The 70,499-nt window shown below is 41.0% G+C and overlaps 5 protein-coding genes, 3 long non-coding RNA genes and 1 pseudogene across 42 annotated transcripts in view; 5 read left to right on the forward strand and 4 right to left on the reverse strand.

The window, feature by feature from the left end:
* The window catches only part of LOC111248455 (acyl-CoA-binding domain-containing protein 7-like), a 3,884-nt gene extending 3,267 nt beyond the window's left edge, over positions 1-617 (reverse strand). For 3 of the 4 annotated variants that reach the window (XR_015323719.1, XM_022800866.2, XM_086983596.1), the window contains exon 1: positions 458-617. Coding sequence is in view for 3 of the 4 variants with exons in the window: in XM_022800866.2 (XP_022656601.1) it covers positions 458-481 (24 nt within the window). In the remaining variant the exon portion in view is untranslated. Of the gene's footprint in view, positions 1-116; positions 325-457 lie in introns of those variants that run through there. The other variant, XM_086983595.1, reaches the window with a different exon arrangement.
* A 5,366-nt stretch (positions 618-5,983) lies between these two features.
* Positions 5,984-7,681, reverse strand: LOC147756951 (uncharacterized). Of its 2 annotated transcripts, XR_015323718.1 has the most exons (4): positions 7,342-7,681; positions 6,956-6,974; positions 6,576-6,659; positions 5,984-6,195 (listed from the first exon to the last, which is right to left on the reverse strand). It is a non-coding gene; the product is annotated as an uncharacterized LOC147756951 (long non-coding RNA). The 2 variants fall into 2 exon arrangements; XR_015323717.1 differs by lacking the exon at positions 6,956-6,974 and having other exon boundaries at positions 7,342-7,617.
* Positions 7,682-7,760: 79 nt separating this feature from the next.
* Positions 7,761-9,281, forward strand: LOC111246876 (uncharacterized). Of its 2 annotated transcripts, none has more exons than XM_022797216.2 (3): positions 7,761-7,917; positions 8,326-8,397; positions 8,888-9,281. In XM_022797216.2, exons 1-3 carry the CDS (start codon positions 7,896-7,898, stop codon positions 9,088-9,090), a joined length of 297 nt encoding a protein of 98 aa, XP_022652951.1. In that variant the 5' UTR covers positions 7,761-7,895; the 3' UTR covers positions 9,091-9,281. The 2 variants fall into 2 exon arrangements, with proteins under 2 accessions (XP_022652951.1, XP_022652950.1); XM_022797215.2 differs by lacking the exon at positions 7,761-7,917 and adding an exon at positions 7,994-8,158.
* A 290-nt stretch (positions 9,282-9,571) lies between these two features.
* Positions 9,572-12,123, reverse strand: LOC111247912 (uncharacterized). 2 transcript variants are annotated; one of them, XM_022799453.2, is made up of 5 exons: positions 11,905-12,123; positions 11,604-11,716; positions 11,298-11,401; positions 10,289-10,446; positions 9,572-9,932 (listed from the first exon to the last, which is right to left on the reverse strand). In XM_022799453.2, the coding sequence occupies exons 1-5, from the start codon at positions 12,121-12,123 to the stop codon at positions 9,660-9,662; spliced, it is 867 nt and encodes a 288-aa protein (XP_022655188.1). In that variant the 3' UTR covers positions 9,572-9,659. The 2 variants fall into 2 exon arrangements, with proteins under 2 accessions (XP_022655188.1, XP_086839716.1); XM_086983590.1 differs by having other exon boundaries at positions 9,711-9,932; positions 10,282-10,446.
* LOC111247910 (tRNA dimethylallyltransferase) lies at positions 12,034-18,405 on the forward strand. 6 transcript variants are annotated; one of them, XM_086983584.1, is made up of 9 exons: positions 12,034-12,171; positions 14,029-14,217; positions 14,465-14,602; positions 14,868-15,089; positions 15,736-15,904; positions 16,184-16,384; positions 16,654-16,773; positions 17,278-17,502; positions 17,943-18,405. In XM_086983584.1, exons 2-9 carry the CDS (start codon positions 14,029-14,031, stop codon positions 18,161-18,163), a joined length of 1,485 nt encoding a protein of 494 aa, XP_086839710.1. In that variant the 5' UTR covers positions 12,034-12,171; the 3' UTR covers positions 18,164-18,405. The 6 variants fall into 6 exon arrangements, with proteins under 6 accessions (XP_086839710.1, XP_086839708.1, XP_086839709.1 ...); XM_086983582.1 differs by lacking the exon at positions 12,034-12,171 and adding an exon at positions 12,981-13,054; XM_086983583.1 differs by lacking the exon at positions 12,034-12,171 and adding an exon at positions 13,023-13,132.
* A 3,266-nt stretch (positions 18,406-21,671) lies between these two features.
* On the forward strand, positions 21,672-27,269 carry LOC111247913 (eukaryotic translation initiation factor 5A pseudogene; annotated as a pseudogene). Of its 3 annotated transcripts, none has more exons than XR_015323714.1 (2): positions 21,672-21,825; positions 25,789-27,269. The product of XR_015323714.1 is annotated as a eukaryotic translation initiation factor 5A pseudogene, transcript variant X1 (transcript). The 3 variants fall into 3 exon arrangements; XR_015323715.1 differs by lacking the exon at positions 21,672-21,825 and adding an exon at positions 21,831-21,952; XR_015323716.1 differs by lacking the exon at positions 21,672-21,825 and adding an exon at positions 22,044-22,066.
* A 9,690-nt stretch (positions 27,270-36,959) lies between these two features.
* On the forward strand, positions 36,960-39,646 carry LOC147756952 (uncharacterized). Its single transcript, XR_015324280.1, has 2 exons — positions 36,960-37,511; positions 37,869-39,646. It is a non-coding gene; the product is annotated as an uncharacterized LOC147756952 (long non-coding RNA).
* Sesn (Sestrin) lies at positions 38,148-60,463 on the reverse strand. 5 transcript variants are annotated; one of them, XM_022799451.2, is made up of 3 exons: positions 60,281-60,463; positions 48,666-49,741; positions 38,148-48,394 (listed from the first exon to the last, which is right to left on the reverse strand). In XM_022799451.2, the coding sequence occupies exons 1-3, from the start codon at positions 60,299-60,301 to the stop codon at positions 48,082-48,084; spliced, it is 1,410 nt and encodes a 469-aa protein (XP_022655186.1). In that variant the 5' UTR covers positions 60,302-60,463; the 3' UTR covers positions 38,148-48,081. The 5 variants fall into 5 exon arrangements, with proteins under 5 accessions (XP_022655186.1, XP_086840388.1, XP_086840387.1 ...); XM_086984262.1 differs by lacking the exon at positions 60,281-60,463 and adding an exon at positions 50,855-51,004; XM_086984261.1 differs by lacking the exon at positions 60,281-60,463 and adding an exon at positions 50,826-50,997.
* The window catches only part of LOC111248115 (uncharacterized), a 159,004-nt gene continuing 131,315 nt past the window's right edge, over positions 42,811-70,499 (forward strand). For 7 of the 17 annotated variants that reach the window (XR_015324246.1, XR_015324249.1, XR_015324253.1 and 4 more), the window contains exon 1: positions 42,811-44,420. This is a non-coding gene — a long non-coding RNA (uncharacterized LOC111248115). Of the gene's footprint in view, positions 44,421-51,420; positions 53,213-60,475; positions 67,999-69,784 lie in introns of those variants that run through there. The other 10 variants (XR_015324242.1, XR_015324244.1, XR_015324243.1 and 7 more) reach the window with 4 other exon arrangements.

Below are 70,499 nucleotides of genomic sequence, written 5' to 3' on the forward strand. Positions count from 1 at the left end.
CAACGAATTCGTCAAGCACGCCCCCTATCACTATAGCAAAGAAGAACGTTTCTATCCTTGATCCGTTAACTTAACAAATCATCTTACATTTTTTAAATGCGAACAATCGCTGTTACCTGCATTAGTGCAAAAAATAAAGTGGCCGACGTGGTGACCTCAGCGACATCGCATAATTATCAAAAGCACCAAGTGCAAAGTGTCTTTCGAGTGTGTTCTTCCTAAAAATTCCCTTCAAAATGGTCTCAAAATATACGCTTGTTCTCTTTAACTTTTGTTTTGACGAACTACAAACATGACCATAATCCTGCCCAGAATCCTCACCGCACGATCATTGACAATTCTAACAGATGCAGTAAACACGGGCCAATATGTCTTATTGAGACAATACTATTTCATTATAAAGACAAATCAATAGAGTGGCGGGTTGCTCGCTGTCCGAAGCACACAATTCACATACCTGGTTGAATTCAGCTTCACTCATAGCGTTGCCGTAGCTTAATTCAAAGGATACTTGTTTTAATCACACCGGGCAATACGTTCTACGACTCTGCGTCGCTTTGATTCGTGGGCGCCCAACTGGATAGTCGCCATACTTTCCCTCACCCAAATTACCTTCCCTTGTCTAAGGGAGAGTGGAACATAAAGATGCCTTGTTTATACTTATAACGGCTACGTTTCTGCCCCACTCACGCAGATTTGCTTTCATTCAGAAGCTCATCAGTCAGATCATTCATACATCCTGTAAAGTGCTATCATATATCGGTGACGTTGTTCGTGCTACTGTTGACAATAAATACATTGATGAGCGTGATAGCAATGTGTAATTAGACTTCAAGCCCTGCTGAAGTCCTCTCTTCGGTAAAACCGCATTGTCGGTTACTACAAGTTAGAAAATATTCGCCTGCAACTCCACATTGAATAAAACATGCGATACTGGTCACTGCACTATAATGTCATTCAAAATATTAGCTGTCTAATATAGTTAAAAGCATACTGAGGCTTGTTTTTATCAAGATGCTGCTGTAATTTCAAAGCTAAATTTCTTTAACGACTAGAATATGTTGCAGGGAAATCTGTAATCAGATAACATCCTCTATTTCAAACTCCCTAACAGCCTTTATAACGAGAAAAACACAGCCAAGCAGATTCCGTTAAATTACAAAAGTGCTGTTGCTCCTAACTTCAAGTGAATGAAACATCGTCTCGCGGTCCCCCTTAAAATAATCACACTCTTGTAGCTTAGCGCTATTAAAAAAGCCAACGCAAAATAACACAGAGTCGAATCGATAAAGTAGCTTTCAGTTAGCAAAGTTAATCAGAAACAGACCGTTGCAATGACTTAATGCTCGGGGAGATGGCGCGTGCCTACAAACAGCAAACAAATGGTAGATAACATTAAATGCGATAACATGAAAACTGAACAGAGGGCAGATCATAAGGTTTTAGCTGGTTTACTTCCATTTGTCGAGTGCGAAGTTTAACGAAAACAGTAATGGTTAGCTGTGAAACAGACTATCAGTCGCACAGTGTGCGTCGATCTATAGAAAACATCTAAATTTAAATAGATTGTTAGATAGAAAGTTGAACTACGGCGCTCAGCTAGATGTTTTGCGTAATAACTTGGAAGCCTGCACAAGACTGAATCTGTTTTGCGTATAGTAGATATATAGTAGGCTATTTCGTATTTCGTAATTTATTATTTGCGTAGTAACAACGAAACACCTTAAGAAACTGTACTGTACAGACTGGATATTAAGTTATGTAGTATTAACAATACAATGTATAACTAATTAATATGTAAGCCAAAATCTTCTAAGTTTGCATTTTGGTAGATTATTGCAAATACATGCAAAAAAGCGCTTCATAACATCAACGTAATAATATGAGAGACTTTAGATTTCATTTTCGAGAAAATCTCTTGTTGTCCCGGTTGTCGTTTATTCTCAAAGTGACGAATGATGCTGATGATAAACGAAGGAACTATAACCACTAAATCCTACCTAAATTAAATGGATGACGTAAGGTCTGATGCGTAATAAACAGGACAGACAATCATGTAAATCACGAATAGCAGTTAGTTTCTAGTGAAGAAAAAGGTCAGCGTTCCACCAGCTCTAAATCTTATTCTGCACCTCTACTGCAAAAATTGGAACTCTGATATAATTCAATTGAATAACTTCATCGCAACACATATTTAAACAACCAATAAAAGGCATCTGCTTCAAGTGAAAAAATGACAGAAGTTTATTTTCCGTGACTATCTCATTTGTCCGAATATCATGAAAGTTTCGTTAAAAACGTAATACCAGCATCTAAAAAAACTCTAGGTTAAATTACACGAGACGTATCCGGATCTAGAACGAACCGGATTGTTGAAGGAACAACTTTAAACCCAGCTTGTCTTGATTAAATGTCCATGTGTACATGACGTGGCCATGTACGTCGATTTTTATATATATTACGTCATGTTGAGATTATGCAATTGAGGTAAGAAGTTACCTGGAAAGGTAAATTCTGAAGGATACTTTGCTAGTACGCAAAGAATATTGAATATTACACTTATTTATATGCTTAAATAATAAAAATATCTAAAGGCAGTTATTTGTTATGTATGCTGTTTTAAATCAAAAGTAAAGTAAATCAAAAGTGGGATAGGCTTGCTTATTAATTGTCACTTTTAAAGCCTGCAAAGCCTTCTGTGTAATCACATGGATTTGGATCAGGAGATTGGAATTAGCGAATTGGAGCTAACATTGGACATTCTTCTGCTCAATCCAGAAAACAATTGAGACATGTCAATTAGTTTTGATCTTATCGTCAAATACCCAGGCTGCGTGTTTTCGATTGCCACGGAGTTTTTTCAGGAAAGGTAGACGAATTTTTGTTAAAATAGCAGATTATATGTGGAATACACCACACGCATTTTCAATTGGTCTCAAGTCATTTCATAAGTATTTATTTTTACTTACTGTACTGTTTTTAGTACTTGCGTTCGCAGTATTTTGGTTGTAATTCTACAATACGTTCTAGCTCCAAGCTTTCATAAAAATCCTTTTCGTTGCAGCGATGTGTTCTTGTCCCTCGGATCCACACTTTTTTGCTGGTCTCTAACGCTTCAGTTTCCGATCCAAAACGTTTGCACCATTCACGTACTGTGCTCTCGTTTAAGACCTGCTTGCCTAATGCCATCATCAATCCTTGATGAATTTCCGGAGCGCTATGGCTTTCAAGGTACAGGAACTTGAATACTGAGCGTTGATTTTCGATTTCATTTCTGTTAGTCCAAAACTCGACCGGTTCTCACTCACAAGTTTCTATAAGACTGAGACATTTCGTCTGCTAGCGGCGCGTACTTCAAACGCTATTCAATTTCAAACTACGCCGGATTCGTTTGTAACAACCTAATAGACAACAATTGACTTCGACTAGTCGTTCAAGATGCATACTGCGATATAATAACCCCTATTTTCAATTCTAACAGATAGTGTGACAATTTTTAATTAAATAATTAGTAAACTAAAAAATGTCAGATCAAGTTTCGATTTTCAAATTGGATATAAAGGTTCGGTGCATTGAGTGCAGCTTAACATATTTTTTACTAACCTTTATTGCGTCGCTCCCTACTGCTCGAATCCGCAACACGCATACGTATGCAAAGCGTGTATGCGAACCACCACAGTTTCGGCTCAAAATCTACACCCATTTTATTCAGCCGATGTACAAAGGTCACATCCACACGTAAATCCACTCATCACATAGCTTCAGGTACAATTTCCTCAAACAGAATGTATATATATAGAAGTCCTTAAAATATACTACGGTGCAATCGCACTACGGACTTAAAACAAGTCCGTCAGTCACTAGTCCACTCGCAAACTATTCATAGTTGTATTAAATGCCGTACAAGAAAACTGAACCAAAGACGGTGAAGTCGTTTAACGACTGACAATAAAGGGTTAGTGTCGACAATTATTGACCAAATGAAAATTTGACGCATTGCCGAACTGATAATGAATGAGGCCACTTCTCCATACAATCGAAAAAATTCCACAAACGTTACAGCGCGTGGAAACTCGCTTCGACCTATTAGGACCAAGACGACAATCATGTATGTCACAGAAACAATCCTATTTCAGTTATTCGTGTGCAGCCCTTTCGTTTCTGAGCCCAGCGATCCGTTGCCAATGACACTGCCATCAAAAAGTTGCCAAACCAACTTGGTTGACCCACGTGCTTACGTGGTTACATTAATATTAGCAAAATAAAAAGTAGCATTAATGAAGCTGCAGCAATGCACGATATCCTATTCGAAAGATGAGATATCCAACATATGAAATTGTTATTATTTTAATTTAGTAAACGATTGTTAGCTAGACGTAGAGCATTGCAGCTGGTTATTAGAAGACGAAGTGATACGGGAATGTATCACATAAAATCTAACTACAATATATCAGCTTGGATTTTGCATAAAGGTGTATATTAGCTATTAATAACTTCGTCTAGCATCAAATCAAAACATGTAGCACCTAAATAACTTCGAAGTACTGAACATAAACTCTGAATGCTGGGCTCTGATTGGTGTCATAACTTTGGCCTTTAAACAGATTCAGTTACGTATCAACAACACGAAAAAACGGAGACCAAATCACATCGTTTTTCCTAAGCGATAACCTTTAACTCTACTGAATCCGGTTGATTATTCAATCTGAAGTTTTATTTTGTGTCTTTCGTTGTCCTCTTTCACTAGGCCACCTATCCTGTATTCTTCAATTACAGTTTATATACTATTCAATTTTGTTTAATAGTATTAAAGAGGTATATTTATTTTATAGTATTAAAGAGGTATTTTTATATGGTAGAAGGGGGCTGATGCGACCCTACTGAAATATTCTTTAAAAATAAACCCGCCTAAATGCTAGTACACCCAAATTAGCCTATTTCTGAGGAATTAGACAGCTCATGTGTCGCCAAAAAACTCAGAGCCGTGTGAGTGTCAGCTCAGTGTACTCATAATACAAGTCTGAGCCATAGACGTTCATTATGCAAGATTATCTAATAAACATTGTTTCTGCCCTATCGGCGGCGCATCGAGAACTCTAGACGTTTTGCTTTGTTGACACTTTTAATTTCACAAAAACGTTATTCCTGCGTGCGAACACCATATATGAGGTATTTATAATTATATCTCATGTAGCCTCCTACACATGCCCTTTAAACACGCTTTTGATACGAGCCTTCCTATTCTCCATTCAAGCTCTAAGTTATTCTGTGAGTCACGCCCAGTGTATGATATACCTGTATTGTTAAGACCGGTGTCCACGTAGCGGCGTCGCGGACTAATCTGAGCCTGCTTTCTGCTTAGGAGAGAAGTGGCTTTGTACTGGCGTGTCGCAAAAAGCTTTCTTCAACAAATTTGCAAAAAGCTTTCTTCAACAAATTTGCAAAAAGCTTTCTTCAACAAATTTATGTTCTCGTAAGGACGCAGTGGGGACCACGCATTTGCCTGTATTAGATTTAGGGACATTTAGTAGGTTAGTCTAGGTTCAAGAAAAGCGCAGACGGATACACCTTGTTTCGAGCTGGAAATCACCCGTCTAAAGCCACGCTTGATGACTAGAGGACTAAACGTACAAGCCTAATCATCTATTGAGCAAGCTTGACCCCAGCGTACTTTACGTAGCAGAATTACAACAAACAACGTTCCACAGCACAAGATTATACCGCAGGCTGAAGGAAAGAAAAACCACAAAAATGTAGATTGGCTAAACGGCTACAATCTAGAACAACGTAACTTTCCTACGTCTTGTAGATGACGAGGCGAGTAGAATATATGAGCATTTGCAGTATCGGAATAGAGATGATAGAAGCGTCTTGTCGCGTCTATACTGCCTTTAACATCTTGTTATTGATTTGAGCGTATGACCTATGAGTTGCTCTACGGCGTCAAGAAGAGCACACTAATATGACAGAAATTCAATAGAAATAAATTTTCTTACAACTTTCATTAGCATTTATTTTTACACGTATTTATTGAAATTCTATTTACAGCATAAATAATAAGTTCGATCCATATTCGCAGTAGTTTATTTTTAAATGATGTCGTAAAACGTCATTTGTCGTAGTCGATATTGCGAGTTTCCTGCCTCGAGCTTTCGCATTGTTTTAGTAGGTATTCCATGCGTTGCTTGTGTTGGCCTGGTAAATGATTGCCGAACATTTATACAAGTACGTGTTATTCCGATACGTACTAACTGAATATATACTTGAAAGCCATACCAAAAATGTGTCGTAGTATATCACACGAACAATATGTATTCGTGGTATTTCTCACTGCCTTCAAAACAGAGGTCATTATTTCATAAACTAGAACATCGTGAAAGCCTCTAGTAGCTCCTTAAACAGGATTGTCAGTCACAACTAACCACATAGTTTTATAGGCATAAAATTTCGTACACTTTAGACAATCGTATGCTAATAAAACTCAAATTAAAAACCTGCATGTGACTTTTCGACCCCATAAAAATAACGTGACTGTGCCATATGCCAACGGCACGCCAACTTTTACCCGAACTTACTTTTTTCCATAGCAGTAAGTACCTGTCGAACGTTATAATCAAGCATAATCCTGCGAAGAGCTTCATCTTCTTTAGAATCTTCTCCTGCAATAAGTGGAAAGAAGGTAATATGGACAATACACCGTAGCTTTACGCGTGAAACACCTTTTTATGAAGCAGCTACTGAAAATTAAAGGGTCGTCGAAAGATCTACGTTAACTCTTTACAAGTCTAGAGAGAGCAAGTCTAATATCTCGCGACAATGTAGAAGTTAATGAAGCTCCGAATAGCTATTTAACAAAAGAAGTGGAAATCCCTCCCCCATTGAATAGCAATGAATGCTATAGTATGACTGGTATCATTTATACTTTTTGTTTCCTAATTTAGCTGGTTTTCTTTACCTCGACGACGGAACAACATCTGCAAATTTGAAAAACAAGCTTATTGGTTTCAATTGACCGTGTACATGAACTCCATATCGGCTGAAGAGATGACAGTCATAATTTCATAGGGGTAAAAGCGACTGGAGTTAAAAAAAATTCAAGTTGACAAGAATATTTAAAGGCTACACGGTTTCAGCTAGAGAAAGATCATCTTTTAGTTGGCTGCAACAAAACTTTTATACCAAATCAACCTTAACATTAAAAAGAAAGTGATTCGTCGTGCTTTTATTACGTGCAGTTATAGAAAATCAACGTCACTTTGGCGCATTGGCAAGTTGAAATGACTTAAATCAACCTTATAAAGTCTTGCGAGACTAGTAACCGAATATAAGATAAAGACTAACCCTCGCTGTTGTTATTTTTTGCAGTTTTTGGTGGAAACAAGATACGAATTGGTGGTTTAGTGCTCAAGTCGTTTGATGTACCTCGCCGACTCCTAAATGAATTCATTGTCACAAACCTCCGTATATAATCAGTTCACAAATCCACGGTTCCTTCAAGTATTTTCTTAAGAATTCTAAAAAACTGCTTAAATTTCTGTATTGTTGAACCTTGAAGATAGTCGTTTGCTGTACTGTTGACAGAACACAGCTGTTGCAGTATTACATGGTTCCCATTTTCCGTCGTTTTAGATTTCGGAAAACGCCTTTCACTAAAAACTTTCTCTAAGAAAATTTAGAGAATCGTTTCGAATTGCAAACCTTTAAATTACGTGCATGCACACTTATTGAAAGTATATCAATACAAGTGGATTTACGTACTCTAATAGAGAGGCAAATGGTATTTCTACTTTCCGCACCCTTTGAGTTTTGTTTACCATTCATCCGCAAAATATTACTGTCGTAGGTCGTGAAAAGGTGCTGCTTAATTAGAGTGCCGTATAAGGTGGAGAGAAAGGATGGCGACCAACAAAGTGTTTTGTAAGTTATCGAACCATATATTTGAAACTTAAATAACTTGACGATGTGTTTTTAGGCAAGCGAACACGAGTTTTATGTTTATCAGTAAAAGTACATTTTTTGTTCACTTTTATTCAGAGTGCTTTCTTTACTCTCCACTCGAGTCGCAGATAACTAAGAATTTTAATGCTCAGCCTGCCGCTAGTAGGTATGGTCAGTTGTACTACTTGTGGTACCAGTGGTACCATTAGAAGCTATAATGGTAAGAGATTTGCGTAGTAATTTAAGAATTTTTTAAGGAAGACGCAGGGTTCATTTGTGGGCTATTTTTGGATCGATATGAAAATAAAATATCGCAATTTATGTCGCAATTTATAACTCGAGACCCTTCTAAAGACAGCCTTTCTTAATTTCGTGTTTAAATTCCAGCCGTAGCCTTTCTGAAAGAAGCAGTTAACAAATTTCCAGACCTCATCGGCACGACCCTACTCTGCACTTTAAGTGAGTCATTACATAGGCATAACATATATATATAGTAAATTTATGTTCTGTTTTATTTTTTAAAATTCGTACGATGTAGGGAAATTGTGTAACTTAGTGAAAAAAAATCAAACATACTAAATAAGAAAAATAGTGTTTCATTTGAAAGCATTAGTAATCGATAAAATGTTTTGTTTTGAGTGTTAAAGATATAAAATGTTTAACTTTTTTAGAATGCTACTCATGACTAGTCTGTCTGTGGATTAAATTTATGTCAAACCGTTATTACTTAAATGCGCTACGAAGTTTAGCATATAATAGTAGTAAGCACGCAATTTCGTATATGGAAAACTGTAAAAGAGATGTATTATCTGTACGTCGTTTCTTGCTTGATTATGTGCTAAAAAAGAGTGAGTTGGGTTGATAATTTTTTTTAATGCATAATCGATGGATGCTTGATAACCACCTAGCACGCTCTATATAATACCTATTTTTTACTTTCAAATTTCAGTGTTTCCGTACGCTGCCTACAATGTCCGCAATGAAGAGAGAAAACGTCCCTTTACCTATCGGCAGTACTACACTGTGTGGCGCCCGGAAGATCCTCGCTCAAATCAAATGCTAAAAAAAATGGAGAAATATAATTGGAAACCCGAAATGAAACCCGATGCGAAAGCCATCGAAAAGGCCCGCAAGGCAGCTGGATTTGCATAGTAAATTCAACCAGGAAAATCTTTTTGGTTAAGGGAAGAAAGAAGTATTCAACATTTAAAACGATAACTCCGACAGTGGACATACATCAACAGCAATTTCCATGAAGACTAACAAATAAGAGAAGGGTAGAAAAACGGCAGATTTGAAATTATAAATAAATAATCGGTTTGTTCCGTTTTTAGACATCATAATAGTTGTTTTTATTTAGTCGAGTAAACAAAACAACAAGCAAGCATAGAAGAAGCAATTCCATAAGCAATATCAACAGTATGCATATTTTATGAATTCTCTAATTAAGACTAGATTGTCTTGCTGGGAGCAGAGATCCTGCGTTCTTGCATTATAAAATGCAGCGCACCGATATAGCGTTTCGGATACAGAAAAGTATTTTTCGCCAAAGATTGTTCTTGAAAATAATTTTGAACTATGTGCCGCACAACTGGACACGTTAAGATAAACTACAGTCAATAATAACAGAACGTTATATTTATGTTAGCATGTGACTTTATTGAGCGATAATAAACGAGCATTACACCAAAAAAACGTTGAGCTGTATGCCAGAAGTGTCATTATCTCATCTTAAAAACCGGCGGTTTATAACCAGACGTTGACGGCGCGTATTGGTTAAGAGGTTCTCGAATTCCCATTTCCAATGATCGATTGCTTCCAATGAAACTGTTGTAGTCAACAAACGGTATGCAGCCTTCTGTAAGGTCGACCAGATCTGTCCCGAAACGACCAACGGTTGATCTGTTACCGGCTGGCTCTTCACTTCCTGTATCGGAGGCAAGATCTTTCATATCTGCATCTTTCGTCTCAACTAATAATTTCCTAAAATCAACCTGAAACATATTTTGAGAATTAAACTCCTCCTGCTGAATTCACTGTCATAGGCTCGTATGCACTTAAATTATATTTAGGCGCTTCTCAAACTCCAGCCGATCACTGTGATATTTTTCGAAATATTTCTACAACAGCAGTTTTAATTTTTCTTAGCGGCATTACATTTTTAGGCCATTTTTTAACCTGCGTAACGCTGCCTGATTTATAAGTTACTAGATCTGATTCAAAAGCTAGGCGAAGGAATAAACATAATAAGGATATCAGATTCGCTCAACGCGAGCAGAACACGTCTCTATGGCAGATTTAACACTCGTGTGAAATGAGTCAAACAGAGAAGCTTTTACACACTGTTCACCTTGGGGCACGGAGGAGGTGATGCCGGTGGGGGCGGGCTTGGTGACAATATTTCCACGTGCTGGACTTCCACTGGGGGCAAAGCGCCTATGATTTCTTTTACAAGTTCGGGAGAGCAACCTCCAAGGAGACCCACGGCGGTTATATTTGTCTTCAATGCTAGAAGAAAATACAATAGTGAGGTCAACCATATGCTCACTCAATTTATTACCAATGATACAAATTAAATTAAAAATATATCATATGAACCCTACTATGAAATAGAGTGAAAAATTAAGCTAGGTTGGTATTGCTTACACAGGCTTCGGTAAGTTCAACAATCACACCGATGTCTTGCCTATTCTGTGTTGTGCAAAAATATTGTTTTTTATATGTGTGATTTCTGCTACATAAGGAGCGTGTCTACTGACTAAGCTTATTTCAACAGGCCACCCGCCCTTAAGAATTATTTGTGCCCATCATAAGAACCCAAACCAAAAGCCTGAATCGAACCCTAAATAAGGTAATAAAAGCTTATGCTACTTCCTGGACTTCCTCCTGTCTACGCAGTATACAAGTACATGGTCGGCGTGTTATGGGTCGTTGATGCTGATCTTTTTGAATGCGTCGCTATGGTGACTATAATTAGCAAGCCTACTGCCATGCTGATTCTAATCCCAGTGTTGGTACCCATCGTCGCCAAAAATAAACAATCAGGAAAACAACATATTAAGAAAGATAGGGACTTATATTATTAAATTTAATGGCTGTTTGTATGACCGCCATACCTCTTCTCAAAGGTTTGTTGAAAAAACTCCGGATAATCTAGTGGGAGCTAATTCTTAATGTTCTACCTAAAAAAAGTAACTCAAAGGACTTGTCCATATCGAGATGTGGACAAGCCCTTTGAGCATAACTGATAGTGCTAAATAAAAGCTGCCTCCTTAGGACATATCAAAAGCGTAAAGCTAAAATCGAGGAACTATAAATGTCTACGTAAATTCAAAATCAACATAAATTACGAATCTAACCTTTAACAGTGTTTTGTAGCACTCTTGCAATGCTATCCATCGCTCGAACTGCCGCCACAGGAATGCCTTTATGAACACACAATTGTTGGAGGTGAATAACAAGTCTGCAATGGACAACGTAAAGGTACTAAGCTGCAAATGTACGCTACGATGGAGACGCTTTCAATGACTGTTTATCATCAACAGGAACTAAATCACTTGTCTCCATTGAAAACAAATTAATTTCCTTCATCTAACAGGGTATTGCTATTTCTTCACGTGCTGATTACAGCGCCGTCGACAATCTTTACTACTGCTACTGCTAACCTCTCTGGTCGGACATTGGCATTGAGAAGAACCACTTTCAAATTATCACTACAGGATTCAACACCACGTGTTATGCTATTTAATCCAAGCATAACTCGCCGTCTGATCTCACCCTGCAAAAAATACAAGAAATGTTCATTTATTCATTCATATACTGAATCTTTATAACAGTCATTATTCTGAAGACATGATATTTATTGTGCTCAATGTATCAGGATAGATTGAACTCCCACTGCTTTGATTTACCATTGAGTTGCAAAGTCATCACACATTTCTGCTTGAAACAATTCAACCTGCTTACCCTATTTTTGAATTCTTTCAAATAGCTGACCAGTTTGTTTTCTATCAGCTTATCAGCCCTCTCATCGATAGTTCGCAAAATTGGCTCCTCGAGATTCGCGAGCATTAACCGCTTAAGTGTCTTCTTCGTTTTAGCCTTTGGCACTTTTGTTACGGGAATCGATGTCATGATGTGCGTCATTTGGCAAACGAGTTCCTTGAAAACTGAGATGTCGTTCATCTATTACTATTGGGCAAAACAAAAAACCATTTACGGTTCGTTATTGAGGTAAGGAAATTTGTTGTTTTCTATTTGAGAAGTAAAGCGATTAGTAAGCCTTCTGTAGCTTAGTTTGGACGGAAAAGCTGAAAACGCATTGCAACATCGGAACAAAGATTTCGATTGAAAACGCTTCTTTAAAATGAGTGCTTTTCTTATCTAAACGGTCCTGTGCATTTTCGTGCATACTTGAACTACAAATATGAATTGCTACATTTTGTAATAACAGAATTGCAATTACTAGGCAAAAAACACGAAGGGCCGGTAATCAAGTTTGTTTCCAACTTTACCTAGCTGTGGTCATCGACAAATGAATCTCTGTACATAACGAAAACGAATACTTCATCATTTGTCTCCTAGTTACACTCGGAACTTTCCTTGCTTCAGTATAATAATGTTTTCCGAAATTCAAACCATTTAAACAATTCGTCACGCCTAATATTGATGTCGTTATTGTTCACACAGAAGCCTTCATAGATCATGCACTTACCTAACAAACATGTTTTTGTTTGTCAACCTAGTTATCACGGTAAGGTAATGCGGTTGAAAATAGTTGTGAGCGCATGATTTATCTTACGTTGCCATGTTGTAGGCCACTGAATACCGGTAACGATTCACATAATTCATCCTAAGCAGTTGTATGCGTTCACACGTATTTTGTAAACATCGTTGGCCCACAAAACACTGGATTTCACTTTAGTTTTAGTTGAAAAAAAAGAGACCAAATTGCTACTTAAATAAATGCCATAACATCAAGCACAATGTATGGTTGGTGAACGCATACATATAAACACAAACAGACATATTCGATTTCCGTCAGCGCAGCGAAACAAGTCGGAACCCGCAAAATTTGAATCCTGCCAAAATCGAACGCGGTTGATCGCGCATGCATGTGTGTAGGAGACGAACAAATTACGGATGATCTATTTTTTTTCAAGTGTCTATCAATCGGATATGACTGTTGTAACAGGTTCAATATTACTCGAAAATTCAGTTTGTGACATTAGTAACCCGTGATCGACAATTTCTTTGATTGAAAAATTTGACCGACAGATGAAAACATATGGCCCATTATTTTAAATTGCTGTGTTAAACATTGTAATCCACTAGTGCTTTGATGTGCGAACACGGGATCTCTGTTTTTCGTAAATAATGAGCACTTATAGTACTTCATGGCAATTAATTAACATTGGAAAAATGGTCAGCTGGCCGGCAGTGATTTCTCATCTTCACGTGAGCAATACGTTCAAAGTTTATCTCGAATTCGTCTTTTTTTTTTCGATGGAAATGGTGTATTTGTTTTTGACGCACATATGCATGGATATAATTCACCGGAACCCACTGGAAGCAATTTTTTATATCGAAAATCACAGTAATGGGTCTCATTATGTAATGATTATTTAATTCAGTACTCTCCAACCCAACGGGTCCCTTAAGATCATTTATTAGAACGCATATTACAGAATAGGAATATCATGACAACACATATGATGTATCTGATTTCTGAAACGTTTGATTATGTGAAAGGTGCATGAGTAAATGGTTATCAAATGGCGATAGCGCGTTAAGTTCATACTAAGTTATGTTGAGCGTTATACGTTAAGCCCTTAACCAGATCTCAAATCAGTTGTCGCAGCGTAATAAATTACCATTATTTTAATAAAACAAATCAGCAGTGACAACTATTGCTTGTTCCGTTCCGTGCCATAATGTTTGCTGGTCTTCTGGAAACATATATATGCCTACTGGCAGCGGAAATAAGTCTTTTCTATTTGTTCTAATCGCACATGATCCGTTCGGCACATTATTTAACAGGTACTGATGCCTGAAATCGTGTTCAAAATAAACAACATTGTCAATTTACAGATGCGTGCCACTGTATTAGGCAGCTTGATTCGACGATCTGTTTTCAATAGCTTTTTCAAGACAATGTCTTCATCGTGTTCACCGCCGCTGATTGTAGTGCTTGGTTCAACAGGAGTCGGAAAGTCCCAGTTAGCTGTAGAGATAGCAAAGAAATTTAATGGCGAAGTGATTAGTGCTGATTCTATGCAGGTAAGCTTTTCAAATACGTTTGAATGCTTGACTGACGTACTAACGTATACAGATCATGGATCAGAGCGAATATGCTCAGCTTTATTATTATCTTTATTACTAATATTACTGATTAGTGCTGCTAACTTACGCGATAAATATATCGAGGATCCAAGTTAGTCTAGTACACAAAGACTGGATAGGCCGCAAGGGCAGCTGGTAACATAATCAGTGAATAACGATGAACTACCAACCCCTGACAACGCAGGTATATAAAGGGTTGGACATTATTACAAACAAAATTTCGCCCGAGGAGATGTGCGGTGTGCCCCATCACATGCTGGGTTTTCTTGATCCTCTCAAGGAGTTCACAGTAGTGGACTTCCGAAACCGAAGTCTACCAATAGTAAGCTGACAACCTTTACCTTGCAGTAGATATTCATCCGCATATAATTGCGTAATGCGCTTTTGTGTTTCTCGTATAAATGCTACATTAAATTTGATCTTTAAATCACTATTTCTACAGCCGCTTAGGTAGCCACCTTACGGGACCCTATTTGCATTGAACATGTTTCTTTTGTCACTGTCACGTATTTCCTAAACAGATCCGAAAAGTTAAAAAAAAAAGCGCGTACTTCCATTTTTCATATGCTGTTTTATAATTTTTACAGTTGGAACAATTACGTTCGATCGGTAAAATGGCAGTCATTGTGGGTGGTACTAATTACTATATTGAATCCTTGATCTGGGAAACTCTGGTAACCTCGTATAGCAGTAGCGCCGAAAATATGAATAGACTTATAGCTGAAGCGCCGAAATCGTGTTATCCCGATGAGAGTACGACGAGTCTTTACATCCGATTACAAAATATTGATCCAGAGCGGGCCCGCACGGTATGTATAAGCGGAGCGATTATGCGTAGCACTACAAATATCTTTGTAATAAGAATAATAATAATTGTTATTATTAAGCTGCCTACATTATATTTACCGCGAATATAATTTCACGACTCATATTTTATGACCTTCTTGCGTGTAGGTGCTGGGATACAAATTACTGGCTCTGTTCACTCCAGAGTTGAAAGTTTTAAGGTTCACCAGAACAAGGATTAGCCAACGTTTAGCAGAGTACCAGCAATCTAGGTTGAAATTAAAAAATTCTGCTTTTGAAAAGTTATCAACTCAAATTGTGACTTGCTTAACATCCTTTCCTTAGTTGTGAATGACCAATATTCTTATGGTAAATGTGTCCGATATTTAAAGAAATTCCTGTTTCGTGCACGCTAAAAATGTATTGACGACTGCTGCTGGAACTTCAATCACACAGAATTTACATAAAACTTTGTCTGGACACATTTCCGAATCCCAGGCGCAGAAGTTCTAAGAAAATAAACAAACTAGGTAATTAAGCGTTAGAACTCTCAAGTAGGTCCCAAAACTGTATTTTCCTTGAATGATGATTTTGCTTCCAACTTTTGCAATCCAATTTGCTCTGCAAATGTACAAATGTCTAATTCTGGCATTTTCCTTCAATGCCCAGATTCATCCGAACGATCGAAGAAAGATTGAACGAAGCCTACAAGTATTCAACGATACGAAAATACCCCAAAGCCACATTTTTTGTGACCAGCGGCAGCGGGGTGGCGTTTTAGGTGGACCATTACGTTTCAAATATGCGATCATTTTTTGGATTCAGTGCCAACAGGAAGGTAAATCCATTGGAGGTGAACAAAAGGCTCAATTCAAATCTTCCTCACTGTCTCAGACAGAAATAATATCACGAGTTATTCTAAATTTACAGTTGATTCCGCCTTGTTTATTTGGTAATGACAGATCTTCAAAGCTTTTACGAACGGTGTTAGTTATTCACCTCAACTTATTTTAATTATAGTAATGCTAGTAAAATCAACAACAGTCATAGAAATCATAATACTATAGTATCAAGTCACAGTAATAAATTATTTGCCCATTATCTTCCATATTAACAGTTTTAGAAGCCCGCCTAGATGCTCGGGTTAATCAAATGATAGAACAAGGTCTCATCGACGAATTGCTCAACTTCCATGCTGATTACAATTCCCGGCGTAAAGAAAGCTGCGACTACACTCAAGGCATTTTCCAATCAATCGGATTCAAAGAATTTCATTCATATATTACATCTTCGGCTGAAGATCGGAACTCAAAAGAGGGTTAGCTTGCTACTTGTTTATTTTCTTTCTATATTCCTATTTTATAATGGATGATTCTAGCTTTTAAACTGAGCTTTGATTTCTTTGAAGATACATCATCGCTACAGTCATACGTAGGTCAAGAAAAAAACAAACCTGGACTGACTAAAGCTGGAAACGTTAATCATAACTTACACATTAAATGAATGAAAAGAAGAAACGAAAACGAACCAAGCATAGTCTATAAAACTGATTTCTTTCTATATTTTTTTTTTAACTTATCCTTATAGAAACACATATTTGTTCTTCAGGAAAGAAGGCATTTGAGCACAGTCTTTGGTTGATGAAGCAAGTGACAAAGCGATACTCAAGGTATCAAAAAAAATGGATTAACAAACGATTTTTAGGAGGTTAGTCGGCGACGAACTTTTCTTGCCTCTTGTTCATTGGTTATTGTGCTTTATATATATATATATATATATATGCCCTTGAAATGGCTTGAGGTTTATTTATTACGTTTGAAACCGATCATTTACTTAGGCTATAGAAATGCAGAAAATGGAATAGCTGTTCAAGTCAAAACTTCAAATTGAAGGCATGTTTAGTTGAAAATATATTCGTTTTTTATTCTTTTTTTTTGTCGTCCCAGCACTACTAGTTCGTTGTTCCATTGTGTTTGATCAGTTTAAATACCATTACAGTCTCTATTTGTAAGATATTTGGGTAACGTTACATGCAGTAGTGCTTATTTTGGAAACTTTTTGTCCTTTGGAAAAAACCATAAACGCTATCAAAAACTGAGATGAAGACAGCCATAAATATATGCCTTTTTGTTCTAGAGATCTATTGAGCTCAGAAAAACTTAAAAAACACACAAAAACTATGTTTTGCTTTTGTATTGGTGCTTTTTGCAGAGCCCGATCGTGAGGTTCCTCCAATATATGGTTTGGATGGAACCGATCTAAAAGCTTGGAATTACAACGTACGGGACACTGCCATAGAGATCATAGAGAACATCCTGGCAGGCAAACAACCAAACACGCAACCCTTGCAAAAGACTGACATTGTGAGAAGCCGAGAAGGAATATTTACATGCGAGATGTGCAGCGTAACGTCAGTCGGAGAGATTAACCATAATGGTACAACCAATACAAGTGCCGCATGGGGCAGCGTGGTCTGGGTGGCCATGATTACAATGCCATTTTATGGGTCTTTTAGAGAAGCCCCACTCAACCCGGCTAGATTTTCTAATAAATGCAAATCCTTAATGTTATACCGAAGAGGTGGTCTTGAAGACTCATTCGCACAATAAGTATAGATTAAAACCTTAAAAAGCAGTACAGTGCCGTAATATACGCCTGCCTCCTTCTGGATTATTTTACCACCTCATTTTATCGTACCAATGACTGCATTGCACCACAAATGCTAAGAAAAGCACTAATCATGTCCTACAATGGCTTTCACTACTACTATAGGTTATGGAAGCTTGTCAATGATGCTTGATTTAACTCTCCGCACCAGAGTTATATGTTGCAACATATACGATCGCCAAAGCTAATGCGAGCTATTTGTTTTGCAGCTCATATGAAATCCAAGAAACACTATTTTCGTCTAAGAAGAATGAAGAAAACTGCTGAAGAAAAAAATCAAGAAAAGACTCTTGCAGACGAACCCCACGAAGGTAAATTTGGCGCAAAAGACGCTTCTGTGGAGGAGCCACATACGAAAGGCGTTTCTGCAGAGCAGACACACACAGAGAAACCACCCAACAAACTTCGAAAAGTTGAAGGGATGGCATAATTATGGCAGAACATAAACGGCACTGCGCCAGAGCTTCTTGCTTATTTAGCTTAAATCTTGGAGACCATTTCAAGTGTGAGATTCGACTATGTTCGTTTAAATAGCGTAGGCTATAGCGCCTAATGTACGGCATTGTTATCCAAAACCGCTTTTTATTGTTACGAAATTTTCTTCTTGTCGATTTTTTGTTGTTATCAATTTCAAGTGACATTATTAAATAAACCAGCTTGTAGTTCACATAAGTACACTGTTTTCATTTTACCAATATATATGTAGATTCTTTCAGTATGGAAACGTTATTTTGCTACTGCGGAATCAAGCAGACCCATCCTCCAAAGTCATATTGTATTTGTCTACGTAATTTAATTTTGGTATATAAGCGTTGACTATTTTATTTGTAAAACAAGCTCGTTTTTAACTGACCGATTTCATGTTCGTTCAATCAATTAAGTCTCTGCTACGGCAAACAAAAACATTCTATGCAAGCAATACAAATAAGTAAGCTGTCAGATGTCAAAAACTTACATTAGATGCAGTTTAGAGGTTTAACTGATAATCTAATTCGGGCTTATAAATACGCGGGCCCATGAAATAAAATAATTATTTAAAATATACAAGACATTCTCATGCGGTTATCCGTAGTTCTTAGTTCATAATAATGTTACTGAAAGATATCTGTCGCCTATGTCTATTAAGGTATCTACTGAATAAAAGTTTATCTAAATTGCTCTCCCTTGTTCTGCTTGATTTTTTTTTAATGGCATTTCTTACCTAAATCATTTCTATACAAATAAATAGTTGAAATTAAATTATTCTTTACCAGTAAGATTAATTAACTACTTTGCTAATCAATTTCATATAAGCACTACCATTCAAATACGTATACTATGCATTCAGCAAACTTGCAACTCCTTTGTGCAGATGCCTTGTATTATACCAAAGGTTTAACCTTTGTTGAGCCTAGAGCGAAATATGCTATTATAAGTACTCAAATTAAGAAAACTCTTTTAAAGCTTTACAAACATCTGTTTACAATATTAGAATCGCTTCGTACACCATAAATAGAATCAATTGCCATTTCAGTTAGCTGCTATACTCAGAATGTTCGTAAAAGTAGAAGAAATAAGTGATAAATTCCGAGAAAGTCCACAACATCCCGTTAGTTTTTTTATGTTTTATGACAGGGCATATTTTGCATACTATGTAAGCTATATTTCGATAAGGCTGACATAACCATTTAGAATTTAGTTTGATCCTATAGTTTAACTTGAGACGTTTAATGTTTTTCGGATGCGCTAAACAGGCTTCATTGCCTTGTTGGATTTTACTGCTGGTAACGGCTGTACTGAGCTGCAACTACGAGTAATAATAAAAATGAGCGTTGACAATCGGCATACGATTCAATACTTTAAACCGAGCTTCAGTCGAGAGCATACTTCAATGTCCGCTACTTCAAAAGCTAATAGTGCTAATGCTCACTTCTTCGTTCAATTTATCATTTCGTTTTTCTGCACATTCGTGCTAAAAAATCTGTATTCAGGAAGCCTTTTTAATCTGGCTGCACTATATTTCTTATATTGATTTTTGGGTAACGTGCTTGCCTGTCAAGCTGGTAATAGTTTAAGCTCGAATCAATACGTAAACGCACTTCGTTTCGTCCTGGCAGAAGTCAACTGCACGAAAGAATAGCTAACAATTCAAGTACCAGGCGTAAAACTCGTAAAATTATATAGTTCGTCAAGTGCATATCCATTTTTAGACGGCTTTATCAAATTCATTATAAAAACCTGAAAACCAAGAAAGAAATTTAAAAACTATATATTTTTAATTGAAAAATGTCTCTTATGAACAGGGGGTGTGAGATTGATACAACTTCTTTAATCTTTTCTACCTATACGGCACCTAATTGCTCTTGTCTCAGCTCGGTTGTGTCGCTGGATAGCTAATATTTGTGACAATTGTGCTGTGTGGCTATAAATTGTGTTTGGTTTTCGTTTAGCTTTATCTCAGGTAGATCTAAATCAGTGAATAATGAGATTAGTTCATACAGGTATTTATCTACCACTGGAACTGCATCTGATCAGAAAAATCGGTTTCAACGTTAAACAGCCTTTGTTAGGGAGTTAACAACTGTTCAATAAATCCCGTTTAATAATTTAAAAGTCGAACTTTTAGGCCTGTGGTTAGTAATCTTGTAATTTGCGTCGATATGTCATACATATGCATATATTTTGCTTTATTATTACACAATAAAAATGATTTGGACAACTCGCTCATGCGCTTCCGTGGGTAAAGGAAGGATGTTTTGTCACTGCAGTCGTTCATTACATTGACGCTACTCTCAATGACGTGCGAGGGATTAGCTTGAATATTAAATATACTGAAGTAGCACACGCTGTCCTTAAAGGGCTGCGTCCATCGCTTGTTGTCAGTTAATTAATCTTATGTTTATTTGTGAATAGCATCTAATGCCGCACAATAGTACATCGGCGCACTGTATCGCATTAAACAATGCTATCGATGTACAATGGCCCGACCGGCCCTTGCATCCACCATTGTTTGGGTGGAACGCACCACTTTTTTCATATGTCTAATGTCGTATGTTGATTCCACTTTGTTCCACATAAAAAACGACAGATTCAGCTATATATAATAAATAACGACCACAAAATAATTAATCTCTTCGGTGTTCAGACTTCCCGAAGGCCAACCAGCCTGCCAGCTGCCTACCCCGGCTTTGACTCTCGTTCTATTTGATTTTATCCTATCGCATCCCGCAACGTTGGCTCTTATGAAGCACTCTAAATCCAAAAAGATATTATCTAGTCTCAGCTAGCGTATGGGTAAGTTGTACAATGCGTACCCGCACACACATTTCAACAGCCTTTGTTCCGGCTGATATCGACAATAGAGGCTATTGTTTGAATGCTATTCACGTTAGCCCATGAAGTTCCTGTTCTACGTACGCGCGAATTTGTTGCTGCTCTTGCAACAACCAGTCAGTAAAATCGAAGCATTATCTATTTATCATCATAAACATAGTAGGCTGGTGCAGTATTAGCGTCGTCGTTAGCGGCAACGTGCCGATAATACTATCAGATGCCTATCATTACTAGTGGCGCTGGCACCTCGCTACTGCTGGTCTCAGCACCGCGCTACACGGTGTACGATGAATAGATGGAAAACGAATCGCGCGGCAGCAGAGTCCAGGGCAGCCATCATCACAGACCACGATGTCATAGCGGCAGAAGCAGAAGCATTAGCGACGGCGATGGCTGGCCATTCAATACTATTCAACCACTGCCACACCGGCAGAAGCAGTCAGAACAGCCCCGCCGAAAAACTAGAAATTTCTGGCAACACTGGGTACGCATGCAAGATTCGCACACAAAATATGTCTAGTTGTAGCCATTTCCAATGGTTCAGTTACCCTTTCCAACTATGCGGTTAAATTTATGAGCGAATTTCGAACGCGGTTCACCCATGACACTATGAACTAGCCGAGAAATTCGAACTTGCCGCTATCCTTCTTCCAAGATGGCGGCCAAAGATTCGAATCGCCCGCCAGAATGGGGCCTTCCGAACGAGCAGGCTTTTTGTTTACCACGAGGTTGATGCTGCTGTAGGCTCAGTCGGTCTCTTTGCAAGTTCTTCCTTGCCAGGTGCGTACACGTGTCGTCAAGTGCTTTCCTAGCAATTGTCTTCCGAACGTTTAGCTGTCGCCTAAGAACGGCTGATTAGGAAACCGAGACACCGGTTCTTCATCGTCGCTAGATTTTTACTACGCGGGTCAGAATCAGGCTTGGCTAAATCCTGCCACATGGTGTTCGCCTGAGTCGACTTGATCAATGTTACCCCATTGTTCTTGTTCACAAAATTTTCTGTGCTATTGGTCCTTCTCTTGTTAGTGATCTAATGTTTTTTAAAACGACTATTGAATAATCAGAGTGTTATATCCGTATCGTAGCTGCGTGATTGTATGCATTAACAAACGAGTTTTCGTCGTGTATCATTGATTGAGTCGTTCGTGATCACACGTGATTCATTATGCAACTAGCGGTACTCAGGCTAATGCGAAAGTTCACTACAGTGTCTATTTCATCCATCAATCGATAACTCCAAAATTGTTTTTCAATCTCTATGCGCGAGTTTTTCGAGCGCTTTCTATGCTTGTGTGTTGTTGGGAGCATGTTTCGGAAGACTTTTATCGGAACACCGGACCGAAACAACTGTGTCCGTCTGTCTAATCTATGCCTTTAATCTATCTACTACTGCTGGCAACGCTAACCACTAACGACGTTTGATGCATTTTTTGTGATACAGCACCGCCATGTTATTCTCAATTTAACTGTCGAGTGATGAGTTGGGTATCTTTATTGCAGCTCGATCGTTGGTGACAATAGATTTTTCGGCTGCCTGCTTCGATACTGCTTTATAGAACGTTGTGCGGTGACAAGGCTGTTATTGCCTACGTGGTCACAACGAGGCCGTATTGCATTGGCAGCAACATTTGGTATATTATCGCCACTGTACGTTGGGTCGTCGCTGTCGTCAGTTTGCAGGTCACATCGCACAGCACGTACGACGGTGCTACAGAGCAGAACACGGCCCGCCTTTAATGACAATATAATTTGTAATAATATATAATTGGCCATCCTATCATAGAAAAATGTGTGTGTAGAAGTTACTCAGTTTTTTACACTTTGGAAAACGTATAGTTTTGTCAGTTCAGTCGCTCTATAAGGCCAGTTAGGTTTAATTAACGATTACCAGTTTCGTCACCTCGTCGTCATCACCAGCAGACACTAGCGGATTTCGTGCTCAGTCTGGCGTGCTGCTGTGTGCTTAAACTCTACATGCTCGTTTTCTTGACCAGCCTCCCACGTTTTGTGGCCTTATTTAGTTGTTGCCATTGGCTCTGTAAAGTGCATGGCCTGTTACTTTCGGTTGGTTACTTTACACAGGCGCACGCCGGTCACCGAATCTTAGTCAGCTTACAAACTTGCAATTGTGACACGCTGCTTATTCTTCGCGCTACATTTGACTAATTCCATCATACATTTATCTGTCCTGCCAGTAGCAGTGAAGTTTTCAGTAACATTTTTTCGTGTATCTGTCTCTTTTCTAGAGAAATGGCTGTAGCAAATCCGATTTTAGCTGCTCATCCTCTCCATAGGTCAGCCGCAATCTTCCACTGTTTTTCTTCGGAATCGGAAATCTCCATCTAACCGACAACTGGCCCCAGTTGCAGTTCAAAAACCATAACACGCCCTTGTGGGTCTACAAACTACTGTCGGCGCTACTTTCCTATATAACGTCCCAAAAATTGTCAGCTTTCGTTCATTTCAAGATCGGTTTCGGTAGTACTCTAATCGTCGGCGGTGATCGCATTGTCTATACAGGCAACAGTGTTGACGGTAGTACCAGAAATATTATTGGGGTTGCTTAAACGTGGTTTGGTGGCGAGTCCGGACCCAGGGCGAACAGTGGTCGTAGAGTAGCGTTGACCTACCCAGGCTGGCTCTATTGCTTTTCTTTGTCTGTGGATGCGTGTGGGTGGTCTCCGGTCGATATATATCGATTTCAATGTGAGCGTGATTGAGCAAGGGTTCCATATTATGGTGGCCTTTACTGGTGGCAGCCAATTTGTAGGTACTCATTTTTGCCGCCATCTAACGTAAGTAATACGTATTTCTATAGCTTTCATCGGTGGGACAATCACGAGCCGGTGTCATTTAGCGATTTCAGTCGTTGTCAGAATTAGTAGCAGCCGGTTAAATTGTAGCCGTGTTCGGACGGTTTCGGCAGTACAGGTGTACCCCATTACGATGAACCAACACGGCGGTACTGCCTCATCAGAAAATCGCGCGCCCAGCTAGTGTCGATATAACTAATAGTCAGCATCAATCAGCATTATTTGCCATCACTGCTGTCACTTCCATTGGAGTGGTTACTGCCGACTATAACTTTAATACGGTCACCTAGGAGTACCACTACCACCATGAGTATTTGGTACCATCGCAATAAGTGGGCGGAATCCGCTGCTGTACAGTTTGATGTAGCACTCGTCGATTGCCTTATATACCGGTGTAATATATGTTATGTATGTATATACGCTGTGCAATCACAGTGGCGCATATCGCTTTTAACCCGTTGGCCTGTTCGAATGTTTGTCTACCTGTCTCACTTTGGCAGATGCTACCACTACAGCGAGACCACGAGAACAACCTTTAGCCGACACAAAGCGCACACTCTTTGGTGTTTGTGTGCTTGTACATGGGCGTTATTCAATTTTGTCGGTAAACGATCGGATGTGGTGATCTGTATTCATTCAAAGAGCCAATTTGTGCTGGTAAAAAATACCGCAAAGAGATTACCGGTTAAGGCTGCAAATGGTAATTCATATATTAAAATATATTTTCGCCTAGTTCTATTACGCTCAAACACAACGGCGGTGTGTCCGCCCATACCGATGTCGTAATATTAGACTGTGGCTGTTATGGGACTCTCCGTATTTACTGACCGTACATCGGTAGTGAGCACATACATATGCAACGACCAGCAGGCGACGGGAACACCATCACCTGGTCCACGAAATGTCGCAACGCTAACTGCGCTATAAGGATCACTGAGGGCCCTACGGCCTTTCTTCTACATTCGTAGAAGTCGCATTGTGCTCCGTATACATGTGTGCTCTGACATTAAAATTATCGCCAATCGTGTTCTCTATAAACAAGTGCGTTTTTACTGTTGTTAAATTTCACCTGGTTTGTTTATACCAGTAGACGCTGGCACTACAGACGAATATGGATATACACTACGCCCTTAGAGACAGACAGTTCTGCATCCGCCACGCTAATCAAGCAAAGGATGCGACCCTGAATCGTTTGATGGTGCTAGCAGATTTCTATAGGTGAAAGCACTCACCAGCAGTCTCTGATCAAAATCATGGAAATTTTATATATATATATACTGACATTTTTTTTTTGGTTTTCAACTGGCCATTTGGACTCACCAAGAGGACAAAAGATGGCAACAAAATTACTGGCATGTTACTGAGGAGACAGCTGTCTGTACTGTTCCGTGTGTAAGTTATTGCAGTAACATTGCGCTTAATCATACCACAGGGCTTCGTTCATATATTTCCACCTAAGAGTTTCAAAAATATAGAAAATTATATCAAATTACGATATGGAGAGCAATCAACACTTCAAGAAGGACAAAACTCTGCTTGAAAACTTCGCTTATGAAGAGCTGCCTTGGTATCGTTTTCCCATCAGAATTCAATGTTTACAGTGGGATGGTTTTTATATGAACCAGAAGATAATTATTGATCTAGTACGCTCACAAGGGAAGAAGGTTTAATCACAGGTTGAGTAGAGATTTCGATAATTAACTGCTATAATATAATGCGTTAACAACTCGAGAATTTGCAAAATCTTTCTTGCGAAAACTAATCCGCTTAAGTCTACATGAACTTGTCGTGTACTTATGTTCTACCTGTAACTCGAGGTAATGAAATCTTGTAGTAAATCGGATTTCACCTAAATCTTCCCGAGGACCTCTGTTAATTAAAATCTTGCATCAGAAGGTCTTATTCTAACTTCGTTTGCAAATGCTTTCAGTGTTACTTGATTGCGAATTAACGCCCCGCCGCAATGGAAGACCATGACGATGCTCACTTCGACCAGGCTGCCTCTGGTGCCTCGGCCACCTATCCCATGCAGTGTTCTGCTCTACGTAAGAACGGCTTTGTGATGATCAAAGCCAGACCGTGCAAGATCGTCGAGATGACCACCTCGAAGACTGGCAAACATGGTCACGCCAAAGTACATCTAGTGGGCATCGACATTTTCACCTCGAAGAAGTATGAAGATCTGTGTCCCTCTACCCACAACATCGACGTTCCTAATGTAAACCGCAGCGACTTCCAGCTAGTCGACATCTCCGACGACGGATTCGTGTCCCTGCTCGACGAGAAAGGTGACATCCGTGACGATCTCCGCATGCCAACTGATGAGGAGCTTGCCACGAAGATCACCGACGACTTCAAGAAGGGCGATACTACCATCGTGCTCACGGTTCTGTCGGCAGTCGGGGAGGAAGCCATTATCGCCTGCAAAAACTCTAACTAATCTATAATTGACTAAATGATGAACGATGAAGTTGCGGGTTCGTTTAAAACGCGCGCCTTTGGACATTGACATCGGTAGCAACACAAAAACCGAATATAGACATTAGATTACATCACAGACATGTTTAAACACACTCAAACACATATCCACTCACACATGTACGCTCGAACATGGACACTACACAAGCCGCTTCCACGTTCAACACGATTGTCACAAATCATTCACTTAAGATTAACTATTGCTATTGAGAAATTCCAGTAAAATAACAACCGCTGTGCGACGAAATACTGACGCGGTGGAAAGAAAGAAGAAATATGCTAATAATGTCAAGAGAAGGAAGCAATAAGAAGAGTTGCGCGAAGAGAAGCCTAGTATGTCTAGGGACGGCTTGCTGTTTGGGCCACATAGGGTATCAATATAGGGGAAACAACGGGACGGTATGAACAAACGTTAAAAAGGGGAAGGTGCGTTAAAAGAAACAGCGAAAATCGAAACCGTAAATGTGAAAGTATACAAGGAGCGAAGGCTAGAGGACACAGTTTATTGGTCAGTCTGACAGGTGGAGCAGAAGTACTTGTGCAGAAGGGTGGAGAGGAAAATAAAAAGATCTTGTGTAGAAGGCGCGATGAAAACGATCATAACACGGTCAGACTGTTATCGTCAGGCTGTTGACTGTTACATGGAACCGTGCGACTTCAAGACTTGCCACTATCGACGCAACGCACCCAAACGATATAATATAGTAAAGAAATGAAGATAAATAAAAATGGTAATGACTCTGCATGATGTAATAACGATGACGAAATATACATAGAACTAAGCTGAAAATAATAAAGAACTGAACTGTACGACGAATGATGATCAAGGAGCGAAAAAAACAATGAGGTGAGGATATAGAAAGCAGGCCAGTGGCGCATGTGAGATATTATTTTTTAACAAAATAAAATATGCTGCTACTGTTGGGGCGGAAAGTTACATGTGTACTTTTTTTGAATTTGTGTGGACGTTAATTTGAATTTTCGATTTGAAGAAAGATTAGTTGTAGATAATGAAATGCTGGATGTAACCAAGGAAACTTATCTTTACCATGCCTGTAATTTTTAATCTATTAAGGTACTATTGAAACACAACTTGGCAATATCTATGCAAAAAGAAAAATGATGTACTTATTTTGTCTAAAAATTGAATTCCTTGAATCATAGCAAAATCTGATTCCCAAACCACGATAGATTACGACAAAATTATTGAACACTTCAGCAGGTTTGCTAAATACCGTAATCCTTGCGTACGGGTAACTAGAAGAACATGAATCAGACCAGGACACAATCAAGTAAGAAAGCCTGATTGTCCTAATAAGTTTGGATATTATACTAGTACAAGTAATGTAGAAAATTTAACTGTAGAAGAACTTTAGTATATTTGTTAAAGTTAAATTTTGCACTCTAGCATTTAAAAGCTGTGCTGGTAAAGTCGAAATGCAAGTTCATTAGCGGTCATGTATGACGAAAAATAATGTTTTTAGGTTGTTTGTGGCGAAGATCTGAGATTGCGCATAAGTAAAATTTTGGAGCCGTTAATTCGTCGAGATCTGAAGCTACGCGTCAGATCTATAGCTAATCTTTAGAAAAAGCAACAGAGAAATAACCTGTACATACGCAGTGTATCTTCCTCAATTTTCTATTTCGAATATGGGACAACGTTACTAGGTGGCCGCAGTTGATAAGCTTTAAAGAACAGTGTATGGTACAATGTCACAATCTGCCAGTTACTCGATTAATTGTAAAGATATCTATATATACTTGCATAAATGAATTGTGATGTTAAAATTGGCATCTGATACGCAACTTTTTTTTTCATTTCTATTTCCAGCTGACTTTTAAACGTCACCGTTTGTATATCAAATCATCCTAAGTATGAACTGTGAGGTAGAGAAATTATCGAGGGGAACCTATGGCATAACCAAGTACGCTTTAATCCTCCACTGAAACGCACAGAAGGCAGACTCACGTTGAGAAAAATCAGCTACTATGTGAAGTACCGTGTCATGTTCTTTTCTATCGGTTGTTAGATATCGAGTGAATCAGCATCTGTTAACGCTGAAATATGGACCAGCAAGATGTGAAGGTTCATACCACGTTGGCTCACCTAACACGCAACTTTAACCGGACATCTCTGCAGGCAAATTTCTGAGTTCGTACAGGCCACGTTCCTCATTTGTTTCCGAAGTGCTTTCGGTGTCCGCAGCTTACCGCTAACTGCAATCCTCTGCAGACAATAAATTATTTAGGGAAAATTCTTTATAGGAGATATATTACAACTGCATGTTGACCCCTAGCAAATTCGAGCGTTGAGTTTGGTCATCGTATTCACGGGAAAAACAAATTAGTTATGATTAGCTTTTGTATGTTTCTTGGCCAAGGCACTACGTTATATATGTACCGATTGATTTTGAGGTTAGGTTACACAATCCTTTGCTAAGAGCACTGTAAGTCGTTTAACTTGTTCAGATCAATTTTATGCCACATATTTCAACAAAGATGAATTAGTTTTCAAAGACCAACGCGTCCGTTTGTTTCGATACATGTCGATTCCCAATTTTCAAGTTCCTGGTACGCCACTGTAATAAGGTGTATTCTAAACATCCGCCTAAACCGGTGCTTTGTGATTATTAAGTTGTAAACGCCGTTTTATATTGGAATGATCCGTAGCAAGACCGTTATTGTATATATTAAAGTTCTCTTAAATACCGATTATTTGCGTTAGCTAAAAGTTTTAATATTGAACCATGCACTTACTGCGTGCGAAGATTCTTATGTTGTTTAAGATAGTAGGAGATTCAACGGCTATCTTTCTTATTATTATCTTTTTTACCAAAATGTATAGAATATATGATAGTAACGTTATTTTTCAAGAGCAGAAAGTAGGTTTCTAAGGGGTGCCAGCCGGAACGATTTTCATTTCAAGTTGGACTAAAAATAAAATGTATATAAAAAAAAACATTTTCTTTAGCCTCTGGATCCTACTCAGCCTAGTGAATTACGCTAGACCTGCCATCCGTATGAGAATAGTAGACAGATTTGCAATATAAATGTATGATGTACAGACTTGCATTTTAGGGTAGGCAAATGGCAGATCCAGAAGAAGGGTCATTCTCCACGAACCCTACCCTTAACCCTCAACATCGTGTGTTAAATTGCCTAAAATAATTTCAGTGCCTCATGTCACAACTTACATACTCTTACATTCGCGAGTTACCTTTCGAGCGAACACCTCCCCTTACCTATGGTACTTCTACTAACTTTCGGTAAATTTTCCATAAAATAGCAATTCTACTATCGATAATATAGAGAAATCTGTATAAATGCGAACAAGACGCAAACATTATACCAAAACTTGTAGTTTCTTCTATACTTTTGCACATTGCCTAATGTACACCTTGAATAAGCTGCACTGGGAAAATGCATGTCGTGAATTGCAAGTATCGAAAGCATAATAACCCTCATTTCCTGCAAGTGGGCTCTTATAAAGATGGGTATTGGTAATCAATCAAAGCTAACGTTTTGAGATAAGAATCAGCAGCAAATTGTGTGTCCATAAAGTATGCGATATACTAATCGTTAATAAATATCTAACTCTTGACGGTATTATGTTACACGTTTGGTAAAATTGATCTAACATATATCCGTGCCACGGCATACGGGCAACGATAAAGTGGTTTTAATAGGTAGTTACTTTTGCAGAGTGTATCATTAAGAGATTAGAAGGTTCACTAGGTATGTTTACCTAGAAATTCCACCAAAAATTGCAGTGAGCAGATGGTACCGGACCAGTTATAAATTACATTCTAACGGCTCTGCATAACTCATCAGACCTGATCATCGATACTTTTAGTTGGAGCGCTACAATATTGGTCAGCTCATCGATTAATCGCTGTGCAGAGAGCACCCCATCCAAAGATATTTGAGCTTTCCATGCGATAAAACCGAGCTTAGAATTCAGCAGAGGTTACTGAATCATGAAGTTCTTCCAGTGTTGTTAGAACAATATGTGATGGCTAATTGGCCTGAGTTCGTCGAACATCTAATGCTTTAATCCGGCTTCGCATTGCCGAAATGAGAATTATTCTAGAAAAATCACCTTTTAAGAAAAAAATAGGCTTTGTTATTAGCAATTTCATCTGTACCCAGCCTTTGACGATTAGATATGATAACAAGTTTGACGTTTTAGAAAGAAACAATGACTTCTTCCTCTCGTTGATATTAAGGTCTTTGCCGTCTAAAGCTGCGTTACTATATATATATATATATATATATATATATATAGTTGCAATCGTGATCCTCTAAATAGCAGATACAAGTCAGATAAGTACTGCATTGTATATAAATTAATCGAAAGCAAAATTTAATTGCGGCTATCCTTGATGAGGACCCGAACATCAACTTAATTTGATTAATATGTATTCTGTAAGGTAAATATGGCAAGCAAGATGGTTGTTTGTTATAATATGGTACCGTATCACTTACCCAAGTTTCTACTCAATTAAAGTTTGACGCACAAATTATATATATAAATACACACCAAGCGCAGTTTAACCTACACAAAGCAATTTTTTCTTGGCATCTACTAAGCAATTATATGTAAAATATTTACTTGGATGTAAACAAGCAACACTAAAATCTTTTTAGTTAGTAATTCGCTATAGTTTAAAGATGATACGAACAAGTTTTTAAAAGCCATTCATAAAGGCAACGCCTTTGAAGGCGGCTTTTATACTCTGGGCTTCTTTCAAATGCCAAAATGACATCGATTAAGATTACTGCTGGTGCTTCGACAGTGTTTTCGCACTCTAACCCCCCTTCTCGCACTGCACCGACTGATCACATCAAACGCCTTTAACCAGAAGAGTTCTCAACTAGAGTTTTGATTACCTTACTATTACCTCCCCCTAATTAAAAATCAAGATGGCTACCAAGAGTAACTTCTTAGTTTCGCTAATCTCTTACAAATAGCCCATTTGATGGCCTTAAATATATGCATCCAACAAACGCTCAAGTTGAAGCTTTTTACAGAAATATAATGACTCACATATGCTCAAACAAGATACTTTATATAGGTCTAATGATACTGAGCGTTTAAAACACGCTATCCACTTGTACATCCATTGTAACTTACCCAAACGTTACCAAGATAATAGCTCGTAAAATGATAAGAAAATATTTAACAATGATATCATATCTTCACAACTTTTTTAATGTACTATATAAACTCGCCTAATGCTCCACGAGGAAATTCGCACCCGTTTTGATCTAGTCCACTGTGCTTGTGCTCTGCCTTTGATTCAACCTAATGAATTATAACCATACATACAGTGTTATGTCGTCAACGTGAGTCTATGAGGCTTTTAAATACACTACAGGAGTGTGTGCTCCAAAGCGGCCTAATATTTCTCTAGCAGTTAAAATGCTTGTCGCTTTACTCTAAGACTATATTAAAAGTTTAGGTAAAAGTAAATTAAAATGCTGATCTCTCTCAATTACATTCTAAATGAATAGGCTGATTATGAAACACATCCTGTTTAGGCTGAAGCTACTGATATTAGGTATAATAAGCAGCTGTATTATTCCATCTCCTCTCATGGTGACGAAAAGCGAATCTAGCGGTAGGCAAGACGAAAAAAGTTCATATGGTATTTACTTACGCGTCACATGTTTAATACATAATGCTGAAAAAAGTTAATGGCGTGAGTACCCAATTAATAAGTGCATTTGAAATTAGTTAGCATTTAGAATTTAATGAATTATGCGCATTAATTGCATATATGGCAAAAAGTCAACTGTACCCAGCAATGGTTGTGTCATAAAAGATTACGCCTTTCTTGGCTTCCTTAGCTGCGACTGTACCTGATTTTTTCGAAAATCTATGTGCGACTCTTACTTTTGTTTTATAGATATTCACAGAAGTATAGCCATTTATTAATACCCATTGTTACCACGAAAACAAATCTGAATTTAACTTTTTTTTTTTAATACCATGCTGTTTTAGAACTCCCTGTCGCGATAAGCACCTTATTACATCGATGGAGAAATATTGGAATTAAATTCACCTAGCTATAAAAATCACTCGCGAAAAACTTATGGGATCGAATTTTGGTTTTCGGGGCAAAGGTATATGTATTTTACTTAATACAACCTGCATTTTCTGCAAGCGTGGCTTAGTGATAATAGCCGAACGGGAATAAATTTTGCACGTTGTCGAATAGGCAACTGCCTGGAATCAACAAGTAGGCTACGCTCAAACACTGAAGAAATCCGCAGCCAACTATGTGATGAACATCTTTAGATTGTGATATAACGGTAACATTGTAGGAATGACGAGATTTTATACTTCCATTATGTCTGCTTATAATTTTGTTGTAGAAATTCCTACCTTTTCTACAAGGTCTGTAATGAACGTGATTTTTGTGAGATAATGTTACCATGTCCTAACATCGCAAAAATTTGGCTAATCATAATTCTTATTGGGCAACCTTATGATTCAGACTGGAAGCCACGAGTTAAACACTCCTATTGACTAGTTACCATTACAGTAAGCAAATGCTACAGTATTTTGTCTGGAATAGATAGCACAACGTGTGCGTGTTTCAACTTCTGTTTATTTATATTTGTTGGGTTACTCAGAAATGCGTTTGACAGATGCCAACGAATAGTTGCCTTGTGCAGCTGACATTGAAAAGTGGGTAAAACTGTTGTGCCTGTCCGCGACATCATAACGCTTTGTGACTTGCCAAATCCGATTTCAAATTTATAACGTTGGGTTATTGTAGAGGCCTCAATTCCATAAAAATCTAGAATGTTCTAAACTATTTGAATTTTACTCATCAATAAAAAGGGAATGCTTTCCGTTTATCGTGCTCAATAGGGTAATTCATGTTTAGCATTGCATTTAATGTATTTTAATGAATCTCTCTTCAAATACTATAACGCATATTGTTTTATAATGTCTTGATATTTTGTACTTCAGATAGTTTGTGCATAAGCGATTTATCATGATGCATACAATGAAGCGTTGTTCAGTTAAAAAACCCATGTGATTTCAAACATATTGAAAGGACGTCATTTCGGCATGGAATATTGACTGTCTTCGAAAAATTCCCCATTACATGTTCATAGTGAGGTTCGTATCAGATAGTACGGTTATTGTAATTTTAAGAAGTATGCGCCCCCTTTGCTTTTGTTTAATTTTTGGTGGATCAAATAACTGCGAGACAGAAGGTGCTCCGAGACAAGGTGAACGATTACTCACACCCCCCACAAATTAATATTTGTTAATTCACGCCGTAAGTAATCTATATGTACGGGGAGTTTTCTACTCGTATTTTTTTCCTGTAGGGATTTTACTGAACTGCGAGGAATCATAATCTGAGTAACGATCAGGCCGATTCCTCATACAATACATGTACATGCATTGATTACATAGCGATACATATGTATATAGGTTTGCTCTTTCTTCAAATACGATGCTTGTGCACGTTTGCATTTACTAGTACGTTGACTGCATTGAATGTGTGCTCCTTCTGTTGTAACTGTAGGGCACATAATAAATATCCAGTTTTTTAGCGTTACCCCAAGCATTCACGGGCTTGCGCGAAATGAGTGTGCACTGGCTTATATTTAGACAGATATAAGAAACCCCCCAAGAGTTCAAACCGCTGGAGATTTTAAATCTAGTAAATACGTGATCAATATATCTGATCGATTATGCTAATTGTAATCAGAGACCATGAATATCAAACAATAAATGTTTTATGATGTCATTATTAACATTTAATTAAGTGACAAAGTACATGTGTAAACAAATAGATATCATGACTACGGAAAAATACATAATATTACAAACGTGTGCCATCATGCCGATGATAGAAGGACGGAAGAAAATGGTCCCTATCTTTGATAAGCACATCCTTTCGCCGAAATCACCAGCTTGCCACCACAAGACGTAGTAAAACCGCCTGATTTACGCGAGACTTTGTCCATCCGTGCCATTTTGAGCTTGTATTTTCCACTAATATTGATTTGTACAGTGGAATGACTGAGGTGAGCAAACTCAAATTATCAGCAATTGAACAGAACTCATTCCTCCTAAAAAGAAGTCAGCTTACTATAAATAGCAGTCGAAATACACTACACGTTCTCTTACTGACTACTCTGGTTCTATAATGACGTTCCTGGTACCATAAAATTGTCTAGTTATTCACTAGTATTGTAAATCGTAAAGGAATTCCCAAAATTCATGAAAATGTGTTTTTATGACGCCTGCTAACGTGTGAACAACTTCCTGAAATCACCTCGTCGGAACAGCAAGCATCATTTCTAAAAACTCTACTTGGCGTTGGCCTTGCAAAACATTACGAAATTGTGTGTGGATATAGTTGCATCCACTTTTGGTTTACGCCTTGCCTTGTTAAGTTTTGACAGGGTGAACGTGATGATAAATGAAACGTAGCAAAAGATGTCTTTGAGTCGGACCCTAATTTAGAGATCAACAAACATTTCTGCAAGAGTTGCAGTTTTAGTAGACTCTGCACATTGACGATGCTCGTATACCCAATAAGCCATGTACCACTGAATGTAATGCAAACAAATTCCTGAACACGGGTCATGGCCTGCACGAAATCTAAAAAGCTGGAAGAAATTTTGTTGTCAAATATACGAAACTATCAGCAATTTTGCTGCTGGACTAACTGCAGGTTTCGCTCGTCAAGTCCTTCACACAGTTTGCCATTGAAGGCAACTATTCATCCTTTTAATCCAGGTCTGTCTTCTACAAGCAATAAGGTCAAAACGAGTCCGGCACTTATTTTTTGTTGGTAGCCTAGATTGCGTGTATCCTTCGTTCATTGCTCGTCTATTTTATCTCTAAATGCAAATAACTGCTCTTTGTCTCGCATTCATACCCAAGACTAATGTTCAGATAATTTTTCACGAGTGGCAAGAGTAGGCCCGCTTTCTGCTGCTGGACATCATCACAGGAAACGAGTTGAAACCATCGAAACGAGCATTCATTTGCCTTTTATATGGTTAGAAACAATGCGAGCAAACAAGGATTGTATAAGATATGCCTGTTGTACAGCGCCTAATCTAAAAGTCTACGTTAAATAAGTCCCACACTGACGAGAAATGTCCCAGCAACATCAGAAGCCCGAAATTTGCCCAGTGTTATAGGGCTGCATTTGTGGGCGTATCCGGCCCTGACGCAAAAGTTAAAATTATAAAAAAAAAAACGTTAGTGCTGTTTATGCAAAGCAAATATAAATACATGAGGTAAAATTGGGCCTCGTTCTCCAATCGATCTGGACTTCATGCCACTAGATTTGTGTTGAACGGGCTATTTTGATACCAAGGTGGAGCTGTTAGCCGAGAGCATGCCTTAGATAAATTTTTTTTGATTAGTTAGTAAGTTTTGGTTCAGCCAAGACAGCTACGGGCTGTAGACTGAATATAAGCGTCAAAGGCGTCCCAGAAATGTTTTGTGCAGTGCCAGCAAATAGAGTCAAGCGAACGTACTCGATTATTTGTGCACAGAATTCGATATGACGAAATTGATTCTGTACAAGAGAATAGGACTCAAACAATTCTGATAGCTATGGATAATGTAATAGTCTAATAGATGGTGGGGATACCGATTATCTAACTTGAGTGAAAACAAAATGAATGACGCTATACAGATTAAACTGATCCTAGATCGATGAGATTAATCATCCAGATAATCAGTTCATTCTCAAGAAATCGCCTAGGTAATTTTCTCTATCCTACGCACCAGAAGGCTAGTTATGTTCATATGGAATAAAGTCATAAGTGATAACATAAGGTTTTCTTTTGTCTCTTTTAAGCCAGATACGTGATATTTCGCGTATACGTCAGATTACTTCATTACGACTGAATAAACGAACGCCTACGTAAACTGATAAAAACAAATGACATGGCTATACGCACACGATTTTCCAGTAAGGCTTAACTCGAATGCCCCTAATGTATGCATTAATACCCTGTTCTGTTTTAAGCATGTCCACCATGTAGAGTGTAACTAATCATGGTTCAACGACTGCACGAGAGGCACTTAAATTTGATATGATATTTCAATTGAATACTCCTATGGTGTAACACTCTTATTTTCAAAAATCTCATGATTTCTATTTTTTTTTTTACTGTTGTCAATCATTGACTCAAGAGACAATACCCTTCGGTCTCGCTGTCCTTCAGTTAAGATTTATAAATTATTTAGTAATGTTAATTTCATAGACTTCAGCAAGAAAAGTCCGTATGGTGGCGTAATGGTGCGTTGCCCGTTGTCACTATGGAGAAGCGAATTACAATCGTGTATGTATCTGCAAAAGTCTTTCAAGCCCGCTTGCCCATGCTGTTATAATCACACTCCCTATAAATGACTATGAATTATTCTAATAGCTAGGGATAAACTAGAATGTGCATATTCCCCATGTGCCAGATTATAACGTCCAACACTCAAAAATTTTATTTCGCAGGTCGGCTACCTCATTCTTAACTGTGCTTCCCCGCAACATTAGCAGCACAAATTATTTAGTAATCAGCCAATCAGGTGACCCGATTTCTAGAACACAACGGCTAGCCTGGGATAATTTGCTCATACCGGACCAGATATATCTATGGTAACCACCATCTATGTTCTCGTTCCGTCAGCCTACGCCAGTCTCCTTGAACGTTCGGTTTCTAATAACTACACACATTCATCTGGATTAGAGATAGATGAAAATATGCTGATAACCGCCGAAATGGTTCGATCTCGTTGTAAATGTGGTAAATGGAGCGCTCTAATTCAGGTAGAAACAGCACAGTGCCTAACAGATACATTCACACTTACACGCAGTAGTTTGACTTGGAAGAGAGCCTTTTCGCGATATCATTCAGAGAGTGACAATGTAGCGCTACTACCTGTGAAGTAACGCTCTTTCGAGCAGCAGGGGGAGTAGCAGAAACGGCAAAGTATAATCCTGAAGGTCTTTCTCAAAAATTATATTACCTTCATGGTTCGACTGCATTGGTAAAAAGAGTTGTCAGGCTAACATTACTATTAACATTGGTTGACGTCGGTTGAACGTGCCAGTGTTTGTTTTGTTGCCACACTCCAGCGGCCGGCAAACAGCGCAAAAATGGAGCTATCTGCAAAACCTGTACACCGTAAGAATAGCCTTTCTATTCTACAATACTCGAAATAAAATATTGCAGAAAATTAAACACCATATTAAAATGGCTCGGTAACGAAAGGAGTTCCGTAAATTTCAAATTAACAAATTCAGCAATGTAATACCGTTATTCTGGTTGCTAATGAAGTGATAAAAAGAGGCAGGGATTTTTAAACATAGCTGAAATGTTTAGAATTGAAAAAAAGGCGCTTAAAAACTAATACGCCAGTTTGTCGATGGTATATATACTTATATAATAACTTGCCTTCATACACAGCACAGCTTTTCTTTACTTGGTTTGTCCCTCTCATCTCACCCACTTGGACTTTGTGCTACTTTTCCGTTTTTCCAGGGTATGGGCGAATGCATTTGGCCACCGTGTGGGGTACCGGGTACTATATCGTCTTATACTATTAGGGACTCTCACTCATAATGGTGCTGATAACGACATATCGCTGCGCTATAAAATCCCGCCATCGTCTATTGCCTGTACATTTCGCCTGCGTTTGCTAAAATGAAATATGAAATAACTTATACAAAAGAAAATTTAGATATCCATATCTAAATTTTCTTTTGAAGTATAGATCTAACTGAATACGCTATGTAACTATGAATGAGTAGTCTAGCAATGTTTTGTTTGATCTTTCTGAAAAATTTATTGTTTTTTTCTGTAATCTCAGTATTCATTTTCTCCCTCTTCTGCGTTCTTTCTAAATACATAAAACACGCCAGTTGTTTGTTGTATTCCTTTGAACCCCTCGAACCGCTTGGGTTCTCAGAGGGCCATCTTACTTCGTCATCATTTCCATCATGTTGCTTTTTTTTTCTCATACAGATCTCGCCTGTCTAGCACAGCATACTAAAATATTGAACGACCACCGTACACGGGTTGAGCCTTAACGGAGAATCATAGTTCGAATGTATAGATAAGTTATCGAGCTATTATAGCAGTTCTCTGTGATTCAAATTTGCTATTGAATATTGAACCGATGACGTGGCAGTCAAAACGACGGTCACGCTACGGTGTTACTTAGCAATATTGTTCTCAACGTTTGTTGCACTATGCGTTTTTCCCACGCTTCTGGGTCCGCGTTCATAGAACAGATAGCTAGCAGAGAAGAGATATACTCAAAATAAGAATGAAGATATGCTAGTTATGACATTAATGACAAAATTTTCGTTTTCGTAGAACTGCAAACTGCTGTTCTGTACTGGCTCATTCTAGAATGTGAATTGTTTGCTTGTCAAAACACGTTACCTATTAAATGTTTATTGTATTTTTCTATTAGTTGCATTTTCAATTAGCCAATTGCGCAATGCCGATGTACGGTAATCGTAGTTTATAATACAACATCTAGAGGTTGGCCGCCACCTAGCAAAGGCGATCCAACGGAGATCACACTGAAGAAGTTGTTGTCGTCTGTTCTCATGGTGTTGTTTTTGTTGTTGTTACCAGTAGACTAGATAAAATACAAGGACCCATATCATTGGAGACTATTTACAAATACACAAACGACCCACTATTATCGTCATCATCATCACTTCAGGCTGCTTTTTCAGTTTTCGGACCGTCGTCTTTCTCATTATTATCATCATCATTTTGTCATAAGCGACCTTTCCGCTCGTTTTCTTTTCACATCTACTTCATCTTCTGAATCATCGCTTCTGTTCTTATAGACAATCGCGTAGCTGTTATTGTTGTTCTGAAAACTTGTTTCGTGTGTCTTGTTTGTTGTCCTTCCTTGATCTTCCCCGATCTCTGGTTTTTTGTATCTTCCGCAATCACATATGCGCTACCAGTTTGTTCCGCTTATTATGCCCCCGTATTCTCCCTCAGCACTTCCATGATTTTCGCTCCCTGTTGTATGCCAAACAATTACTTTTTGTTTTCCTTCGTCGTTGTTATGATCGTTAATGTTACCTCTTTTCTGTCATTATTATCTGTCGCTTTATAAGCCGCGCCGACCGGTTTCTCTATGTGTCCTTCCGGTTCCTCTGTATTTGTTTGCCTCTGTGTATGTATGTATGTATGTATGTATGAATGTGTGTATATGTATATTCGTTTTTGTTTGTATATAGTATTTCATATATGTCACGGATATATATATGAATATATGCTCGCCTATATACGCATTGATATAAGCGGTTAGTTTGATTCCGTGCAATTCCTCACACACGACGAACCAATATAAGTTATCTCTATTATTATCATCATCATCATCATACTATTAGTTCAATATTATTACGACGATTAACTGCGTCGTCACCTTCACTATTCTTCCACGTTATTGTCGTCATCTTCCTGCCGTAATCTAGCTACAAATATAACCATATACCAATATTATAATGATTATTATAGTGGTAGCAATAATTAATATAAATACCAATATTATTCTTGATATCAGTTGTTGTATTCTGATCATAAACGCTACGATTATTATCAGCAGAGAAATGGGAGGTGGTGGTTATTGTGTTTGTTTCGTTGTTTGTTGTTGTTGTTGTTGTTGTTGTTGTTGTTGTTGTTGTTGTTTCTGTATTTTATCATTATCTTCGTTACTGAAAACTTCGGGTATATGTATATACCTACACTTAGGTAATTATATATATATGTATATATATGCCGAATAGTATTTTGCTGTTGCTGTTTGTCACTCATTCAGTATATACTACGGCATACGCCCGAATAGTTCTGTATTGTTGTCGTTTTCATATTTGTTGTCTTTTGCTGTCAAAGGGAACCTTTAGGTACCACCTCCTTACTAGGGCACCTGTCAGCTTTTTCGTGCTGTCTGTGTGGTGTGGCTTTTCGTTTGCCCTTGTCGTTGCTGTCTGTTGGGGCGTCTTCTGCTATTGTTGATATCGTCTGCTCGTTCGCACATGTATGCATGTTCCTTTGCTTTTGTTGTTTCTGTTGTTCTTCTACATTCCGTCCCGCCCCCACAACTTCACCTTACAGCCCGCTCGCACGCTTACGTTGTTCATCCACGCTTTTTATCATTATGTTCTTAACATCGTATAACGCAACCATAAGACTCACTTTCAATCCCCCTCTCTTTCTCCATCTTACACACATACATTTGCTCTTCGTTTCGTTTAATCTTCTTCTGTTGTATTGTCAGTTGTTCACGCCTTTCTTTCGTCACGATATACTTTGAAACCTGCCTCAGCCTGCCAAACTTTCAAGCAGTCAACTTGACTTAACCGGAGCGTCCTTCGCGCCAACAGCGCCCCGTCACAGCGATGGAGCGAACAACCAGCTTGAAGGGTCGCTATCACAAAGTATCATAGAGCTCAAGTGAGCCCCCGGGGCCGACAAACAGCTGCCGGGGGAGACCCTGCATCTCACCAACCGGGAGTAGAGCCATCGAAGAGAAGGCAGGCGAGTGGGAAAGAAAACTAGAAAATTCTGTGTGTCGTTGTCGTTTGCCAGTGAGCCACGCTGCTGCTGCTGCTGCCGCCCGCCCGCCCGCCCGCCCGCCCTTCCATATGACGAACTCCCTTTACCCCATCCGAACATCCGAATGCCCAAAGGGCTTTCAAATGCCGGTGGCCCAGTCAAATGTTATATTGTATTATTTCGGTGATTAATAATAGTATTATTAGTAGTGAACTCTGTCTTTTCAATTCTAAATAGTATCTCTTTACCGCGCGCTTTGTCTGTCTCGTTCCATATGATGTTGTATATTATACTGCTGTTTGGTTTTGGGTTGTCGGTGTTCATGTACTGGACATACTGTTTCATGGTTAAATCTGAGTTGTTGTTGTTGTTGTTGTTGTTGTTGTTTACTGTTACGTTTAACAGATGTCGCTAAAATCGTTATTTGTTTATGTTATCCTGTCTCTTTTTTTTTCTCTCACATGTTCTTTCGCGCTGTCTCATGCATTCAGTTCGTTCTTTCGCTCGACCTGCTGGGTGTGATGGCTAGCTACTCTGTAAAAATCTATTCAGTTACTATTGATGTTTGCGTTATGGTTGTGATTAGTGTTCACTCTTCATCACTGTGTTATGGTGGTCGTTATTTATTATCATTATTATCGTTATCAATATTATTATTATTATGGTTGTTGTGGTGGTATGGTAAGCTAATGCCGAGAAGATCGTATCACAGTAGAACGGGAGGGATCAACACTCATCATTATCAGCATCCTCGTCATCAGTTTATCATTATCCTTATGATCACCAGTTAGCAGTATCATTATTATTATTATTACCAGTCTTTCTCGTCCGCTCAGTCTCCTTTCAACTACAATTGGCTCCCACTATTATTTTTATAATCATCGGTCATTATCAATATTCACCATTCGTGTGTTGGGACCAGCGGGCAGGATGTCCGCCGCTACTCGACGCCGCCGACGTCTCAACTCAGTCCGGCGGATAGACGTCTCAGCGGCGCGCACCTCCCCTCGCTGAGCCCGGCGGGATTGCCTTCTTTCATAGTATAACTTGCGCCTCTTCTTCTGTTCCTTTCGCTATATATATATATATATGTATATGTATATATATATATATATATATATATGTATATATATATATATATATATGTGTATATATCTCAGATATATATATATATATATATGTGGGTGTGTGTGTTGCTGTGTGTGTGTGCGTGTGGGTCTGTATGTGTGTGTTCTTTTTTGAGTTGCTGTTGCATTATTGTCAATGATGGCCATCTTCTCTTCGATTTAATATCATTATTATTTTCTGAACGACGCTGTGCGGCACTTACGCCACTCAGCCATTGTCATCATCAATCAATCACCATCATCGCCATGATAATTTTCAGGTTCATTGTGATTCACTTATCATATGATCAACATGATCATCAGCAATAATCATTATCACCAGTTACTACCACTGCTATTTAACATTAGAGAGTTCTGCGTGTTATATAGTCTGTCGTTATATGATCACATCAACGAGTTTCCTGTCTTCAAGCCTTTTCATTGTCATCATGACTATCATCAACATAGCCACCTTTTGCCTTTCGCTCTCGCTATCTGCTACCTTGACATCTTCGTTACTTTACACCGTTTCATCATCACACTACCATCGTTATCATACTAGTAATCACACTTACTCTCTCATAGGTTCTCGTGGATGACATTTATACTGCCGCCTCCGGAACTTTCGAATTTCAAAAACTCGTTCCATGGTCAGAAGAGGTATCGAAAATCGGCCAGCGGCGGCAGTGTACAGTCCCATAGATCACAGACCAAGCTGCAGACTGCTATCAAATCTAATCTTCATGTTCTTAGTCATATTATTGACATTGCTGTTGAAAAGGTATTGGGCATATACAACGCAGAGACTTCACCATGAAACAGCTGCATCTCAAACACCGTGGAGCGGCCGTACCGAAAATAGGCCGTTTTTCTCATTTTAGTTTTCCTTCTTTCCCTTTAGTCCACTCGTTGACATGTAGCAGGTTCACGTGTATTCTCTAACTATTACGTGTTACGATCGTGTTGTTAGCGCCTCACACCTTCACACGCCATATCGTGTAGCAGGAATAATAGTTCAATGAATACGGGTTTGTCGCTCATGCGGACGACACGATCATAAGCCTTTTCAAATGTTAGACTGACATGTTCTTAGCGTTATTTTCGAGCATTATCATAGGGTAATAGTGCATCATCACAGAATGATGAGCCCACTGTTGCAATTTCCTATAACAATGGTTGTTTGACTGATAGTTGATACTGACGACGGATGATATAAATGTCGCGCACGTGGTAGATAAGACAAGTGGCAGAGTGGCAGTGAGTCAGACATTAAATGTGTTTGTTGTTGTTGCTACTGGGTAATTGTGATTGATGTTTCTTTTGTCAACGAACCAACTTCGGGGGAGGTTGGGTGTTTGTCTTTCTTATTTTCTTTGTTTTTATCGTGCGATATATTTCCTTGCATGTGCTTTTCTTCCATCTGAACTTGGTTATCGTTCGAGACGAGACGATGTTAATTCAACAATAGACAGTTGACACAGTTCATTTCAAGGATGGGCAGGAAGCGTCATGGGAGCGGGGGAACTGTACGCAATGGCGGTTGGATTGGGATCATTGGAACGGGTTGTGCCTGAGGGAGTATAATAAGGGAACTCTCTCTCTCTCTCTCTCTCTCTCTCTCTCATTTGATATCGCTATTCTGTATCGCTTCAGCCGTCTTTGCCTATCCTCTTTTTTAATGTTTTGTCTCTTTCCTATCCTTTCTCAGTTCGCTCGGATGGTTCGCTTGCTATTTTATGTTCACGTAGTATGTCTCCTCGGGCCGCACAAGAGAAAAAGTCTCCAAACATATAGCATTCATATCGTTTAAATGATAAGCCTATGATCATCTTTTATCCACGATTTCTCGCTCTGCTACGCTTGTTTGTCTGTCTATATCGCATTGATGTTTTATTAATTGGGTATGTATCATAAGAATAATAATGATAATAATAATAATAATAATTCGACCTATTTTCTTGTTTTTCTTTTCGAGTTTTTTTCTCTTTTCTTATAATAATTATAATATTAGTAATAGCAATTGTCAATATCAATATTATCATCATAATTATGAATACCTGCCGCCTTATTTGCTTTGCATTACCTAACCCATCCACCGTGTCCGGCCGAATAAAGGCGGACGTTGTATTTTTTTGCTCATGATGTTGATGTTTTTCTCGTCATAGTAATTCATGGCTTTTCTTTTTGGGCTTTTTTTTGGCATGCGTTTTTTGTATTTTTTTTTTCTCTTATTTTCTTTATAATTTCTCAATCGTATTCTGTCCATTTCGCTATCCGTTTGCAGCCGCCGCCACCGCCGCCGCCGCCGCCGCCGCCATTTGATTTTACCAGCAATCTGAATAATCAACTAAGGGCTCTGCTATTAATTACCGGATCATCGCTCATCTTTAGACAGACACAGGTGGTGTGGTGACTTTTTTCCTTATCAGAGTAAAATAGATAGACGCGCGGGGACACAAGAAGAGTCGAAGAGTGGGATAAGTCGTATACAATACGTTCGAATGGAAGGCAGTGGGTAATTTCTTCTGAGGAAGTGTAAAACGCCGTCAGCAAAAAGCAGAAAGCTGCAACTGAGACACTGTTCGCCAGTTTTAATGGGAGATGGTATGGTTCTCAACTTTGTTTAGGAGTTCAAGTGCCAATCATACGCACAAACTTTCTGAAATTACTTTCCTTTTTTCTTCTGCTAAAAAATAGCTACACGTTTTCAAACGCTAACTCGTTCAGACTGTTTCGTTCGTTTCCCCGTGTTCGAAACGTTGACCTTCCTTCAGGAACAGCTTCGTAAACAGACACAGACACAGACATACACAGGCACACGCACCTCTTCTTCTCGCTCTCGCTTTTCGGTTATTTTTCTTTACTTCGTATTAGCAAATACCCAATCAATCGTCAATCGCTATTTAGAGAACCGAGTGAACTTAACAGAAAGCCTGCCACAGACTACTTTTACCATTGTAAATGCGAGCGACCAATGAATTAATTCTCATCATTTTTTCTAGGTGACACACAAAAGTGCCCGAAGTGAAATAGATACAGATTCAAATCATACATACAGAAAACAGATACGATTCGCACAACAATTCGGTATTTTACATAACATCACTATACATACATACATACAGATGATTGTGGGACACCATCGTTCTCAGCGAATTCCCTGGCGGAGAATGCAACTTCCTCATACATTGACAAACGGGATAAGAATAGCGGACGTGGGTAGGAAAGAAGGGATAGTTGTTTTGCTGCAGACACTCGTCAACTGTTTAATCAATTCCTCTTCGACTGAACGACTTGGTAGCGCAAGCTTGAATACATTGGGGAGACAGCGCGGGAAAAGCTACGCACGCCACCACAACAACAAGAAAGCAAAACGATCTAGAAAAAAATAGGAAGACGAAAAATTTACAAATAAAAAAAAATGCGAAATATTAGAAAAAAAAAAACGATAATATGTTTCCGTGTGTGTCCCTGTCTCTTAGGTGAGAGTATTCACGGCTGTACGTCTCAGTTTGTGAATGTATTTATAGGTGTGTCTGTGTGTGTGGGTGTGCTTTACTTGTATTAGAATAAGAACAGAGCAATAGCTCCCGCTCACTAGAGAAAAATGGCCAGTTTTCTTTTTCTACACCTCCTGTACGCATCGCTTCGATACTCTCTTCAATTCGAAATCTTTGCGCCATAGCGTATTCGACAGACGAACATACAGAACATAAGGCCAAATTTAAATTATTTCTTCTCTTCTTCCTTTCTGTAACATTATTAATAGAGTACACTAAACGAATAATAAGAATAATAGCAAATAGTGACAAAAAATAAATAGTTGGTATATATATATGTGTGTGTTTGTATATATATATATATATATATATATATATATATATATTGTATATAGATATGGAGTAGAAAAGCGCGAAAACAACTAGCAAAAAACACACCGTGTTTTCATGGTCATCGTAATCATCACCACCATAATCATCATCATTATCATAATCGTTTACCTGCTCCACGTTTTGCATTTATTGGCTTTCTTTCAATAATGTCGTTCTCTCACAGACAGGCTGGATGTCACCAGCAATCGGAGCGCCACGCGATAGTACTTGTTCATTAACAGAGAGACAATTTATCTGTTTATAGCGGCAAAAACACACCTTTTTTGCTTAAGCCGTACGTTTTCCCTGCTGTTGTTATCGCTGAAATTCGTCTCTGTTTCTCAACTGCTCCGGTGTTGCCATTTATCTTGGCGAGAGCTCAAAGGATAAGTAGAAAATATAAGTGATGCAAACAACGAACTAGTAACAAAATCACATTTTTTCCTATCGACTTTGTATCCAACCGGTCATTATCGAACGCGTTTAGTGACGGATATCGAAGAATTACTAGATGCTTGTATATGCTGTTATTTCTATTGTTGTTGCTGTTGTTGTAGTCATTGTTGCTTTTCTAACCTGTTGTTGTAATAAGTTGTTGTTGCTATGCTTATTGGTGTTGGTTCACTGCAACTTGAATGTGAAAAAGAAAAGCTTGGAGTCCAATATTTCATTTTTTTTTCAACTTTACTCGGCGACGGATGTTATTATTATTATTATAAATTATATTGTTCTATCATGTCTAGTTCTTGAGGAAATAGGGGAGAGTCCAGCTCCCCGGCGGCCGATAGCTGCGCATGCGCTAGGGATCGATCACAGATATCGAGCGGGGGGTGTATCGGGCCATGAAGAAATGAGATATATACTATCATGTATTGAGGAAGAACCAACGACCCACAACAAGCTTATAAGCGCCTGATTTGCGTACGTGCACAGCCTATTGTAGCCTTACAACTACAATCACTACGAATGTTCTGCCCTTGATTATGTGTTGTTGAGGCCGTTAATAGGTCCGAATTGAGTCGGGAAGACGAAGACGCATCGAACAGTAGACCTAGTAGGAAGTAAAGAAAAGGGCGGAAAAACGTACGTAAGGCGGCAAAAGGGCGGCTTATCGGTCGATAGACGCGTACAACAAGCAGTGGGTTGGTTGATCATGAAATCGTCAATATCTTTGATACAATTGCTACGTATACATATAGATACACACCCCGCTATCGATCATCAATCACCAGAGAGAACCACCAAGGAGATCATTGTAAATTTCACCTTTCATTATTGTCGACATCACCATCAACATCTCCAACTTTATTTTATCAAGCATGATCTTCGGTTCTTTCGTCAACAGTCGGTCGTCGGTACATTTCAACTGCTTAACTAGTTGGTGATGATCTGGGCTTTTCTTGTTTTGTCATGAAACAAAACAACTTTTGCATCGACTCAAGTAAGCTTCCCAAGCTATCCCATCACAGTACGATACTCATTTTAATCGATAGACTAATAATATAATTATAGGAGCGTAATGGACCAACGATAGCCATTGTTCCTGTTTTACGGTATGGGAATTCCAAAAAAAAACTAAGTAAGCAGAAACAAAGCCGAGCATATACTATATCTAATATGCGTACTGCATAATTTACAATAAGCATATTTTTCAGATCCGCTCTGTTAAACGATAATAAATCTATCGATTTCTTTTCCACCTTTACTTGCTCTAACGCTTTACTAATCTCTCGGTTGTCTCGCACACACAGACATGTTTGTTTTGCTCTCTGGGATAAAGGGACACTGTCCTGATGGTTTAGAGCAAGGCTAACAGGGTTATGGGTCATGGGGTGGGGAATATCGTCTGGGAGACCGGCCGGTGAATCTAAGCAACTCAATAATTGTTTCCAAGATTGATCAAAATTAGTAATAAATGGAGGACTCAATATCCTCCTGTATCTAGATGTGGACATACGATCACTCGAGTTCTTGCTGTAGTATATTGTTGTTGATGTTGACGTTGCTGTTGTTGTTGTTGTTGTTGTTGTTGCCCAAGTTCAAAAGGACGAAATAAGAACGGAACGAGGGGACGTGCTCTCATAATGTGTTTTTTGTTTTGTTTTCGAATCCGTATTTGAATTCGTATTCGGATAAATTGTTGCGTTGCGCTGTTCTGTTTGACTCGACTGAGCTGCTACCACTTGTCGTCTAGGTCGTGTGTCGCATGAGCGCCCGTAGGGCGTACAGCAGCTCGGCCTGCATGCGAGCCTCAAGGATCATTAATGTTACATGCACCTTCTCCGAGTATTTAAATTCGCGCATCACACTATCGTAGTGCTGCTTCGACACCCGTTCCGGGTAACAGCAAACAGCCTTAATGTACTGCTTCAGGTTGCGATCGAGCAGCTCGTTCACCTCCCGATAATCGTAGTCGTCGTGCCGAATACCGAACAGACAGTGAATGTAATTCCACACGGCACGTCGAAACATCGTCGTGTCAACGTTTAACTTCCCGCCCATACTAAGCAAAGAAAGTGAACAAGAAAACGTTTTATAGGTTAAACTTATTTCCGCTGTGTTTTAAATAAATTGAATTAACTGTGATAGCGATTGGTATGAAAGTGAGGTAATGTAATCGATATTAGCTTGATACATGACTAGTTATGCATGACTCATGAGGACATACAATGGTTAGCGTAAACGCTGTTCACCACCCAAAGCCGGAGCTATTGAACAGTTTGGCAATAAAATCCCAGTGCGTACTAGAAATAAATGAAAAAGATTGTACTCACGTGTAATATGTCATGTTGTACGCGATTTTGAACTTCTTATCGAGAAGTTTGCCGACATCGTTGTAAAGTCGATTGACAAGCGAGTATCCGTGGTCGTCCCATGAATAGTCTTGGATACGGAACGTCGGAATTTCGGGAGCCTCGCCTCGCTTGGTGAAGTCCTGATAACTGAAGGACGGGTCGAGCACGAACCGAGACAGATCGTTGTCCCGAACAGGGTATCCAGTATTGCCGGTCTGCCCGTTAGAGTAGCTGGCATTGTGTATTGTCGAGATGGAAGCACTTTCCGTAGCCTCGCTTTCAAATCGACGAGCGAGCTCCTCACAGGTGATGTCCTGCGACGACTTTGATTCTGAAATGGTTCGCATTTTGCGCATGAGGTTTTCAACTTCGCCTCCTGCGATCGGCGACCCTTGGTGCGACGGACTCGCGTTCGGACTGCCTGACAGCACTGGACTCGACCCGCCAGATTTGAGCGACTCTCGTGACGAGTTTAGGCGTAGCCCGTTCGACGTCTGTTGTTGTTGTTGTTGCTGTTGTTGTTGCTGCTGCTGCTGCTGCTGCTGCTGCTGCAGCTGTTGTTGCGAGATTCCGCAGCCGAATACAAAACTGGACAACGCATGGAAATGCGCCAAAATCGTGATGGCATGAACCACTTCGGCCAGCGACCAGCTGTCCTGGCCAGTTACTAACCGAAGGATATGGTTTTTTGTGATCATCCACGGTCGGTGGGCAAGCATCTGGTTGATGTCGTCTAAGTCGCGGATCTTCTTGGGTGCGAATTGTAAACCTTGCAGCCAGGCCTTGTCGCCGCCGCATGACAGGAACTCCTGCGTCTCAACTTCGGCAAGATACGTGCACTGGTGCCTTGAAGCGGCCATCAGTGCGATGAAATGTCGCTGGTCATATGGAAGAGGACCATCACCCTGCATTACAAATTCCTGCGTTTGCGAGAACGGCTCCTGATACTGCGGATGGTACGCCATCAACTGATTAACATGGTTCAGGACGCGATCTTGGTAGACGCCAGTATAAAATTGACCCGCCCCCGTCACACCTTCTATGTAGAGTTGAGTCTATAATGGAGACATAATAAACATGAAGAATAAATATTTTTGTTAGCTTCACTATTATGATAGAGAAACAAATTCACGGTTATTGAACAGCCAGTCCACTGGGTATCATAATACCTGGAAGCTATATGACGCAGAAAGGAAACATTTCATTTTGCATCATAGTGCAACACACACACACACAGATATATATATATATATATATATATATATATATAGATAATGACAATACAACGTATTCAGCGCTTAAGCGCCAAACATACATCCCTACTAAACCAGATCGTATTTGCTCCCAGCAGGGCAGAGCGACGACTTCTTTTGCACACCGGCATATTTTTTGGCTAGCCTTTGTTTTTTTCTTATCTGACACTTCCGATAACCAGTTTGACGACTAGCACGCGACAATGCCCTATATAATAACCGTTCGCCTATTCGCGACCTTAGCAGCAGGAGCAGCAGCAGCAGCAGCAGCAGTAGTAGTAGTGGCAGTAGCAGTAGTAGCAGTAGCAGTAGTAGCAGTAGTAGTAGTAGTAGCAGTAGTAGTAGCAGCAGTTTTATGTCCCATGCTGTATTCTGTACTCCGCCGCCTGGCGAGAACAGCTGACGATAAATTTGGTTCTATTTCTCGTTTGGTTGTTCGCTCGTCTACATGGGCGATAGAGGACCACTCGATTTATGCTGCTTTCTGTTTGCCGAACGTATAGCAACATCACGCAGGGGTGCAGTATAAAATCGTGGACAAGTCAACAGAGCGAATTACACGCTTACGGTATCATGGTAGATAAGCCGCAGGCACTACTCTTACAGCATTGACATCAGGATCAGCGTCAGCGTTATCGTTACCGAGCACGCTCTCACTATACTGTATAATGGTCCACCACTAACGACGTTCGACGGCAAAAGTCTAATGAAAAAGGAGCACCTTTCGAAAGCGAGTTGACAACAACTCAATCCTACTCTCTTAGATTCACTGCAAGAACCTGTCTTCACCAGTAATTAAGGCGACTGACTGATTAAACAAATAACTACCGAACTATAACCATTGCATTCACTTAGACCGCAAATAGTATTCCCGCACTGGACATACCGCTACTGTACCCCGCATTCAGACATGACCTGCTATTACTTCGATGGACTTTGCTATTTTTCTGCGACTAAGATGCGAAAGTCGCCACCCTGCTGATGATCGTGCTAGCGGCAGGTTTGCAGGCACGCTCTCGACCTGTTCTGTCCGACCGACCAGGCCACGTTTGCTGTCTGCAGATGCACGGCTGCCAGTCGTGTTCGATCGAAAGAAAGGGAGCGAAACGAAGTGAATGGGTGGTTGCTGCTGCTGCTGCTGCTGCCTCTTCTTATTTTTAGAGAGTGGTCGACACTGCGCGATCGTACGCCACGCGACCTTTCGCTTTATAGCACGCCTCTCACTCTCGCCCGCACTTTACCCATATCGACGTCGTCCGTCGTGTCATGTCGATTAATGTATGGTAGATCCATGACGATTATCAACGGTAACAGCGGAACATGAGTCCACCTCGAAAGAAGAAACAATGCCGGTGGCGCCGCCGCTGCAGACAGCAGTAACGTGCCACAACAGTACCACTACCACAGCCCTCGTGCTGCGGCCATCTCCTGTCAGAAGTCTATGCTACTTTCTCAATTCTGCAACGTTGTCCACGGGGCTGATGGCCAGACGGCATCAACGAGTGCCGACCCATTTGCTGTTCCGGAGATCAACAGGGTTAATACTCCCGCTAGCTAACCTACACCAACAGGCGCTTGAGTGAAGAAGTTTTACATATATATATATATATATATATATATATATATATATATATATATAGCAGACTGTTGATGGAAACAGCCGACCAGCTGGACATCTATCAGTGGCCAGGTCATCCAGATGCTTTGGAGGAGGCATCACTGGTTTGTACGCGTGCGTGTTTCGGAAGCTGAAAAGAGACAACATCGAAACGATAAAGGCAAACAAGTTTGTAACAGCAGCACCAGCAGTAGCCTGTAATTGCGAATATCGTGCTCGGAATGTGAGCTGCTTCATATTTGACGTCGATTTCGCTAGCGGCGGCGGCGGCGGCGGCATATAATAGCGAACTGCCATAGCAGCTGCCGCTGCATGCCGCTCGTTGCTGGCAGTTTTCTCGCTGTTACGGTAGAGGCCAATGCAGACAACAGCAGCAGTAGCAGACCAACTAAAGCCTTAGATGCTTGTCTGTCGATTTGTTAGACAACACTACAGCCATTATCAATATTAAGATCATGATCAGGGGACGACTGCGAATGTGTTGTGCTCGCTATGGAAGCTTACGTCAGGGTCGTGGTGTTCCTCCACGGCTCGAGAAAGTCACAACGACGGCTGCTTCCATCAGCACTAACAGCAGTCGCGTTCGTCACAGCACACATCACCGCTTTGGCATTGTCATCAGTAAAAGGCGTCACTAAAGGTATTGCTACAATTAAAATACATAATCATCCCAAGCAGTAGGATTGTCCTGATCACCATCATCATCGTAGACATCTCCACCTCTACGAACATAGGACTTGTTTGAGGGTAAAGGAGATAACAACCCTGCCGCCGCTGCCAGCACGGTTCCGGCTTCCATTAGTGGCATCAACCACTGCAATGTCGCTACGAGGCCCTTTAGGGCATCAACACTCAATCACGGCAACGATAGCAGCAGAAGCAATTTTGAGCACGTCTTACCACTCAGAGTGATGTATTATATCGTAGTACAGATTCGACTAGCTTTTGCAACCAGCAAGATTTCTCCATAATGCAGGCGCGTGTCGACTTTGCGTATATTACTTACTGTATAATGGCGCAATTGATCCGCATAAAATGCTAATACGCTCCTGTGATTGTTCAGCTGCTGTTTTTCTATTAGTATTGTTCTTAATGGGCGTCGTCGGTGCCGGCGACTTTCGCCTTTGGTGAACGCACCGACAGTAACGTGCAAAAGACCGTCAATATCTTGCTGCTCGCGTTTGCGCTTTGGGGACCTGTCGCTCTCGACGCCTGAGTACACCTCTGAATTCGCTTTCTGTCGGCAATACGTCATACGAGCATTAACTGATCTTTGCCGTCGTTCTTTGCTCTTCTGCAGCGGCAGCAGCAACAATGACGACGACGACGACAACAAAGAGCCTTTTATTTATTATATAGTACTTGTACCGCTACCATTACAAGATTACACCACTACCACATGGAAGGCTTCCTTGCCTCTTCGGCTCCCTCAGTCCTTCTGTCTAAACGTGCTGTCCTAAACGTCATGAAGGCTCTTACTACGTGTTTCAGTGTTGCTTCTGCAGTCTTATCCACAGCTGCCTGTTATAGCCGTCGGCCTTCAACTTGACTTTGGTGAACTGGTGCTTTATGGTTGTCCTCGACTCGTGAACTATTGTTGGCAACAGAAGCCATGCGCCGCTGCGGCTGATGCGGCAGTACTCAAAAGCAGACAAGTGAGTAAGCGGGCGTCTAGGTACCTATGCTTCATTATAGCACAACGCTGCCATATATATATATATATATATATATATATATATATATAGATATACATTATCCTGGATAAAAATACACTAACTGCTTTTACTGCTGCTGCAGCAGCATCCGCAGTGATGTCGGCTTTCGCTAGCGGCTAGCTACTTTGATGCTTTCCTGTTTTTGGTTGGCAGGCTGCCGGTCGCCCCTTCAAAAAAAAGATTTCAAGAGCAAAATGAGACGAGATTGACGATTGCCTATCAGCAGCGTTGGCGGTAGCAGTAGCAGTTGGCGGCGCCATCGCCTTTGTCGTCGTCGTTCGCGTCACGGCCGTTCAGTCAGTACAGAGAGCCAAACTGACTGGCACTTGAATGCAAAGAAAAGCTGATGACAGCAGAACGGTCCAAGTTCACTTTTAAAGTTTAAAAAGAAACAACGACGGAGATCGTCAGGGGGTAACAACAAATGGTGTGGCGGCCACACAAAGAGGAGCGTGAGCCGTAACGGTTGTGGCAGGCCGAGAAAAGATGTGCGCGCTTTCATAGGCAACAGGGTAAACCGTCAGATATTCAGCGCCGGCGACAAGCCTTTGGCCAAAGTTACCCCGTCGATCCAGAACAGTCAGATCGGTGGCCACCGGGGAGAAGGCATCAATACACCAAGTACGGAACAACGTGCCGGATGCACGAGCAACGCGCAGCAGTGGCTAAGGTAGCGGCCGACAGAGAGGACTCGGACGTTTTTTGCGAACGCGGAAGTGCAATAGTCGTTCCACTGGTAGATGTTGACACACGCATACTCGCACGCATGTCCAGAAGAGGATCAGGTTTTTTGCTGCCAGCCACTATACATGACGACCTGCAAATCAACTCTAGCTAGCTAATAAACGAACAAAGGCTATTTATCACCACCAACATGCCAGTCCCAGTGGGCGCGGCTACGTTAGCGCCAGCGAGGCCATAGACTGTGGTTGCTGCGGTAACAGTGACAGCTGCTGTGGTGGTTAATGACCGAGCTGCAATAACGAGAAAGGACCAGTAGTAATAGGCAGCGGTAAACTGTTGCTGTTTTTTTTTCTACCTTTCGGCAATTCGACGAGAGCGGGATCACATTAAAGTTGGAATCAACAACGCATTACTAACAACGATTAGTTGAGTAACTAGGCTACGGCGGGCGTTCATCGTGGTGGCCTGTCGTTGCTGCTGAATTAACACTGGGTTATTTCCACGTAATTTTACGTTAACCGTTTGCCGCCGTACGCGGCGATGAAGCAGAGGCATCGGCGACGCCAGTAGCAGCGAGGAACAAAGAAACACTACACGCTATTGACCAGATAGACAAACGCTAAGCGGTGGTGCTACCAGTGTTTAGGACACTGCTGCCGTCATTGTTGTTGTTCATACCGATCATTGTCATACTCACTATGGGGTTAACTAGCCGTTAATTGTTTACAGGTACTTAGTGCTTGTTTTGTTGGTGTTGCTGGCGACGGTAATCAGGCCAACTGACGCAGGCCAGTTAGCCATAGTTGGCAATGGCTCAGCTGCCAGTTTATTCCTGCCTGGCAAGGTGTACATAAAATTCAGCTTGGACAATAACAACAAAGCATTAAACGCGGCAAAAGCCGCAGTATCAACATCAGCAGCTCAGACAGTCAGCACTGCTCTTCTACAACAGTTCTGCGCAATTTTAGAACAGCAACGGCAGTCATCAAGAGGCAAAAAACCTATTAATTATTGCAAATGAAATCTTAAATTTAAGCCTTAATACGCTTAGTCTCTTTGATGTGCAGAATGTTCGCGCTCTCTCGTAAATCGGCCATTTCTTCAGCACGGACTTTTCGGTCGACACGTTTTATTTAGATACAAAATATTCGTGTAAATGCAATGTTAAAAGTATCAAACAAATAGTCGTATGCAGAGTTATATGTACAACAATGTTCCTTTATTCAGACGTAAAAGCGCCTTATTCACGACCCTACAAGAAGTACGCAGACAAAATGCGCCGCGCTCGTTGATAACCTGTGTCTACGTGTCCGCACGTGTGTCGATTTTGATAACTGTTACGCAACTGCTGATCGGAAACGGAAGTAGACCCCTAAGTGCTAATATCTAGATGAGTTTTACAAACATAGGTCTGCCGCCGGCACTATCACGATTATCGTAGCGAGTACCATGGCTGCCGCTAACAAACATGGCACTAACTGGCCAGTGCGTGCCATCGTGTGCCCAAGTGGCTGCACGTGAATGTATGTGCGTGTGACTGCCGCAAAACGTAGTCCTAACGAGTTGAACAGTTACTAATTTCCCTTATCGCACGCAGCGAACTTACCTACCTAGGTTGACTACCAAACTGCCAGAGTCTTGAATTTTTAGGCAGACATCGCAAAACAGGTCTTCATTGCCCACTATGACTACAACAGCAAGCGGTAGCGATTGGTCCGATAGTGAGTGCGGTTTCGGCGTTGGCGGAGAAAACGGGGTCGTGACGCTAATTACAACACTCCAAAAGTTTAATGTAATAATAACAACAACCACGACAACAATGAGCGCAAGAATTATTGCTACTTGTAGCTAGTCTGGCAGCGATAACATTCCGTCAGTCGAACTGATCGCCGTTACCATAAACGAAATGAAGAGGACCAATTAATTAGCTGACTGCAGCCGCCGCTGCTGAGCTAGACCAGCAGCAACAGTGACAACAGCAGCAGCAGCAGCAGTAGTAATCTGGCAGCTACAGAACGACGCGTCGCTTCGACTCCTTGTCTAATAAACAAGCCATCCCGTCAGTCGGTGGGCGTCGATCACGAACTAGCAGCCAGTTCGCGTTTTGCGTTTGCGCCTGCTACGCTACATTTGGGCTGAGCAGAGTTTCTCCCTGTACTTGCAATTTCTCGCTGCTTAACGAAAAGCGCCAGCAGCGCGGACGACAGCATCAGGCAGCGTCATTTTGCCATTTCAGACCGTTGCTACGGTACTGTGGCGGCCAAAGATATCTTTTTTGCATTTGCGCAACCAACCCAGGTACAACACAGCGAACGGCTTCTCTGTCGACGCGCGTGAGCTCAGTTCAGCCGTTCGAAAAAATAGATCGGTTCGTTTTTAGCCTAACTAACTAGCTACTCGTACTAGCTGCTGCGGAATGATCAGGCTAGCGCCGCCTAGGAGGACGATACTAATAACAGGACAGTCGAATACGGTTCGACGAAGTCAATACGTCAGTCTGTGCGACCCCGATGACAGATTGGAATCAGCCAAGGAACCAGCTGACGAGGAGTGGCTGAGCTTCGCGCACGTACCGCAGGCAACAGTTGAACAGCAACAGACAGCCACTACAGCAGCAACAGCATTTGATTTAGAGAATAGGAAAGACACGACGGCCTGCTTGTGATGCATACCGTATTTCGTCTGTATATGTTTGTATAGTTGCGTATGCCGGCAACGTTTCGTCAGCTCGATCCATCGCGTAACAGTGAGACTAAGACGAGCGGATACTAAGAGTGTTTGCGCGCCACAGAGAAAGATATAGCAAGGAATTTATCATACTCATAGATACAGACCGACACTTCGTCTATAGAAACAGTATATGTGCACTTCGCTTTAGCAAGTGCTAGATATATATATATATCTGTCTACGTACGCCAGCAATAGTAATGTATTACTGCAGCCCACGATAGTTAAAATGATAACAATCAACTTGACAACTTGGTGCTTCTAACGCCAACGGGAGCGACGGCGCTGATGATGACGCTGACGATATGAACGCAAATTCTAGATTATTAACACTAACAATATGTTATACGATACGTGTCAAGTGTGGACGGATGGTAAAGTACGAGAAACGCAAGCCAAACATGTGCAGACTGTAAGCAATTGATAATAATATTCAACTGTACCATATCGAAGTGGTGTGAGAAGGAAGATAAGCCAACAACACACCGAAACAATATTTGCTGCGTCAACGCAGTCATCACCGTCCCAGTTGACGCCGCCAACAATGCAGCATTGACTAACCGCAATGTGTGATGACTGCAGCCCCTGCGCGTAGGCAATGTGAAATACTGACAAATCACCGTTGCCCACTATGAACTGTAGTAATAATAACAATAACAGAGGCGTCTGCTGTCTATTGCTCACAGACGGACCGGAAACAACAACAATAACAGTATAGCCAATGAGAACTGGATTGAAGAACCGACTCTTGCGAAACGGCTAAAGCCATTCCTTCAAACGCCAGTTCATATTATTGTATTTCTATCTTTGCACAATGTACGAGCAAGCCACGTATGCATAAAAACGCAGCACTGAACGAGCTTTTCTTTCACGTCTCCTAGTTTCTAGGTCTAGACGCCACAGTTCTGCTCCATAGAAGTATGCACAATGTAGCGGTTGTATCATGATACAGTGAGGCTTCTTCGGTCCGTCGAGCGAGAGGTGGCGGTGATGGGGATATAGATCCCCTTCTTCGGGGGATAGAAGGGGCGAATGAAGGAGAAAGGACCGGTATAGGGTGCCGGCACAGGGCAACACCAAGCTCATCTCAGCATCAAGCAAGGTTTTGATGTGTGTGGAGCGCCGGCTGCAGGCTTTGAGGGGTTAGATTGGACATAGGGCCCTGAACTGAAAGGAGACGGGCCCGTTGACTTACCGTCTTATCCACCAGATGGCGCCACTGAACGCTGATGCAAGTTTCCGCAATATCAGAGCCGCCCGGCCAGGAGTCAACCCCAGTTTACTCGACCCCAAACAAGCAGGAAGCCGGAGCAAACAACTGCTCGAAGCTCGCTGGTGTAGCGTCGAAAAGCTCCACGACGCCCGTCCAAATAACAAGTACTAACGATGGAAAGAAAGCAACGAATGGACGTATAGCGACAGGAAAGCTATTGGCGGAAGATTTAAGAAAATTGATCTCGCGCTTAACAAATTGTTACCTAGATTTAATTGGCACCATGCGAAGAAGCGGCCAGCTATTTGCTGTTCCATTGGTACTAATAGCGGTAATAATGAACGTAGGTAAAGATAGTCATGCTCGGCGATTATTTGCTTCTACTACAAACTCTTTGTTGGATTCGCTGCTCATGACATGAGCTGGACGTTGCCGAACGCCACAGTAAATAGCAAAATACAAACAATTGACAGAGCTATGGCGTGCAACAATCGCATGGTAACAACATCTATTGATGCTGTTGACTTTTCTTTAGGAATAAATTGGTTTAATTAGCTAGTCTAGGCAAAGTTCAAATTTTAGAGTAGCACAAATAACAGCGATATTGGCACCTACCGAACGCTAACTACTGAGTGGATGTCATTAAAAATTCAATTTGGACGACTAAGTATAGAAAAAAAAAAAAAGAGCCAATAACACTGGCAGATCATTGCGAATCCTTCACACTTTAAGGGAAGACTAATACCGCTCGCGATTTTATATAAATACCCATTCCTACATTCCTTTTCTGTCTGTCATGCGGTTTTTTTGATGTGCGGTTCTTGACAGCGGGTTGAACGCTGACGGAAATCGTTTTCAAGTATAAAACATGAGACACCCACAAGGCAGAGACACTGATCTCGAAAAACAATGCAGGCAACGTCACGTATTTTATATAGACATATATATATACACCTGCGTCTGTCTGCGGCATAACTGCCGAAGTGTGTCCTATAACCGATACCAATAGCATCGTTACGAATTATAGTGTCTCCGCCATCATCGCCAGCCATCGCAAGAACAGCGTAAGCATGATACGTATCGAACAGTTTCACTGAACGCTTCGAGTGTTTTGACTAGCAGCATATAGAAACAATTAGCTTGCACGGCAGACGTGGATAACTCAAATATATTTATTAAGTAGAATCACGGCTAGTTAACCGTCCGGCCTGGAACGAGTTCATCGCTGCTGGTGCTCTTGCTGTTTTTTCTTTGATTGTTTGTGGGGCTGCTGCCATTGGCGTTGCTTTTGCGGTAGCTGTTTGCTGGACAGTGAGCAGCGGTCGCCGGTTGCCAAGGTCAGAATACCGGCGAACACTTCGGCTGCACTAGAAGCAAACAGCTTCGATTGGTACGGCAGCTGCGACAATAACCAACGGCTGGCAGTTGCTAAGACAAGCAAGCGACGAGCTTCTAAATGCCGGTACCACACACTCATCGTTGTATGTACGTTGATAAAGTAAAAGTATCCTGCACGCTGTTAACGAGCTGTGTTTACTATAAGCTAGTCAGGTACGATCAACATCGGTAAAAGTATCAGTGTTATTTTTAATGATATCAGTAGCTCTAATAGTGGCATAGTGACAGTCAGCTGCAGCTACAGCAGCAGCCACAGTCGTTGTAATCGTTAGACACCAATCGGTTGACACGAAATAACCATCATAGCCAAATCGAACGACGTTCGATCGTCAAAACTGGCAGATTAGATGGACCAGGCGAGGCGGTGCGAGACGAAACGGAACGGTTGAACTAGCTTTCAGCCAGGCAGCAAAGATGCTTGAAGATGCTGCCACTGAAGTTAGCAGTCGGTAACTATGTTCGCGCATAAAATACATAATCGAACACAGACCAAGTTGGTAGTCTCTAGGTAAGAGACTTCCTAGAGAAATGTTCATATATGTCAAGGTGACTGAAAGAGAAATTGCAATCGAAATATAAAATACAAAATTCACTCGTTTGATCGTCAGCTGCGTGACAATTCGCCTCTCAGATCGACACCATAATAATGGCGGCGCTGGCATTAGTATGTAACATAAAGTAATATAACAAACACGATTCGTAATCACTCCAACGAGTGAAACAGTAACCAGCTTAGCTAAATAGAACAAAATGGATTATCGCGTTGGCCAACGTCGCCGTTTGACCACCAAAGCGAAACTTCAGAGTGGTCCCTGCCCCTTCGTATATTATCCATTGAATTAAGTCGTTTGTTCTATTATGCTTTCTCTGTATATACGTATACAATAATCCGGACTTTTCACTCAGTTGAGAACGAACCAATAGTGAGACAAGAGAAAAAGATAACACCCGAAATAAACACTATTACAAAACGCAAAGACACTCACGTTTCTGACGATCTGTCCCATGTCTGAAGGTATGATGTGATAGTATGGTATAATCCAGTAAAGGCGAAGTCACGAACAAAAAGATCTTGCTTTTTAGGTATCTCGTCTCCGCCGGGGAGGCGAAATCGACGCCTGGGGACGGATGAAGGCACAAATCAACTGCTTTTATTGAGCAGTAGTAGAGTCGCGCGGCTGGTGTTTTTACACGCGATGGATTTTTGTAGATGAAGTGACACGATGCTGTTCACTCTTCGTAGGATGTTTTTTGGTTGCTCCGTCGGACACGTTGTGGGGCTGTGGACTGTCGTGGGGGTATCCTAAACGAGCATCACAGTTCTGCTTCTTTCACGGGTGCTGCTACAAAATATCGTTGGACTTTGTTATAATTTTCGGATAGATCCAAGCTACGCGCACTACACACTGGTAAGTTGGCAATAATTAAAGCTAGATTTGGATTGGCTTTGCCGGCTTGCTTGGGCGTCTTGGCTACGCTCGACGCGACGATTTAGCCTTATTTTCACTTCGCAGCTCCACTCTACAAGAACATCTTTGCAACTGGCCTCGCCAATCAGCTGCTCGAACGACTATCCCTCACGAGCGAGGGTCAATCGGGCCCTTTCCAGTCATTTAACCAATAGTGATGTGGCGCTGACTCCAACAGCGCCGTCTGGATTCGGAGAGGGTCGCGTCGAGCCGGCAGTTTGCACGCCAGAGTAACACCTGCATTCGGGCTGCGACCGCCGTCGGGTGCGCACGCCCAAGGGACTGTTCATCGGCGTTGTCCCTCTGTTAGCTAGTAGAGCTCAGCGTCAAGCTGCCGTTGGCATCGTTTCGGCTAAACGACAACGGGGCTTCGATTCGAGCTACTCCGGACGAAATGTTAGGGCAAAATTATGATCTTGGATACTCAACAGTTACTGCAAGTTTTGTTGTTAGTTGTTTCTGCTGAACCTGCTCTGTTGTTGTTGTTGCTCACGCTATTATTGAGATGCTCTTGCTGCTGTAGGAAACTCATTATTGCTAGGTCGCACGCAGTAGTTCTTGGTCAATAGTGGATACTCGGTCATGTATTCGAGGTATTACTTTGACTTAAGAGATCTGCTGCAGCTGCTGACGTCTAGCAGCGTTAAAGTGTTATCGTTGTTGTTGAAGCACAAGTTGTTGTTGTTGTTGTTGGTAGTGCCGTCATCAACTTCATCGCCGACCCAGGATAATATGACGGTAGCTGTACAGTGGGGTGCTGCTGCTGCTGCAATCCAGTTAGACTGTCAGATACGAGTCTATTGGCTTCATCGCTCTGATGTACCAGTTTCGGGGCTGGTAACGAAAATGCTAGTTCAGGGTCCGCAGTCCTCTGTTAGCTTTTTTGCAGTCTAAGCCATGCCATGCTCTGTATCAAGCGAAAATGTTGGTTGGCTAATGCACAGTAATCGCAGCAGTAGCTGCGTCCCGTTGGAGTCTACTGAAAACCATCCAACCAGATATACTGTTCCGTGCCAACATTTTTGTGAAACCTAGTACAGCCTAGACCCACCTACGAATCTCTGTCTAGAAGCTGGCTGACCTCGTATGCTGTTTCTCGCGCCTGTGGTTATTTGTCGGTAGAACGGGCAAGCTTTATCGGATGGTTGTGATGCTGAGTGGACAAGTATTACAACACAATTCGTTCACACACATACGTACGCATGCCATTGGACACGGCAGATTAAAATGGATATATATATATATATATATATATAATAGGAGATTGGACCCCCACGCGATTGTTTCGACTGCAGTTTACTTCGCTGTCTCCCCAACTAAACAAATGCCAGTTCTTCCGTCCAAACTGTAGCTATAGCCTCATAGTATATGGTAAAGAGAGAGGAAGCGATAAAGGGATAATTCAGGCAGACTGATTTTCTGTTCTTCTGCGCACTCGCCCCAGGATATTATACCATACGTACACTATAGAATAGGACTAACTTGTATGTATATGATATTGTGTGTGAATATGATAAAATAATGCAATAGATTATTGTCTGTCAGCTCGGTTCTACGTATCCTTTCATTCGGAGTGTTCCTGTGGACTGCTGCTGCTACTGCCATCGTCACAGTCACATGTGAAATAGTTGTGGCAACGACACCGGGGGCGGCTGAATGCTGTCCCACGGGTCATAAAAAAAATGTCCGCACCGACAACAACCCTGTGTCCGTCTGACGTTCTATCATACACTGACCTACAACCGCACCGGTCACTAATATATATTGTACTAATACATATATATATATGTATATATTTTAATAGACACCTAGCTTGACCAGTTTTGCCATGATGGCCGGCCGACAACAACCGAGACACCCAAGCAGCGCTTCGTCTGCTGGCCGACCAGCTAGCAAGCGACCTACAAAGCAACTAATTCATCAGACATATCACGTTGACTTTTCCTTTGACGACGATTGGTAAAGCTGACATTACAGCTGCCGAATAGAAGCGACCGTCATTATAAAACGCTGCTCACGAAGAAAAGCATTGTGCGTCGACACGGCCATAGTCAGTGGCGCTATTGGAGCGTTACCAACTGAACGGCAAGCGACTTCACGCGCATCAGCTAAAGCAGGACAGCATCGACGACAAGAGACCCAATGCTCCACTCCTACTGTGGCGGCCAGTACTGATACAGACCTTCGTGAAGGTGGCGTTCCAGATGACGTGAATCAATTGATTTTCATTTGGAGCCGGACGGATGGACAGATCGGCTGACGTTTGACTCTAGCGTAACTCTAGACAGCTTTTGTGTTCATGTCTATAGTCCTATGTCTCTATTGCTCCGTGTATTCTTGCTAGCTGGGCTTTAGGCGGCGGCAGCAAATGCAGTAGCTCTGCATCAGTTGTCTGCGTATTTCATTAGATGTATCACTGACCAACTGAATTAAGCATAAGTGGCCGGCAGAATTTGGCTGCAATTATGGAGCTAGGCAGAAACAGAGAACGTTGGGGGTATTTTTTTTTCAATGATTGTCATCAATTTTTTATATGCTGTTTTTTTCTGACGCAAATTATAGCGATACACCAAACTGTACACATAGTGTGTGCACCTGACCCCGTAGGTTGGTTCTTAACTTGTCCGATGTTGTTCTGCTATCAATTTATGTTACAGTGATAAGAATTTATTAATACTATATCTGTTACTACTTTTGTAGGCAGTTCGGTCATGTGCAGGTTTGGCCCCTGGTAAAACTGTAGCACTTGTTTAAGTTCTAGTATGCACTCAAAACCGTGAAGGAAATCGAAAAGTCTTCAAAGTAAAGTAACAGATGTCGCCACTGGCCACAGAAACAACGTATTATCTGCTTTAAGCTAGTTGCCCTTACACCACTTAAGTGAGTAAAAAAAAATTAAATTTACATCGTTCACTAATACCGCCGATACCTCTGTTACTGCTAGCCGATAGGTAAATTAATCGGGGCCCTCTCAGACAAGACGTTCTAGGCTGTAAATATGAACACACTCATAAGCTACCCTGATAGCTCTCGTTTCATTAAAATACGCAGACCTCAGAAGATACTAATTAAGCGTCAGCGTTAAGTAATGGTATGGGAGAATTTGATGCAATCCAGAGCATCACCTGCAATCGCAAACTCCTGATAATATAATAGATTATTACTACACTGAAGTGTCTCTATCAGATATTTAGCATCGTTCCGTCAAATGACTGACATATATGAGGGCATATACTAACTAATGGATTCACCTATGATGTTTGAGGGGTGTGTTATATAAAAGTGCTTATTCAGTCCATACGCCCAGACAAGCTCACGAGATCTAGACAGTCTCGTCGAATTTTGTTTGAACATACGACAACATGGGAAAAGAATTCATCTCACACGTAGAATATTAGCCTACCTTTACTTACCAGCATATGAAGCTATCTGGCACCAGACGTACGAAATACCGGATGCGCAGCTCTTGAGAGTATCAGTAATAACTAGTGGACTTTTGAAATTTCTATGAAGCAGACCACCATCGAAAATGGATACAGAATTATAGTCGTTGTGCACTTTTTTCGCGATAAATCCCCTTATTTGTCGACGAATTAGACCTCCCTTGGTTTTAACCCTCGTGTAGTTTCTACATTAGCCATTTGTTAGAACTAGCACTTGCAAGTGTCTTGGGTGTAAAAATCTCTTGAAGACGTAAGTCTCGTAGCTTACAAACTGCGAAATCTATGAAAAAAAATTTTTCAATTTGGTCCCTGCTATTTTGTGTTAACCACTGCTTCTGGTTATCCTCCTGTGAACCTTTTGGAAATGGCGGAAATTTAATTTTATTATATTTTATCTCAACATACCAGCGCTCTGCTGCCCGTTAATGCTCTTCTTATTGTCAGCGTCATTCATCATCATCACAGTCACCGACTTCATCACCATTATGCTTTCTCCTGTACCCTGGCGCTTATGGTGACGTGACACTACGACAGTTTTGGCTGCCGCTGCTGTCAGGGGTCGCCGGTGACACTGAACCCCATCACTAGTAGCCGCACCGGGTGTTCAGAACTAGTCTGAGTCGCTATGTGCCAATGCGTGTTCTGCAGTATCAGCTGCTACCTTCCCCGTGTTTTCTCTTTCTTTCCCTTTTCAAATCGAAACACTACCTTCGTTCACGCCACACAATAAGTTGCATGAGTGTTATGATTATGGTAAGTTAAGAAGATCTAAATGTCATTGTACTGTTGACTACAACTGGTTCCTATTGTGATTCGCTTCCAACGACAGTCTCCGATATGAGTTTTCATGGAACTGTTTTTCGTTGTTCGGTTTGTGTTATTGTCATCTGTCGGTGTGTCACTGGATCGGCTTCACTGACGCTAGGACGCTGCTGCCTGCAATGGCGATATATGTACATAAAGATACAGCTGCTTGATAAGCGGTTACCAATCAGCCGGCCAGCGAGTGTCTGACGCCTGCAGCATCGGCTACTGCAACTGTTGCCTATGGCCGCCGCCGTTGCCGCTGCCGCCGCCGCCACTGCCGCCACTGCAGTTACCTTTGCAGCAGCAACTGTACTATCGAAAGCCAACGTTATTCAACTGTGGCGGTGGTTGCTGCTTCATCTTAGTACTACTAACAGTGGTGGCAACTGGCGGCTGGCCGTCATTGATGCAAGTTAGTGCTGCTGCTGCTGCTGCTTTTTGTTGTTGTTATTGTAAATTCGCCGCTGTTGCTATTTTTCATATTACTGTGCTAGCCGCTGCTGCTGTAACTATCCACACAGCGGTACAACGGCCGCCGTTCCTACTGGCTACAGTAGTCAATGAGGCAGGCAGGCCAGCGGTGGCGGCGGCGGCGGCGGCGGTGGCAGCGGCAGCGGTGGCGGCGGCAGCGGCTGCGCGACGGCGGCGGCAGCGGCTGCTGCTGATGCCTGCGCGACAAGAGTCGGTCGAGTCGAGTGAGGAGCAGCAGCAGCAGCAGCAGCGGCCGTTCGTCCCCGTGTTGGACGATACCACCACCACTGTTACGGAGGCTACTGCAGTTGAGCCGGCGGCAGCTAGCTTGCGCTTGGGCCTATGTACCCGTCTGTGACTGCGTGAGTGAGTCTGCCGGGCGGGTTGGCTGCCGATGCTGCGTGGTCATTCGTTCTCTTGGTCGTTCCCTAGCGCCAACGACGACGTTATTTAGTGATAGCGGCAGCATCAACAGCATCCGCGGCGGTAACCAGGGTGAGTCTACCGCTTGGGTACAGCGGGCGCGAACAGCAGCGGCACCTAGAAAACCTTCCACCGCTAGTACCAGCACTAGTATTTAACAAACGGGCGAGCGAGCGAATAATGAGTGGTGGGAACTAGCGGCCTAGCCTCCGACCAGTGCCATCTCTAAGCCTATGAATGTCGAAACAAAAGAAACAGCAAGTTTACGACTGCATTGTACGAACAGCGGCGGCATCGACGACCATCCCACCTAGCAATTAGGTATGATCGGTTTGCTAGGTCGATTAGCAACCGCAAATGGTCATAGAGGGAGAGAGGCTAGATACTGTGCAGTCGATTAAAACTGAACGGCTGAAGTGCAACTAGACGCATCGCGAAGGATAATGCAATGCTATTAATGAGCAACAGTGGGAATAAAAAGTAGCGATATCTTCTAGTAATAACATAATACTGAAAAAACACAATGCTATCGTGCTTGACGCTACTCGACGGAGAACAGCGGTAGGTTAAAATCAGTAGACAAAGGCAGTCCTTCTACAATGATTTTTCTTTATAGACGCAGCCATCGTTGCGGCACCTGCTTTTCTAAAATGTCTGTCGATGACAGAAGCGGTTCAGGCGTTGGTTGGCCAGCTTCACGCCGGCGTTACGGCCAGTCGGGGCAAGAGGCGCATCGACACTGCCCTGCTGTAGCTAATAGCAGTTCCGTATGAAGAATCGTCGGATGAGTTGAGCTGGACCTTCCAATCTGTGACAGCGTCGGCGTCGCCAACGAATGTCAGTGGATCCAATGCTCTGTGATCAAGCATTTGTCCGTGTGTAATTTGCCTTCCAACAGCGTTGGGAATTATTTTCGCGTCTCATTATTTTTTCGGCTACACTGTCTTAAGAGCATGCAACAATGCTAATGATAGTAATCATGCCACGACTGTGGCATCGCTATCATTGTTTCTACGTTGCGTTTTCACGTTCGAATTGAACCCACGTGCCTTGCAACTCTGTAAAAAGACATAGTGTGAGTCATCTTGTGCTCGTCTGGGCACGTCCGTCAACACACGGACAGCATGTGTCGGCGGTACGTATAGCGTAACCATATAGCGCGTTACGTACGGGTCTAGGCAAATTAAACACAGAGCTTTCACCAGTCATATCAATAGCCGTTTGCAAAATGGCACTAATTAAACGAAAGAAAAAGAGAGCTTGAATTACCAGCAGCTCGTTGCCGTTCTATGTATCATAACATCACCGAGTGTTTCGAAGTTATTTTTCACTAGAGATGCTGTTGTCTTTGTCCTCGTATAACCTGAAACCTTTGATCAGAGCAAAGTGAGCTGGGGTGTAAGCGGAGCAAAGAGAAACTGAGCGAATCAAATATCCAATATTACTATTGGAGTTTAGTAATGCGCAGCGGGGAGAAAGAGTTTGGATTAATCAGTCAAAGGCAGGCGAAGTAGATTGTAGGGGAAACGAACGAGGAACATCGTACTTCTACTTCTCAACGCATCTTCCATAGCTCGACAACAGCGAGACCGGGTAAGATGAGGTCGAACTGGACGAGATGGGGGTAAGTAGTACAGTCAGCTATCGCGCAAGTGCATCGCGCACCGGCGCACAATAAAAACCCTGCTCACCTATCTAACCGTTAACAAGCATCAAGGTCCAGCCGCCTGGTTCGTCTCCCACAGACATTGCTCCTTTCGATGGTCTCGGGTCAAGGGCCGGTACCTACTATGTTATTATACAACTACTATTGTCGAATTCGAGAGCCTGTAGGCCAACATTACGTGTTATATATACACAAAAGGACTAAGTGGCAAGGGTGTAAGCAACGAGCTGGCAGACAAGCTTTGGCCTGTCCAGTTCCGCTTGTCCTTATACCGCTGATGCAGCTGCTCCCGTCCAGGTGTGGAAATAGACGGGCACAGGAGCGAAAATAGAGACGGGGCAGCGTTGGTTAAGTTTTGAGAAAAAGAGTTCGAGTGCGAAATGTGAAAAGGAAGCGGAACAAGCGAGAGAGAGACATAGCAAAAGGTAAAGTTTTGAATGTTTCTATGATTTGTACTTTCGTGTCGCGAACTCACTGATGCGAGAACATCAAGAAAGTTCAAAATGTTCTGCTACATTTTCCCCTGTCTTATATTCACACACTTTCTCACACATAAATATATGGTAATGGAGGAAATATAATTCTAACTTATGAATAAATACACTTCTGCTATGATATAGGAGCAAAACAAGTGATTAAAGATTCAAGTTCGTTCCGGTCGTAAAGACATGTTATTTGTAGTAAAGGTCTGGTGTAAAACATTGGTCCTAGTATAGTTTAAAACTATTTCAGTGCTGTATATATTAGTCTACGGAAGTCGGTTTTCGAATTCGGGCTCTTACAGGAAGGGACGTTATCTTGGAAGTTTTCTACCTTTGCTAGTCTAACCGCGGTCGTGCTATAATATATGTATATGTATATATATATATATATGTATATGTATATATATATAGAGAGAGAGAGAGAGAGAAAATCGCGAGGTAACACATATAATGGAATTACTTAATCTATATATGTGTGAGCTCAGTGTAATAATCGTCATTTAAGATCAATTGTCTAATTTGCCGTACGAGATCTACTTCAACTAACACTGCAAGGCACACGTCAAAATTGGCATTTAAGCGGCTGTGCAATTAAAGGCGCTAAACTGTACTGTTTACTCAGGACTGGGTCTGACTGTGCGTTGGTGCTAGGCGATGGCATAGGAAAGGGTGTGAGTCCAAACATGACCGCGTATCCGGATTGTAACCAACACGGCACCAATGAAGGCTGGGCGAGATTGCAACACATCGTCTAGCCTATTCGATTGACACAGGGTTCAGCCTGAAAAGCCACAGCGTCGATGCTCTCACAAGGTCATTACGAAAATTGCTTTTTGATTGTCGCAACTTTGGCCGGCAGAGAGTAGGATGCAGGTGACAGCGACTAAGTGGAATCGCCTATGAGAAAATGTAAAGCCATCCTCTACTATAGCACACAAACATTAAACTGTACAGAGTCTTCTTGCTGTTGTTCTGCATCTTTTCGACGGTTTTGTGGAAACAGCGTCTGTGATAAACAAATATTAAATCATAAGATGATTCAAAGTTACGTATCTAATAAATACAATATGTTAGATGTACATTTGATAATTACTTGCTTAATGAACTAATTGGGCAGAAACTATAGCAACCCAATTTTTTATAACCTTATGACGAAACCGCTTGTACTTTTCCCAAGTCCAGAGGTAATTGAGTGTGAAACAGCTGAACTTCAGCTCAAGCAAATGCAAAAAATGATCGAGAGTTTATCCTTCAACGATCGTTCCAGCCCGCATCAGAAGTTTTCCAAATGAGAAAGTTTGCAAATTGCTTGGGAATTTAATAAAACAAACCCATAGAGGCGTCCTGCTAATTGATTCGCATCTTTGCTCTCTCGGTGACAGGCGCAGATGGGGTTCTCAGGCACTCCGCATCTCATCCAAAGTTCCGTACCCAACGCGTTGCATCTATAGTAATCGAATAACAAATGAAACAGTGTGACAATACACTGTGTTCTTGTACATCCATTAATACATAGGAAGGCTGATTTCAAACCGGAACGTCATAATGCGTACAATGGAGGTTTCGTAGTTGATCCAACTGTATAGCGATATACAGATTACGTTCCACTCAATGCCTACAGCTCATATCGCAGTCTATCGTGACCGTTTATACTTATTGTCATAAAAGAGACAATTACATTAGACTTTGTTCTGTCCCTTCCCTCTTTTTTCTTTTCTCACTTTTCTAGTAAACGTGTTTACTTAACGCTACGACGCTACCGTTCGGGAAGCTGGGCCGTTACGTCGGACCTGCCGGAGTCGGGGCCTACGCTAGCGCTGTTCCTCCTGCTATTCCTGCCTGTTATTGCTGCCGCCGGCGTTCTGACAAGTTTATTGCTCTACATTCGATTCGAGTCTTGAGCTCTTATCATATTGGCACCAAATCGGCTCACGACGTTTTTGCTTCAGTTATGGCGGGCTCTCAGGGGGGAACCATGAAAAGCAAAAAGGCAGAATGTTGGAGATTTTCTCTTCGTCTGTGTCAATGCTGTCGCCTTTTGACATTGTTGACGTTAGCTGTCAAATGGCCTTAAGAACGAATTTGTTCTTACACTGCGCACGGAACTACCTACGTCTATCCTAGACGTTAGGTTATTATGTAGATCGGGCTACTGCCCCATGGCATCTAGCCAGACGGCTTTGATTGAACTGAATCGATGTTCAAGTAAATCTGTGGTAGAAAGGTTCTAGGTAGGCGTTAACGGCTGGTCTCTTTGACGTCACTCTAACACAGGCTTAAGTTTGATTTTCACGCGGCTGACGACGGCCGATGAATTCTATTAAATACTTCATCGTCTCACTAATAAATGTAAAGTATAAGTAATGCTGGTAAGCACAAATTGACTTAATGAACTCTATGCTATAATAAAATATGGCTTTAAAAATACCCTAACGTAACGAAGT

The sequence above is a fragment of the Varroa destructor genome, unplaced genomic scaffold (assembly GCF_002443255.2).
Source record: "Varroa destructor unplaced genomic scaffold, Vdes_3.0 BEIS01000003.1, whole genome shotgun sequence".
In the NCBI taxonomy this organism is placed as follows: domain Eukaryota; kingdom Metazoa; phylum Arthropoda; class Arachnida; order Mesostigmata; family Varroidae; genus Varroa; species Varroa destructor.

Excerpts from the sequence above, each read along its gene's own strand:
- Sesn (XM_086984260.1), bottom strand. The coding sequence starts at position 50,303 with ATGGGACATAAAACTGCTGCTACTACTACTGCTACTACTACTACTACT. Across the intron at positions 49,742-50,177 it reads CTGCTGCTCCTGCTGCTAAG|ACTCAACTCTACATAGAAGG; the intron begins GTCGCGAATAGG and ends TCTCCATTATAG. Across the intron at positions 48,395-48,665 it reads TACAACATGACATATTACAC|TATGGGCGGGAAGTTAAACG; the intron begins GTGAGTACAATC and ends TTCTTTGCTTAG.
- LOC111247912 (XM_022799453.2), bottom strand. The coding sequence starts at position 12,123 with ATGAACGACATCTCAGTTTTCAAGGAACTCGTTTGCCAAATGACGCAC. Across the intron at positions 11,402-11,603 it reads GCCAATGTCCGACCAGAGAG|ACTTGTTATTCACCTCCAAC; the intron begins GTTAGCAGTAGC and ends TGTCCATTGCAG. Across the intron at positions 9,933-10,288 it reads CACCTCCTCCGTGCCCCAAG|GTTGATTTTAGGAAATTATT; the intron begins GTGAACAGTGTG and ends AATATGTTTCAG.
- LOC111246876 (XM_022797215.2), top strand. The coding sequence starts at position 8,083 with ATGCTCAGCCTGCCGCTAGTAGGTATGGTCAGTTGTACTACTTGTGGT. Across the intron at positions 8,159-8,325 it reads TACCATTAGAAGCTATAATG|CCGTAGCCTTTCTGAAAGAA; the intron begins GTAAGAGATTTG and ends TTTAAATTCCAG. Across the intron at positions 8,398-8,887 it reads GACCCTACTCTGCACTTTAA|TGTTTCCGTACGCTGCCTAC; the intron begins GTGAGTCATTAC and ends TTCAAATTTCAG.
- LOC111247910 (XM_086983581.1), top strand. The coding sequence starts at position 13,315 with ATGAGCACTTATAGTACTTCATGGCAATTAATTAACATTGGAAAAATG. Across the intron at positions 13,396-14,028 it reads CAGTGATTTCTCATCTTCAC|ATGCGTGCCACTGTATTAGG; the intron begins GTGAGCAATACG and ends GTCAATTTACAG. Across the intron at positions 15,090-15,735 it reads ATCCAGAGCGGGCCCGCACG|ATTCATCCGAACGATCGAAG; the intron begins GTATGTATAAGC and ends TTCAATGCCCAG.